Source organism: Carica papaya, chromosome 1 (genome assembly GCF_054855325.1).
Source record: "Carica papaya isolate Zhongbai chromosome 1, ASM5485532v1, whole genome shotgun sequence".
Lineage (NCBI taxonomy): Eukaryota > Viridiplantae > Streptophyta > Magnoliopsida > Brassicales > Caricaceae > Carica > Carica papaya.
This window is the reverse complement of record NC_142309.1, coordinates 26,042,005-26,104,917: the sequence shown is the minus strand read 5'-3', so window position 1 is coordinate 26,104,917 and position 62,913 is coordinate 26,042,005. Positions and strand designations below refer to the sequence as shown.

Here is a 62,913-nt window from a genome sequence, read left to right as displayed (position 1 = left end):
CACAACGGTGGAAAAATCACATCGAACGAAAATCGGGAAGGGCCTCATCGGAGGCTTTTTTCGAAACACCCCGCAGCGGCGCTGCCGAGCTTCGACGACATTTTTCGGTTAATTAGCTGGTTCTTTCACTTCGATTTGGCCATGGGTGGGTTTAAAATTGAATTTCGTGCAAGAGGAGAAATTTTTACCTCGTTTGGTGGTCGAAAATTGCTCCGGTGCGGCGACAAGTGGCGGCAGTCGGCTCCCCGGCGGCTGGGTTGTCTTCTCCAGTGAAGGGCTCTGCCGGCTAAGGTTAGGATTTGAGTGCGTATGGGGTTATTTATACCCATCCACTTTTGATCTGGACCATCCATCGCTTTTAATCTGGACCGTTCGATCGCGATTAAATAAGGAGAGAATATAGACCGTTCATCGTGATTCAATCTGAGCCGTCCGTTTGCGATTCAATTTAGGTCGTCTGTGCGCGATGTAATCTGGGCTGTCCGTGTGCGCGAGAACGGATCTCAACCGTTCGATCGGGCGCACGCGGATCGCCCATATGACTCCCCCTGCATGGCCTCCCGCATAAACGTCTCTGCCACCTAGCACGTCCTGGTTGGTCGGGGCTGCTGACCGAGCATCTAACGTGACATAACTTTTCTAAATTGTATTTTGATCCCCGGTATCTGATTTTTCTTTCAAAAATACTTTTAGAACCAAAATTTTCACCCATTTTGTTCAAAATTATTTTCAATTAAATTTTTAACTAATTTTTTAACCTTATTATTATTATTAATTAAAATAAAATAAAATAAAATAAATGTTGGGTGTTACATATTCTCACTATATTGCTTAGTATATATATATATATTTAAAATATTTACGCATATTTTATTTTATCATTTTCAATATAAAAAGCTATTATATATATATTTAATATTTTACAATCTTGTACTAGAATTCTTTAAAATTATTTCATGATAACATATAATTTTTGTTTTAATTAATTACGAATTATTATTATTATTGTTGTTAAGTATGAAATTATTGTACTTAAAAGATGTCAACAGAATTAAAAGTTTTTAATATGTGAATATTTTCGTTAAAATAAAAGTAACATATATTAAGGTTATAAAAAAAGGTCAAAAAATAAAAAAGATTAAAACTGAAAGCTTGCAATATTTTTCTCAACTAATTAAGTTTTATTATTTCACTAATTAAATTGATTAGTAATTTTGACGTCAACAGAATTTTTTAAGGGCTCCACACACAGGTATCGACATGGATAGAGATTTTGCCTTGGAATATCTGAAAGAAATCTTGGCGCCCTAAACATAAAGACAAAACAAAAAAAAAAAAAGGACAATTGATTAATTACGAAGAAAATCTGGTTTAAGGAGCTGATAATTAAGTTTAAATTACCCAGATCCCTAAATTTAGAGATTTTAATTTTAAGATTGTTATTTACCACTTATAAAATTTTTTAAATAAATTACTCTAATTTACCTATTTTAGTTTAAATTCAGTTAATTTATTTATCTTACTAAAGTTCTCTTAAAATCAACACAGCTATTATAATGTACGCAATTAATATTTATAGTAATACATACTTACTAGTTACTAATTGCTTATTCTTACAATCAAATATCATACATTAAACCATAATTTTTCTTTGAACACCATACTTCTCTAAGCTATTTGCTTATTTCTTGTGGATAGAAATAAGAAAAACTTACCCAGATCCAATATTTCCTAGAGCTAAACTTACTACTAAAAGAATATAAAAGTCAAAGTTGGGTTCTGTAATTGTTTTAAAACTAGATCTACTTAAATTGGAACACTAACTTGACGTATTGACTACTAAATGTGTAACATATAAAAAATCTGGTTTTAAATATTTTTGGAAATATACAATTCTTTTGGTACGTAGGAAATATATAAGTGACTAGTTTATATTTGATCGGATGTATTTAATAATTTACATTGAAATTCAAATTTTTGTTAGATTTTTCAATTCAAACTTTATAACTAGAGCCAATGAAAAGATTATTCTCCAATATGAATCAATAAAAATATATTAAAAATAGAATAAAAAAGCAAACTTAATGAGTAATAGCATGAAACTTTCTGCTTAGGATTAGATCCTGATGTTATGGGAAAAGAAAAAAACAAATTTCTGCTGAGTCATTATTGATCAATTATCATGAATTGGGTTAATCATAAGTTCTTACCACATGTTAGTTGTTTAAAAGAGTGAAATAAAATTCAACCGTTACATATGTAACACACATTCCTTTCTACATCACACCAAATCATCAAACGCACTGAATCAGTGATCACCATGGTTGACGATTCAGTGACCTTAAAATCACTACCCGCAGATTACAAAAGCTTCAAAAATTATGGACCCCATACGACCAAAAAACTAATTATGAAGACAAAGTTCATGTTCAAGTTCAATGTACTCAAACCCACCACTATTTTCAAATCAACAAACGATATGTGCATGTGCAGTATATTGCAAACTTCTAAAACACTCCATACATGGATAGCTATATCAACGTGCTTCATATGGGCTTAAAAAGGGTTCTCTACTGTAGATACTGAGGCTGTGGCTTAACTTGTTGAATACTTCAAATTGCAATAAGATCACTACAACCATGCTTATCAAAGTGAAATAAAATAAACCAGGTGATTTACATCAAATATTCTTTTCAATCATCAGCAGTTGATGATGAAAGATCTGCAAGAGATTTCTATTCTTACTGTCATGATCTATATGGCAATGTGACATAGATTATATCTTGAAAGTCGGTGGTGCATAAAGATCAATCCCTATAGTTGCCAAACAATAAATGCATGAGGTCATTAGACTCGTTACCTCTTCTTCCCCTCCTTATCTTGTGTCCCACAAGAATCTCAAGATAGTTCTCTGAAACAGTTTTGAAATATTAACATAAAAGTGCTGCCAAAAATAATCTAGAAATTCAGTTCAAGACAAAAAAAAGCGTGCAACAACATGGATAATGCAATATATATGAAGGCCAAATTTTTGAATGCGTAATCGTGGTACGGGAACAATTTTCTTTTCTTTTCTCACCTGATTTTGGATGCTTAGATAAGTTTTCACATTTTACTTGGATAAAAGATTATATGGAGTACCTAACCTCCTTTCAAAATGAGGGGGGTGGGTTTGAATTCAACAAATATCACATTAAATGGGAAGGAGAAGGAACAAATCAGATGGATAATTGAGAAAAAGGTAAGAATTTATCACTTAAAAGCTACATAAGCATGGACAAAAAATGTTACTGTCATCATGTCAAGAGAAATCTTTCGTTCTCTGAAACAAGTGAAAAAAAAAAAAAACACTGCTTACTGAAAATATACAACACAATTATATAATAACAAAATTAATCGCATAATCAATTAGATGAAAACTTAGGTTAAAATTAATCTCATAAGGAAAGCAAAGGTTAAAATGAATAAGATGAAAACTCCAACAAAGTTGTTAGGAAATTAAAATGAACAAGAAGTTGCAGGGTGATTCCTTGTGCCATTCAAGGATGTGGTAAGAATTTTTTAACAGAATGTAAAATGTTAAGTTTCCCCTGCACCTCTGCCATCTTTTTTCACTCTAGTCTTAAAGCTGCTTTTCCTCTGCAAGCTTTGCTTTGAAGCTAATCCTCGTTGGAATCTACTTATTGCAAGAAACAGGAAAACCGTTTTGCCTGTTTTCATCTTTTTCGTTGTAAGTATTAAAATATTTTTTTATATACAGCATTCAGAATTTAAGATAATTTTCAACCACCAAAACTATAAATCCTGCTACTTATAATAAAAAATTACAATAACCAGCGATAACTTCATGATTACTACTACTCGTCAGTAATAATTGATCAGATCATATTACAAGTTCGGACTCCAAGTGATTTACTTCCTGACAGAACCGGATGCATAAGTAGCAGAAAAGCCTATCTTGGTAAAACACAAATCTATTACATCCGGTAATTTCCAATAAGTCATCTGCTCATCCACAGCTAATCAATGTAGAATATACTTCCTATAACTAACAAGGCAAGATAGCGCCTCTAAGTCATCAGTATAACTTTTGACTTTGATATAGTGGCTCCACAAAGAAAGCTGAGCTAAAAAGAATTCTACAAAAGCCTAAAATATTCAGTTGTTATTACACTATTAGTGGCTTAAAATCCTATTCAGTGACTATTCATGCCATTGCTTTCAAATCATTCCTTTACAACAAATAACCAATTATCATCAATATTCTACCATAAGAGATAGAGAGAGGAGAGAGAGCGAGTGAGAGAGAGATCTTAAATTAGATTCAATTAATGCATGTAATTTCTTAAAATCCAAAGGTTAGGAATCCAAGTGAGTACATGAACTTTGAAAACTGGATAAGGAAAAAAGAGAAGAAAAAAAAAACACTTTGAAATCCCAAGTTCCATTACGACTCAAATCATTCTGTGAGTTTTGACTAAGAACCATTCTTTGAAAACAACTGCATAACACTTCCTCCTAAACAGAAAAAAACAAAATAGGAAGTCTTCAGATTTTGTCCTAATTTAGAACTCAATCCATGTCATCTTCATCAATGACATAACTGAGTTGACTTCAAACGTCCTAACCTAGTTCTTGTCGAAATGAATTTTCAAATTTGATGGCTCTCGTAATGTCTCTTTACCATTTACCAGATGCAAAGTCACAGATGGACCATTCATAAATCTTAATTTCATTCACGACCATGCACAAAACTGCATAGAACAGTAACAAAACAGCTACCCGAATATCCTAAACATGTTGAAAAAATTACATACATACAATGACTAACCAATGCTGTACTGATTAGTATATGCGCAATGTAAAATTCTTAATTTTTTGCCTTTATGCAATCAATAATTCAAAAGTTAATTTTTGGTAGCTCTGAGACCCAATGATATTTCTCCTATCTTCTTCCGAAAATTCTGGAATTTCGTTAAGAACAATGTTGTGACTTTTGTTCTTGATTTCCTGAATGATAGAAAATCATGCATCACGCAAAATACACCTTCATAACTTTTGTAAATGAAAAAAGAAAACCAAACAAACCATATGATTATAGGTTGTATTAGCTTATGAAATGTGAGAATGAAATTTGTTTGTGAATCCGAATCTGCATTCCCTGCTGCCTGCTGATCTGATAGCTCTTAAAGTATTCAATTACTTGAGAAAAAACAGAAATACTAAGAATAAGATCCTTCGCTTTAAAGCTAAATATTAGTAAAGATTATGATCGAATAATCCGGCCTTGCTTGGAAAATATGTTATTGAAACTGGGATTTGATGGTGGCTTTGTGTCTCTCATTGTGGACTGTGTTCACATGGTCAAAAGTTTCATACCCTGGACGGGCCATCCATCAAGGAGATCCCCTATCCCCTTATCTCTTTATTTTGTATACAGAAGCTCTCTCAATAATACTATGAAGAGTGGAGATGCAGGAGAAGACTCATGGCATCAAATTGTCCAGGACAATGCCAAAACTTACACATTTGCTCTTTCAAGATGATAGCATAATCTTTCGATCAGCAGATCCTGAAGAAGTGGCATCTATCAACACCATCAAAAAAACATATTAACAAGCATTGTTGGAGATATGCTGAAAAATTGCTGGGAGTAAATTTGGAGGAATATAACAAGTATCTGAGATTCCCAACAGTGATGTGTCAGTCAATCACAAATAGTTTAATTTTTTTAGTGGACAGAGCGGTCAAAGGAGTTCAAAGTTGGAAGATGAACAAACTATCCAAGGTAGGAAAAGAAGTAACGTTAAAAGTTGTGGCTGAAGTGATCTCAACTAATGTTATGAGTATCTTATTACCATTGAAAAACGTGTGTTATCAACTGGAGAAAATAATATAGAGGTTTTGGTCGGAAGAAAAAGAAGGTGAAAGGAAAATTCACTTGTTATCTACCAAGCTCTTGACTCATTAGGGTTTAGCCATGGGGCAGAAGTAAAGTCGGCAGAGGAAAGGAGAGAAGGATGAAAGGGGAGTAGGGAAATGGAAGGAATTTGAGAAAGCTAACTAGATTTTTCACTTATTATTTCTGATATTCCTTCACACGTATTTATAATACCAAGCATTGGTACCTCGACAGACAACCGTACGGTGATAACAATACACTGCCAGTTGTTCCTATGAGCAGATTTGAATATTCCCAGCATAATCTCTGCAATAATAACCCTAAATTGTCTCAACTCTTTTCTTTTATTCATGACATTTCTTGCACCTCAAAGACGAACCTTGTCCTCAAGGTTGATGCGAGGGAATTGCCCTTTAAGGAAGTTCCAGTCTTCCCAATTAGTTTTGTCAGGGCTCCATATTGAGCCTAACACTAGCTCAATTTTCGTTCTTTTGCGAGTATGGTCCTTTGCAGAATCTCTTTGCGCTCCACCTTAACTTGTCTGTCTGAATCCATAATTGGCAGGGAGTTCTCTTCTGGGTTGCCATCTCCTTAATACTTCTTTAGTGGGGACACATGAAATACGTCATGGATCTTGGTTTCTTGAGGCAACTTCAGTCTCTATGCAACTGACCTAATCTTCTGAATAACATGAAATAACCTATAGAATCTGAGGGGCTTATTTTAAACATCTTCAGACTGTTATGCTGTACTGGAGATTAGGCTGTAGTTTCAATAGCAGTTGATCTCCTTCCTTGAATTGCCTCTCGGTTCTTTTGTTGTCCGCAAAATGCTTCATGCGATTCTACGAATCCATAAGCTGTTCCATGAGCATTCAATCCATCACCTGCCTCTCTTCCAGCCATTCTTCAATCTTAGCCACATCGGTGTCTCTGCCTTTACTCTCTATGACTAGTGAAGGTGAGTACCCATACAAGGTCATAAAAGATGACATTTTTAAGCTAGACTGGTATGAACAATCATACTACTACCCTGCAAGCCCTAACCATTTTGACCACACCTTAGGTGTTAGATGCCTTTGCCATGGGATCTAATATAAAGAAGAAAAGAAGAAGAAAAAGGAGACCGAAGTCGAAGGGAATAGGAGATAAATTTTATTTCTTTTTTTGATGATCTTACAAGCATAGAGGGATAGCCTTGTATAGGCTTAAACCCCCCACTGTTTCAAATAAGGATCACGCGGCCGTTTTGGCCCTAGTAGCAGGTGATCGTTGATTTTTTGGTAATCAAAATAAAAGAAACCCTAACCTTAAATGTTTACAAAAGGATCATTTCGTCCATTTTTTAGAATTTTTCCTTTTTACCCTTAATATCCCGACAATATCCTCCGCTTGAACATCAACCTTGTCATCAAAGTTGATTGAGAAAACTTTGTCTTCGGGGATCCCTTCCGTGGCAATCTCCTGCAAGACTATTACCGTTTTACTCGCGCAATGGTGTTTTGGGAAGTACTGGTCTCTACACATGTAACAAACAGTCTTTACTTTTCTAGTTTTTATGTCTCTTCCTGCGACTCGGAGCGGTTGATCATAATTTTAAGATATTTTCGACAATTTAGCATTCTTCTCCATGAAATATAAACTTCGAAATATTTACATAACAGATTGTTCATATAGTAAGGCCTATTCGAATGCTTGATTAAGCGTTTACGGCTTGAGGAGTTTTAGCATGGGCTGTAGTTATGACTTGAGACTACTAATAAAGGTGAATATGAAATTTTTTTCTAAAAGTGTTAGGTTATCTGCATTTATGAGAGAGCGTAAATGTTCATATTATTCTAGATAGCCGAGAACAATATCAGTTTGGGATAGTTTGGTGAATTTCTCTATGAAATCATTTCAAGATGATCCCTCAAATCTAGGGCAGAGCTCTTCTACAAAATATTCCTAATATATGACATCAATTTTGGCTTGCCATCCACAATACCATATGTCAACAACTTCTTTTAAATATAATGATATAATCGTCACCTTTTACTCATTAGGAATGTTGTGAATCATAAAATATTTTTTACATTTTCAAATTCACTCGGGGAAGTTTGTCCCTTCAAAAAAAGGAATTTTCACTTTAGAAAGTACAAAATTGTGGATCCAACTGGGTTGGTTCCTTGTTGTGGGCGGTCTAGTGTGGTCCAGAGGCTTTACTAGGTTGACCCGATTTGAACCGGGTCGGGTTGGTTCAGTACCGATTCAGATTAGACCGGGTTAGTTTAGGCTAGTTTGATCAATTTGGCCCGATTTGTTTCTTCTGTCGGGTCGGTATGGTTTTTCTTAGTCGAACCAGGTATAAGAGGAAAACCTAACCCGAATTTCCTCACGTTTGTAGGTGCACCGCGTGGAAGAGGTAGGAGGCGTGCCGAGCTTTCTTCAGTTGGGTCGGCGAAGCTGCCGCAGAGCAGATTCAGGATCGATGTGAGCTGTCGACGCATTTCATGGCGAAATTCATTCATTTCATCCATGAACATAGAGAGTTTTAGATCAACTTCATTCTCGATGATTGTGTCAGGATTCTCCGGTTAGGCGATCGTGGCCTTCACTTTGAACTGAATTTGTGTGGCAAAACAGGCGAAGAATTCAACCGATTTGGGCTCTTATACCACATTGCCAGATACCTTTGCCATGAGACTTGATCTAAAGAAGAAAAAAAAAAGGAAAGGAGACTGAAGTCGAAAAGAATATGAGATAAATTTTAATTCTTTTTTCGATGATCTTACAATATAGATAGCCTTTTATAGGCTTAAACTCCCTGCTTCTGGCGAAGTTCACGCCACCATTTTGTCCCTAATAACAGTTGCAGCTGGTGATGGCAGATTTGTTGGTAATCAAAATAAAATAAACCTTAACCTTAGCACTCAATATGGATCATAATAAATGATAAAATTTTAATATATGGTATTCCACGGATGTGAGAAAATCATATTTGTTTCAATTTCCAATGATAACAAACGGTATCTGACTGTCAAATTTGGGATAAACTTTAAAACCACCGAATCGGTGGTATGTGAATGACAGATTACTTTTTTTCCCTTTATACCCCCATATAATATAATTAATTTTATTTTTATCCTCAAAATTTATTATTTATTTTATTAAATATAAAAATTTAATTTGTAATAATTATTTATTTAAATACAAATATAATTATATCGGTAAACAATTTAATTTTTTTTAATTATCTACTTATATATCACTTACTATTACATAAATAAATAGGGATAAATTAATAATTTGACTGAAAATACAACCATATCATCCTACCATCTAAAAAAAATGTCATTAACATACATTAATATATAATCATTTAAACGTAAAAAAATTTTGTCATCTACATCTTATGTCATTGTCATTCAATTACTGTCATAATCATATATTAATTAACCATCATTAAAATTTATCCAAACAGGATGTAAGTGTTTACAAAAATATTATTTTGTCCATTTTTTACAACTTTTTCTTTTTTACGCTTAATATCCTAACATTAGGCTTCTAAGAAGTCACACATCTCACCTAATCTTCAATATATTGGTTGACTCTTTCTGTCTATCCATCAGTTTGGTAGGCTGAGCTCTACTGAAGTTTGGTTCCGATAATCTTCATTGATTCTTGTAAAAAATGACTCATAAATATCTTATCTTTGTTGGTGATAATATATCTCGGCATTTCAAGGAGTAAACTTGGTCTAAGAAGACTTCGACGAAGGTTTGAGTAGTAAAAGGATGTGACAAGGCCAAAAATTGACCATACTTGGCGAACCGGTCTACTACAACTTTGGTGTCCTTCCTGTTTGACTTGGACAAGTGCTATACTAAATCCATTGTTACATCACTTCGGGTCTAATTTGGAAGATTAAAGGTTGCAGTAGCCCTGAGTAAGCTGCATTTTCTCCCTTACATCTTCGGTATACCTCACATTTTCTTATTTACTCTTTCACCTATTGCTTCATCTTGGGTCAATAGAACCCTTACTTTAACTTGCTATAGGTGCCCCTTACTCTCGAATACCCTCCTAAGAATGAATCATGGTGGTGTTGTTGTATCAACTATTCCCCCAATTCCGTCTTCTCCCCTACAAACAAGCACCCTTTATAACTCAATTTTCTTTGTTGGCATGTGTATGGGCATTGGGAATAAGGGATCGGCATTAGGTTACAAAAAAAGTACTGAGTTCGTCCCCTTGGTGTAATCGTTGAATCTCTTGCATCCAAGTGGGAACAACTGTTGAGGTTGTTATACACAATTCCCTTTCTCTATGTGCTTATCTTTTGGATAAGGCATCTAGTGCTATGTTTTTAGTCCTTTTTTTGTACACAATTTGTAGTTGAGTTCCATCAACTTCACAATCCCCTAGACCTGCATAAAAGTCTGGACTTGCTGCTGTAAGAGGTGTTTAATGACTATTAGTTGGTTAAATGATGATCGCTTTCTTCAAGATAGTGCCTCCACTTGGTCATTGTCATGAGGATTGCAAGTAACTTATTTCTCATATATGGATAACACCTAATTCTTGGGACTCAAGGATGTACTAAAAAATGCCATCAGTCTCCCTGTTTGTGACAAGATTGCCCCTATCTTGTGCTACAAGCATCAGCCTCTAATATAAAGGTTTCTACAAAATCGGATAGGGCGAAGACAGGGGCACTGGTCATTGCTATTTTGAGTTCTTGGAAGGGCTCCTCGGCTCTGCTCATTCCACTTGAAGGTTTCTCTTTTGAGTAATTCTATCAAGGGTCGGCTTATGGTTCCATAGTTTTTCAAAAATTTCTTATAGTAACTAGTCAAACTCAAGAATCGTCTCAATCCTTTAACGATGATGGGTTTCGACCAAGTGATCATAGCTTCAATCTTCGACGAGTTTTTCAAACACATTCTCTTATGATGATGGCCCCAAGTATTCTATTTGTCCTCTTCCAAAGCAACACTTGGATTTGCACGCAAACAACTTATGTTGCTTCAGTGTTTGAAACATTTTTTTCTAAGTGCTCCTAGTGTTACTCCATTGTCCTATTATAAATAAAAAAATCATCAAAAAAAATTAACACAAACCTTCTCATATAGGGCTAGAAAATTTGAATCATCATGTGGCCAGTGTATAAAAGACATGACTTTGAATTTGAAATTGTCGTAGTGTGTAAGAAAGTCTGCCTCGTACATGTCTTTAGGATTCATCCTAATATGGTGATAACTTGATCTCAAGTCTATTTTGGAAAAGATCATGGCTTCATGTAATTTGTCCATAAAGTCATCAATCACAGGTATGTGAAACTTGTTTTTCACTATAATTGAATTTAGTTACCTATAATCGATGTATAACCTCCAAGAGCCGTCTTTCTTTTTAACTAGGAGCACTAGAGAACCAAATGGGTTGTGGCGAGCAATGACTTTTCGTTGTGTTTGTTCCCAATATTATCTCTTAACACCCCACCTCCATCACCTTAATGGTTCATTATACCATATTTTCTGCATTTTCTAGTGGAAGACAATGGTTTGGTGTTGGCTGATCAAGGCTTCCTCATTGGCCACTAATACCTTGTGTGTTGGGCCTTGATCAGTCGCATTCCATATTTTTCTGCCACCCGATAGTTGAGAAATATATGTGCGCTCCTGCTGTCCATGAAGAAGAAGGGCAAATTTGGTGTCTATATTTTCTCATACCTTGGAGGCTTCCTCTGGAAGGTTCTTGGTTTCTTCCTCTCCCCTTGGCTCTTCTTCCTTTATGCAGCAGCTTCCAATATCAGAAGTTGCTTATTCTTACACTGATGTCCTGGAAACTATCTTTCGCCAAATCTACAACAGACATTGTTGTGCATCTTGTTTCCAAATGACCTTGGTTTGGAAATATTTGGATTAATAAGTCTGTGGTGAGAATTACTTCATATATTTTTAAGCATGTATAAGTAGTATTAGGAACTGAGTATTTCTGTGAATAACAGGGTGCTCGAAAGGTACCTTTATGATGCCGCATGATTGTCTTGATGTGTTGGGCTTGTAAGAGGGCTTGTTCATATGCAATATTAAGGCTATGCGATTTATATATACTGATGATGGGCTGAAGTTCCTCATCCAGACTGCTAAGAAAGCTGGAGATGAAATAAGCTTTATTCAATGTTGGGTTGATCTTCAACATCATGGACCTCAAATCTTCAAATCTCTCTTGGTATTCCTATAGAGATCCTTCTTAAGTGAGTTTGTTGAACTCACTAATGATGTTTGCCACTGAAGGTTCTCCAAATCTCCTGCATGGTTTCTTTTGAACATCTTCCAATCCCTTCCACCAGCTTGCGCTTGTAACCCTTGGTACCATGTGTCTTTGAAGTATAAGGTTACTATCTCCACCTTCTACTTCTCAGGCACCCTGTAAATCTTGAATTACTTGTGATAGCACTTTGGCCATGCCCTCGGGTTGGTTGCTTCAAAGATGGGGATATCCACAGACAGTATGTTCCTGCCTAGATACCCGTGGGTGTTGGGTTTATCCCTTATGTGATCATGGACTTCTGGAGTAGACAGGATGCCTCTCACCGGGGGAGATTACCTGGGAATATTATTCAGGGCCACAGAACTGTTGCGAGTATTAGGTTGGTTGGGAGGCCGATGCCTGTGCAGTGTTCGGAGGAGGAGAGGGCGAGACTGGTGATGGTTGCAAGGTGTTGGGGTTGTTTGGGTTATTTGAATTCTAAGTTGTTTGAGTGGAGTTCTAAGTTGTCCAAGTGGAGTTCTGACTGGGTAATGCAACAGTATGATTTTGACAGAGGTTCTGATAGTGTTTGCCATCACCATCTGCAGTTTGGAGCTAGTTTCCGTTATTCTCGCATCCATAACCTCATATATTTCTGCCATGAAGTCCTGGGAGGCGTTCGTTGATAGTTGAGACACCCTCTGTTTGTCCGTCATGGTTGCCTTGCTTTTTCCTTTCACTAATATAACAGTGAGATTAACAGGAGGCTGAGGGTCATTCTACTCTGACATGTTGTCAGACTCTTGGCTCATTAGGGTTTAATCGTGGCCCAAAAGTGAAGTTGGTGGAGAAGAGGAGAGGGAAGGAAAGGGGGAGGGGAAAAGTGGAAGTAATTTGGGAAAGCTGACTAAATTTTTCATTGATAATTTCTAATGTCCTTTATACATATTTATAGTATCAATCATTGGTACCAGGATAGACAACTGTACGATGAAAGCAATACACTGCCAACTGTAACTATGAGCTGGTTTGAATATTCTCAACATAATCCCTACAGTAATAACCCTAAATTGCCCCAATTCTTTTCCTTTATTCCTGACATTATCATGGTTAAAATATGTCCGAGCAAATTTGAAGAAGGGATGGAGTTCTAAGACTTCCAAAGTTTTAACCTGGCAATGCTTGGAAAACAGACCTAACATCTACTGAATAAAATCATTCTCTTCTGTTTAAGGTCATGCAAGCCTGATATTTTAGGAACATTGATTTCAAATTTGCTCAATTAGGTAACAGAATGAACAACACAGTGCAGTATCATAGCAGAGGATTATTGGAAGGCCTGAGACATTTTTTTTTTGCTAAAGCACAAACAAAAACCTTCTGTAAAAAAATAAAGAAAATAAAAGAATCTTAACTGAAATTGAGGAGGATGTTTTATCAAACACACTTATCCAATTGCAGTTCTCCAAGTCCTCTCTCCAATTTTGGTCAAAATTCTTCAATTTTCTTCAAGATTTAATGTGTTTTCTGTTTTAGATGTTTTCTTGAGAAAAAAAAAGAGAGATTGATTTGTATTTTAAATGAGATTTCAATAGGTTATTTGATTGAGTTTTGCATTTGTTCAAAACAAGACTAGGTTGTAATTTTCCAAACTAATAAACCTAGTTATAATTAGGCCTAACACCCAAATTTCTCCATAATTTATACTAGATCATCCTTATCACCAAGCTAAAGTAACTGAGGCAAAATCGTCAAGGTTACCCTCTTTTTTGCACTGGAATGCAGAGTCTCACTTCCTTTATCTCAACAATCAGCAAAACAAGGAGCTTCATTAGGACTAACTTGTAGATTAAGCTGAATAAACTTTCAATCAGAGTAAGACATTTTTACCTCAACTTTGTATCAGTTAAATTCAGAATTAACGCAACAAGTATCTTTTCATGATTCTTTCTGAAGCTATCAGCATCAGATGGCTCCGATGGGAAAAACACCTAAAAGTAAAATATCAAAAGATGGAAGTACCAGTAAATTATACATCACAAGCAAAATGTGAGAATCTACACCATGTACAAATGCAAGAGGGAGAAAAGGATGATTATAAATGTTTTGGATATGCAGCTAGATAAATTGTATACAATTCTCATGTATTTTAGCCTACATAGAAAACTCTCACACTCATTGACCCAAGGTGTGACACTAAATCATTGAAAACATGAGAAAGAATTACTGGCTTATAGACATATCTTTCCTCTTGCCTCCCCTTTGGTCAACTTAGCAAGCTGTATCTCTAAGGAATTGGAGCATAGGAAGAATGCCATTGCAAGTACCATTTGTCCCAGAAATATTGAAATTCATATTTATGGCTGTAGTGTTTTTCCTGCATTTATAAGGGCAGAAGACTTCATGAGTGAACCAATATTAGACATTAAATTAATGGGGTATGTTTTGAGAACAGAGTCAATTTCGTCTTTATGAATGCTCCACAACTTAATTTTGATCAACTTATAAGGTAGGACCTATCAAGGGTTTTGAAGCCAAAATAAAGTATAGCCAGAATCTCTATCATAGATGACCTCAATATATCTGGCTGCAAATTATTCTGAAGCCAAAGTAAAGCTAGTCAAATTCTGTGTGGAGAGTTTTATCAAACAATTGTCAGGTGGTGGCTTTAACCTCAACTTAATTCTATTTTAAGTTACCATTTGCAAAGTTCTAGCCAGCTCAGTCCCTCACGAGAAATCTAATTCAAGCCCCACAACCAGATCGCTAAGAATGAAAAGTTAAAGAAAATGGCCGATGCAATTGTAAAGAATAGATAACAAGTATAAAGTGCTGTTTCACAAGGCTTTCCAGTTTGAAATTTACAGCACAGATTCACATGAGCAACTAAAGAGCTTAACACAAGAAAGAAACACAGAGAAAATTCACATAGGACAATTCTGACTTTCAGTTAAACTACATTTCCCTCAAAGACCTGTAAAGCTTCATCATTTGCATTTTATGGGACTTTGATACTTGAATATCTGATTTTCCGCGCTCTCATTGATTAAACAAAGTTTACCTTCAAATATTTGACAGAAAAGGATTAGCTTTCATAAGCCATGCATTCTTCTCGGTTCTGCAGTTCAGATGCGACCTCTGTCATAAGACCATAACAGCATCGACATTATGGTTCATCTCGTTGTCCTGGTTTTTCCACAAGATAAGCAGAATTCATGTTTTTACCATATTTTCAGGACTACAGAAAATGACATCATTGTCAGTCCTACTGCAAAAGGTACTCTAATTTCTCTTCAGTTATGGGTAATATTTTATCCTAATCACTTACTGATGAAACCTGTCAACAAAATGCATTCATTAGGAGTAATTTTTCGAACAATAAAATCATTTCAAGAATTAATAGTGTCAGCATTTCAAGTTTCCAAAATCATCTTTCTAAAAACCTTGGAGATAGTCTCTTGAAGTTGAATTGAATTAAAGAGGAAAAAAAAGGAAAACGATAAACATGACTAATTGTAATAACTTTTTTGATAGCAAAAATAAAATATATCTTTATGAGACAAGGAAAATAAAGCATATGATTCCCTAGGTACAAAAGGGCACCACCAAGCAACAAAACTAATGACAAGAGCATCAACACATGATTCATAACAGAGGGGTCAACTCTGAATTTGATTGCATCAGCTGTAGGACGTGTTTTCAGATAATACATCCTGGTTTTTAGACCTTGTAAAATTAGATGAAAGAAAAAGTAGAAGCAACAATTTAAATACCTATGCATATATATATATACATATATAAATGAGCTACTTTGAGAATCACAATATCAACTAAAAGATAAAAATATCTTGCTATTCCATGTGTAGGGCTCAACATGAATGATCAACGGTGAAGTTCTAAAAGGAGGAGAGCGAAACAGGCACAAATGGTCCAGATAGCTGATTTTAAGAACAAAATAAGTATCTTTTATTAATTGTAAGCTATACCTAGCTGGTGCAATATGGCCAAGGATGGGCAAGTAAAACAGAGAATATTTAGATCACCGGAAGCCAAAATTTAAAATGGCTTGGAAAGCAAGCTACCTTAAGCACTCTCTTGAACAGGTGCTCTATTACAGAAAGATTTCTAGACTGTTTTAAATTTAAAACAACATACAAAAAGTACCTTCAAGCAAGCGTAGAAGTGCAAGGAAGTACGCTTCTCAGGATCAGGTTGTGCAATGTGAATATTAAGACTGACTGCGATCTATGAAGCATCAACAATCGATAACCATGTCAAGTAATATTTTTTGCTCTATTTCTCCCAGAATCCTTTATTTATGTAACAATACCAGTTTAGTATAGCAACACACGACAGAGTACCAGTTTAGTATAACTGGAAAATATGTACTTGTAGATTGCTTTCATCTCCTCAGGAATCTCAGGGATTTCTGAGACTGAGTCATGTTTGTAAATTAACTTGGTTTCAATAGCATTTGACCAAAAGCCAATTTCACCACAGCAAAGATCAAACAGCTTGGATAAATCAGTGGTCAAACCACAGACCAGGAACCAGATTAAAGTCCAACAGTTACTCTTCAACTGTAGATTTTAGATGTACAAGCCTCAAAATACTCATTGTTACCAGGGATCAGACTGGTTGAAGCAGTGGAAATACGAGCTATAAAAAGAGAGTTCCCCACTCTGTTCTTTGAGATTATTTCCCTAAGAACATCCCCAATTCCATTGATCTGATGGTGTTACACCATACAGGTCCATTAAATTCTCTGAGGGGAAAAAATAAAGGCACTTAAAAGTTAGCTTAGTTATGTCACTTCCGCAGGTATATTACGAGTGATAAATTCGATCATCCAAACATGTAACAAGAGTACTGGTGCAGTAAAGATCTCCTCTTGCCTCCCCATTGACCAACATAGTGTAAGGAAGCTTCTCAAAGTGTAATATAGGAAAATGGGTAAAATGGAAAATGATTGAAAAGGAAAAGGGTAGAAGGATCATTTAATCAAACTCCCACTTGATCACTTGCCAATTGATCGAGGAGTTCTGGCTGTTGTAACCACATCCACTTCCATCGGAGAGCTCAGGCTGGGGAAAAAATAAGGGCACTTAAAAGTTAGCTTAGTTATGTCATTTCTGCAGGTATATTACATGAGTGATAAATTCGATCATCCAAACATGTAACAAGAGTACTAGTGCAGTAAAGATTTCCTCTTGCCTCCCCATTGACCGACATAGCATAAGGAAGCTTCTCAAAGTGTGTTATCGGAAAATGGGTAAAATGGAAAATGATTGAAAAGGAAAAGGGTAGAAGGGTCATTTAATCAAACTCCCATTTGATCACTTGCCACTTGATCGAGGAGTTCTGGCTGTTGTAACCACATCCACTTCCATCGGGGAGCTCAGGCTGTTGTAAGTAACAGGTGCGCCTAACATACAGGCGCACCTTTCCCAAGCCTGGCCTATAAATATGGCTCTCTCTTCGGAAATTTTACTGAACGAAAAATATTCAAATTCAAAGCAATTGAAACTCTCTCTCTCGAATTAACTCTCTTCTCTTTTCTTTTCCTTTCTTCCTTCCAATCAAACTCAAAGTCAGAACCATGAGCAAGGTTCCTGACACATAGCAAGCTGTTATTAAAGACTCAAAAGTAGGAACAATGCCTTTAGAGATCCCCTTAGTGCCAGATAATATGATTCCTTGAAGCCTGAATCTTATGAATTTAGATACCAATTCCTCTAACTGTGTTACTAATAACATCAAATTCCTTCAGAAAATAATAAGTATCCTCAATGTTGTCATTTGTCATGCACATAAAAGAGCAGCTAGTCACCTACCATTCACCATAGACAAAGATAGGAAGAAGAAATCAAAGTTCATGTATTATCAGGTAAAAGTCAAAGAAAATTGAAATGAGAAGCACATTAGTAAAAATTCAAAAGACAATTGAAATGCAGTAAAGCCTAAAGAAAATTGGAATTATTTGTGGTTGTTGGGTTGCTGCACTGAAAGGGTAGGACTAACACAATGCTCGGACATTAAATGGTATGTTCTGAGAACAGAGTCGATGTCATCTTTGTGAATACCAACAGCAACCCTCATCCAAAATTATCTTATACAAATTTATCCAGCTTCACTCACTGTTCAGCAGGGAAAACATAACTGAAGACTACTTGAACTAAACACAATCACCTCACTTTATTTAACCAAACCACAGTATGAGAAACTAGGTGAGAGGAAAAGTTCAAGACAACAAAGTTTAGAGAGTTAACTGCTTAAACCTGTTTTGTTCAATTCAATTCTCTTTCCTTTACCACTCAATTACTCCTGAATGAAGTTCATTCAGAATCTAGTAATTGAGGGATAAAGGAATGGAAATTTAATTGAACTAGACGGGGAATAAGTAGTGGTTTTAAAGTGTTTGTCATTTTCCGAAGACCGAAATAAAACGATGACATCAACAGCAAGAAAAACATCATTGCTAATTAGAGAAACCTTTCTCCCAAACCTCTTGATAAAATAGTTAGACAGAGTCCTGCCTGCATAAACAACGATTGACATTGTAGTTTAAGAAAAACTGGGTGAGTCCTCATCAAGTCGGAGGGCATCAACACAACTATAAAAGGAAGTCATAACCCTGTTAAAGGCAAATTTAATTTACAATTTAAATCTTCAAAATTCTATCCTTTATTATATGCTTCTGGTGGTCTAATTCCATTTCATAGTCAATCAATTTTTTGCCATTGTATGAGACTCTCTCTAACAACACAGGGTCGTTCCCCTCCCACATGCACATCAGAACTTGTATTATCTGGCATTTTTTTGTGTTTATCAATTTATACGCCACTAATATATTACCTGTAGTATAATATACTAAGTCAAAAACAAGTATGGTCCCATGTAATTTTATTCAATGAAACCCACATCGCCATTTATAGCTTTCAGGTTTTAGATTATTTTATATATTTCTGAAATATAGATGAAGAAGGAACATCAAGAAAGATCAAAGAAATGGGAAAGGAAGGGAGACAGGCATACTACACCTAGGAATTTGCATCAGGAATAACCAGAATAGATCAATAAAATATGCCAAAATTACTATAACAAATGAAAATATCAAGTAAATAACCTTCTCAAAAAATAAAAAACAAGATAGAATATACCACGAGTCATGTGACAAACGAAAATAAGGAGTAAAATATAAACTGCAAGAAGAATAGCCATAATAAGGATAAAATTCAAAGTAAGACTACCTTCGTGAAGATTTCATAAACATCATCGGGCAAAAAGAGGAGCCCTCTTCCCAGACCTGTTATAAAATACCTATACATAATTTTATCCTACATCAACCATCACTATATCATTTCGATAATATAACAATTCATAAAAGACTACATGAACGAAACACCAAGTGCTAACGTCTCTGGAAATGACACTTTCGTGTTTTATGCAAATTTGAAATTGCAATCCTAGCAGCTGATACAATGAGAATCAATCAAATCAACCAATCAATAAAGAGAAAATTGAAAAAAAATAAAAAAGGAGCAAAAATCATAACAGGTTCAAACCAAGAATCGAAATGAGAAAATCAAAGAACCGTCACAAATCAACCAATGAAACTCTTGACTCTCCCACATATAATAGATTGCAAAACTACCACGAGCTAGAGTGTAATCGGGATGATTTGCAGCCTTGACGGTCTAGGTCTCCGCGGCTAACTCATCAAGCTGCGTGGTGGTAACATCCTTGCAGACACCCGCACAAAGCTTCCGGGCCACTAGCACTGGGTCAAAATGCTGGTTAGTCAGCCCAGTCCTAGTGGTCTTCTTGAGATGGACCGGCTCTCGACGCCCATCCCTCTTAATCACGTACATTTATCAAGCGATTGTCGTCGAAACTTGGCAAAAAATTTGCTCGACTAACCTCTCGCAAATAGAGTATCGTTGAACAGGTATTGGATTGTGATGATCAACGACAAGCTGATGATTCACACAGGAGAAAGGAAAGTGCTGGAGAAGAAAAAGGTCCTGAGTCAGGGTTTGAATTTAAACGGAGTAATTCGTTTTCCTAATTGTGTCCTTTTCTTTCCGTTCTTAATGTTTAGGGTTGATATTTCCATATTCCCGCCAGAATAAAAATAAATAAATAAATAAGATTTTGTTTTTCTTTACATGAAAATATTTTTTTTTATTTCTATATTAAAATATTTAACAGAAAATTTTATAAATTAATTAAATACGATGTGGAGATCAACAGATTTAATCCGGTCTCCATTCTCCCAGTCAAAGTTTCAATTTTTTTTTTATAATATTCATATATTACATTTGTAATTAAAAAAAAAAGGGTAAAGATCTGCAAATGATACGGAATATAAAATTATATATTTAATTAATTACTAAGATTAAATATTTTAATTTTTATTACAATGTTATTTGAATATATTTTGAAATCTTTATTTAGCACTTAGCTCATGACTTGTTTTCTAATAGTCTCAAGCCCGTCTTATGGAATGTGAACTCGTTGGCTTATTTTAAGAGAGGAACGGAACGAAGAAAGGAGTCAAAGCGGGGGACCCAGGCCCGCAACGGGAGCCCAATCGGGTCGAGAGGGACACATAACGATCCGGTAACTCGAGCGGAACACCAATTGAGTTCACAGAAGGTCGCTTGGTGGAGGCAAAGCTGTATCAGGCTGAATAGGTGGTGACGAACTATAATACTACGGCGTTGTCTTGTGGAATCAGGATGGAGGTAGTCCCGATACAGGTGGAGACGTACAAGCTGGGGTTCATAGGAGCAGGGAAAATGGCAGAGAGCATAGCGAGAGGTGTGGTAAAATCAGGTTTGCTGCCTCCGCAACGTATCTGCACTTCTCACTCGAATCCCAATCGCCGCATTGTCTTCGAATCCTTCGGCGTCAAACTCCTTCCCAACAACGACGCCGTATTTCTCATACTCTCTCTCTCTATATATATATGTATGTATGTATGTATACTGTTGGGCAGACACATATACGATCATTTATACATATCTGTTTATATGTAACTGTCTATGCGTCAAGCACAGATGGTCTATTGAAGAATCGTTTACAGAAGGAATTCCATTTTGCTTTTTACAATTTCTCCATGTACATTAGTTGGATTTTTTCTTCTTTTTTGCTCTTACAAGGTTTAGAGAGATGATTTGAAAGATAGGATTTCTGTTGTTACTTATCAGTAATGGAAGTTTGGTTCAATGTAGACACGGAGTTAGATTAGGCCTCAAATTGTGACCGCTAAGTTCTTTTAGTAGTGAGGCAGTTAGTTTCTTTTCTTATCCTATCTTCTCAATGCATCTAAATTGATTGGGCTGTAAATCAGCTTGTTATGCTATCCGTCAGCTCAATCTAGTTTATCTGTTACTTGAAACTAATGGAAATTTGACAATGTGATGACAGGTTGTTGAAGACAGTGATGTGGTTATTTTTTCAGTAAAACCCCAAGTTGGTATTTCCCTTGCTCGCCTAAATTGCTATTGTAAATTACTATGTTGTTCTTTTCCTTTTGGCAGTTTTAATGTCTCTAACAATGATGGTGTATATGATAATATGGTTTATATCTGTAGTTTTTAGCCATATGCTTCAGATACTGAAATGTAAAAAACAATTGTTGACATGTTCTCCGTTTACATGGAAATTTTGATATCTTATGTTTCTCTTCTCAAAAATTTTCCTAAGAAGTGGAGGAAATAAACATCGTCCGGTATAAAGTGCAATATGGATACACAGTGAGAAATTGACACATGGCAGCCTGATTTCGCAACTCTTGGACTTACATAACTTATTTAGGTCAATTATTATTCTAGTCCTTGAACTATTCCCTACATTGAAATTAGATCACAAAAAATTTTTTCCCTACAATCTGGTCCTTCAATTTATAAAATTTTTTATAATTCATTTTTTGTTATGTTATTCAAGTAATTCAGCCAGAATTTTCGCTATTCTGTAAAAGTTTTCAATAAAAATCACATTTGAGACAATATTGTAAACTAAGGACTTTGCTAGAAATGAATAAATGCCATGGATGTTTGTGTAGATAAGGACATGAAACGAAGAGCAAGAATAAACCTACGAGGCGAATAGTCTACCCTAAGTTGTTTACTTTTTTTATGTATATCCGAGATATAAAATTATTGGTAAAGAATTTCTCTTTAACGTGATTAACAAAAATTATTTGATTGTGTTATGTGTCTTATTTCTGTAATAGTAAACCTAGTCATTTCAACCTTCTTATGGTTATTTGTAGTGAAAGATGTGGTCTTGAAGTTGAGGCCACTGCTTTCCAAGAAGAAGCTTTTGGTTTCAATTGCTGCCGGAATAAAATTGAAGGATCTAGAGGTATGTAATCATGTCCTCTTCTATTATGCATTTTGCTTCAGCATAACAACTACAAGAAATGCTAGAATATCATATGTAGAATCAAGTGTTTCTGTAGTATTTAACTTTTAATTCTAAAGTTTGTAACTTGTTTTCTCTTTGCATTAACCCCAGTATTTCTCAGTGGCTTTTATTGCAAGAACCAGGAAGAGGAGGAAGATAGAGGTTACTGGAGTTAGGTTTGTAGAGCTTTTGTGAACAGAACCCCATGGCATTATTTTTCTTCTTGAGGTCCCTAATAGATGTCTAGAGGAATTTCTTTTTTTTGTTTTTTCCTTTTTTCCCTTAATTTATTTGTTAGGGAAAAAATGATGTTATTCATTAGGAAGCTAGGAGTATTGAGCTGTACAAAGAAGTGTCTGATATCACATGGTTCAAGACAAAATATCAAGTGGATCTACTATCTTTCCCTCATCTATAAGAGCACAACAAGTTAGCAATAGACTAAGAGTTTGAAGCCAGTAGTCCTTAACCCTATAAAAAGGAGTCAGTTCTCCTTCAAAAACCTTCTTGTTAACCGGAAAATGTATAGTGAAGTAAAGATACCACTCTCATTTCTACTTATTCACCTCTATCCCATCCGACTTCCAAGCTCACCAACTGACCCAGCTACTACTACATGTCATCTGACCCAGCTGATGGATTTCTATCTATCATTACTGAACAGGAATGCTGTTTTCTTTTATTCGTTAGGGTGTGCTGTTTTTCCTTTGTTAGATGTGCCATTGTGGATTGTAACCTGGTGCCTTAAATAGACAATGTCAGTAGGAATGCATGACATATTTAACAACTAGTTGCATGGACCAGTGTTTTTTTTTTGGGCCAAAAACTCTTTATTCTGGTGTTGGAGACTTAAGAGTGAAATGACTGCAAGTAACTGGTTTGCAGAAAGCGAAACAATTCCAAAATCTTAGTTGATTGTATTTTCCCTGTTAATCCATGCCCACTTCTTGTGGATAAGTATCCTTAGTTTCTTCTTGCATGTAAGAATTAGAAACCGTATCTCGCATTTAATTCCTGATATTGTAAAAAATCTTGAAGTAGTGATTCTATTTTGATTAGGAATGGGCTGGTCATAGCCGATTTATAAGAGCGATACCAAATACTCCTTCTGCTGTTGGAGAGGCAGCAACAGGTATTGCTTATTTATTTTTTAATTTATCATCATTAGTGACAATTTTTATGATTTATGAACCTCTGTTTCATGGAAATGCTGGCATTACTGAGTTTCATCAGTTTGTAGAATATAGCAGATGTAGATGAAACTATCTATCTCTGCCTGTTTTCTAGTAACTATTGTGTTTGGAAGTAAGCTACAATTTTCACCAGAATTCCTTGTGCACATAATGTAAAACATAATGCAACTTGCAAAGGACTTACAACGAGATGTGCTGAGCTTATTCTATTGCTCTAATTCCTGCCCTGATTTTTTTATAGCTATTCATATTTCTACAATTTTCTGATGTAGGATAATCAGAAGTTGCCTAATTCAGGGATTAAAGCTTAGATATGACACTAGAGTTTCTTAGACATTACAATTAAGAAGTCTAAAGTATGATACTTAAGGATAATGGGTTGATATGTACTTCATACATACCAACAACCTCACGACTTGCTGATGTTTTGACTAAGGATTAAATAATCCTGTATTTCAGACGATTATTGCTAAATTGAGAATGAATAATATCTATTCACCATCTTGAAATGAAGTGTTAAGAAGTGTACATTAGGGTAAAGGGTATAGGACCCTAATATTCAACAAAATACACAGCTATTCATTCTTCTGCAATAGGATTTAGGAAATAATGTTATTAATGCAAATAGGAAACCTAGATATTAATAAAAATAAAATTTTAAAAGTTACTAAAACTATAATAATATAATCATAAATAGTATAAAAGTTATATGTTTACAAGAATTATAAGGTCTTACTGTTTAGTCAATCTAGACTTAAGGCATTTTACAACATTTTTCCCTTGTTGGGAGAAAACTCAGCCAACTTGTTTAGAAATGGCAAGTGATATTAAGCCTTAATATTCAAGCTTTCACATGAAAATTTAGCAAACTTTGTGCTTGTTCATTCCCTTCAATAGCAAAGTAATAGCAACTCTGCTGGAAAATGTGCCACTCACCACCACAAACTCCCCAGCCCCAGCTTCCTGTGATACCTTCATTTGGTGCAGTTGCATCTCACGCTGACTTCTGATTTGCAACCCCCACCTTCAGTCAAGTCAGCTGATAGAAGCGTGCTGCATCCGGTGACTGGAAGTCAGCACTTGAGTCACAAGTGAGACTTCCTGAATCTGACCTGTTTTGACTTCTCTGACATCCGAGTTTGAGCAGACCAGTTCTCTTGGCTGGTTCTTGCCTCAAACAGTCTAGTCCAATACTAGTTCAAGAAAAATTTCAGCTTTCAACAATAATGACTAAAATGTAATTGCCTATTAGGCAAGATGCAAATGAGGCAGGTACTAGTACTACATTCAACTTAACAAAAAAAAAGTAATGCAATTTTAGAAGAATTAAACACTTGCCACTACACAAGTAGCTTCACTGGTTCGAAATTTACAATTGCCACCAGCCGCTGATAGGAAATAAATAGAAAATAATGCTGGAGATATTACCAACAGTGTAAAGGTTGAAGCTTCTTATTTGGATAAAAGAGATATCTCATTTTCTTCCTTGATTGACAGGTCAATGGAAGAATATTTTAGTTAGTATAACATGTAAGTTGTATGAAGAATTAGATTCGTCAAAATTAAGTTGGCTGGACTAGCAAATATATGGTGGTATAATATTGATGAGAATATAACAAAAAAGGGACAACTGGCAATTGAACCAATGGATGAGATGAAAGTCACCGTTCGTAAAAATTATTCACCTCCCAACTACTTAGACAAGTTTTATGATAAAGTTTACTCTTCAGTTCAAGGCAATCTAAACCTAACTCTTTCTAAATTTTGCACTTAAATGATGTGACATAGGTTAAGTTTAGATTATCTAAATAGATTAGAAATTATAATTCTTGTAAGTAAAAAATTGTGTCTAGATTGGCTTAAGAGAATTATCTTAGTCTTATATATCTAAAAATTTTAAGTTTTAATCTATTTGGACAATTTAGACTTTAAGTCATTCATATCATTTTCTTTTTTCCGATTTTTGCCTCCCATATTAGATCAACATAAATTGTAAAGATTTTCACTGAAATTACCAGTACAGGTTATGTAAACTATAAATGCATCTTGCGAAGATCTTGCACGGCAACCTGTCGAACCTTTTTTATATGTCATCATTGCTCCAATTATTGCTGGTATCTATTTCTTTTGTTTTTGTCATCTTTTGTGAAAAAAAAAAAAGTATAGAATTTTTTTTCCTGAAACTCCAAAAGTACTTTGAAGGGTCTGAGGTTGCAATTTGCAGTATTTTATGCATATAAAGTTCATGATAATGGACCCTGCAAAAGGTATCTAATCTGGTTGTATCTAATAGTTATGAGCTTGGGAGGGGCTGCTACAGAAGATGATGGGGAACTAGTTGCTAATTTATTTGGATCAGTTGGCAAGATATGGAGAGCTAATGAGAAACTGTTTGATGCAATTACTGGTCTCAGGTATAATGGTTGTTTAATATATGTAAGTGGTATTGATAATTACTGCAGGATCTGAAGTCCTTTCGCATTATGAAATTCTAATGCTACAGATTTTGATGGACTCTTACTGTTTTTTTCCTTGTGGTTCTTAGGTAAAATAAATAAACCTAAGGGAGGCCCAGACATCTCTCTTATTAATATCTAATAATTTATGTGCTTTCCTAAAACAGTGGCAGCGGTCCGGCATATATATATTTGGCAATTGAAGCTTTGGCTGATGGAGGTGTTGCTGCAGGTCTCCCACGAGAACTCGCATTGGCTTTAGCTTCTCAGACTGTAAGTAATGGAACTGATTTAATCATCTTAATGTTTTCATGCCTCTCCCCCTTTCTTTTTCACCCTAAAACGCAGAAGAATTTTGTATCACATAACTCATTATGTGTTCTGCACATGAAGTATTTTCTTCTACTTGGCTAGAAAGGGTAATGATATCTAGTCATGCACTTAGGTGATGTTTAATCATGCAACTTGCTTACTTGAAAACAAAAAAACAACAGAAGGAAGTGCTAATTACAGTACTAATCTAACCTATTATTAAGATAGAAAATGTAATGTCTTGTTGCCACAAATGGTGGGCACCTAAAGAGAGTGAATTGGTGATCTTTGAACAATATATGCAATTAAAAATTCTCACTTGAAAATTTTACAACAAAATAAAAAATAAAGTGATGTGAATAACACAAGTATTTAGTGGTTCAGTTCTCAATGACCTACATCTGCTACTTTAGTTACTACTAGTCAAGGATTTCAACACGTTAATAAATGTGATTTTTTTAGTAAGAAAAGCTATATATTCAATGGTACCAAGGGATGCAGCCCATACACAAAAATATATGTAACTCCAAAGAAATATCTGTAAAATCCCAAACATTAGAATAAAGAGCATGTCTTTTCAATGACTAAAGCACAACAAAAATAAACTCCCTCCAAAACCTAGTATCAGCTACTAGATCAATGCGTTTTTAATTGGTTTAGAGACAGAATCCACTAAGAAAGTATATGATTAATCAAGAAAAATAAGAAGATAAAATCTCTTATGTTGTATTACACAACTTAAAAGTTCATTGGACTAGTTTCTTTTGGCTCTTCTTTTCTTCTACTCTATGACCAAGTTCTATCCCGCACCTATCTTTAGCCAAAATACCCTTTATATAAGGTAGACTAACTTTCAAACTGTTTGGAGATGTTGATGTTGAAAGGAAAATATCAGTACTTTTCATTTGTACTCTTGTAACAACTTTATGAGTATTTTTAATCTGCTCAAAAAATCTCTAGCAGCTAGTACAAATAAGACAGAATATTTGTTAAGAGTTAGTTTTAGCTCTTACCAAAATTTTTTAAGATAAAACATCATAAATCCGGATATTCATGCAGAAAATTGTTCTCTGATGGCTATATTTCAGTAAGTTAACAATTTAATTTAATAATTCAAATGGTTACTTTCCAAAAAGACATAGCTTTCATATCTTCAAAATTTTCAAATTCAAATTAGATTTCATGAAATAACTTATTCAATAAAGATTGTGAATTAGATAATAGAAAACTCATCAATTAATTTACCACCTTTTAATAATTAAGTAAGATATTGCATTATTATTGTTATGTAAATCCCATTAGTCAAACTGCATTTATTTGATCTTTTGTTTTTTTATCGCAAAAATACCTCATGGAATGATTTTCTCAACAATTTTTTGAGGAAGTTGGTTTCATCCTTGGCACATGGTTGTTTGTGCTGATTCTGCTGAGTTATGGCTTGTACATGCATTGATCAGACTAGTTGAACTAGTTTTTATGCATTATATAACTTAAATGCACAGCATCTGACGAGGTCATGAAAATTCAGAAAATAGGAACAACTATCTCACATTACTAGAACTATGTTAACTACAAGATTGTTTTAGGGCCCTTTGCCCCCAATAACTTTCATGAGATTGCTTCTGCTATGGTTAGCAGCATATGCCTGTCATGCCTCTTGGGAAACAATTGCTGTTCATCTGCCCATTTTCGTCAGTTAATTTTTCAGAAACAGCTAACTTCATTTTATGGACAGGTTCTGGGAGCAGCATCTGTGGCCACTCAGACAGGAAAGCATCCAGGTCAGCTCAAAGATGATGTTACATCGCCTGGTGGGACCACAATCGCTGGTATTCACGAGTTGGAGAAGGGTGGATTTCGTGGAACATTGATGAATGCAGTGGTTGCAGCAGCAAAGCGGAGCCGGGAGCTCTCCCAGAGTTGAATCATTATGATGATATTGCTCATCGTTCATCACTTGCAGCAGCATTTGAAACCAGCGTTTTTTTGGGGAAAAAATAATAATCTTTAGTTGCTACCTCTCATCACCTTATTGACATCCAAAGAAAAGGTTCCAGGTTAGGGATTTCCATTTTGGTTGTTATTTTTGGCTGGATCCTAATAACTTGTTGAGTTTATTAAATTAAATATTATAGGTTGGTAATAATTAATTTAAAATATATTTATAAAACAATAATTTTTATATTTTCATTAAGATTTGATCTCTTAATTGTTGATATTATATTGCAAAATAGATGAAAAGATTCAAATATATATTTTCTCTACAAATCAACTTTTATTTCTATGACAGTTTATTTTTTTATTTATTTTAAATTAGATATAGTATAAACAATGGAAAAAATTCACTAACTATTTATTGGTAGATTCCAAATATTATTAGGCTTTGGAAAAGACAAATTAACCTAAAAATGATGTTAATAAACTTGTGGAAGGTTGAACCCTGATTTGTTTTAATTAATGGGGTTGTAGCAAATATTTGAATCTGTAGTTTTTCATTAAATACGAATCTTTAGATATACTTACAATTGGATGTATAACTTTTTAAAAAGTAACAAATCATTTACTTTATAAATCAGTGAAATTTCTAATTGCTTGTTTTATACTCACGTAAATAGTTTTATATACAATTAAAAAAAAACTAAAATTAACAATTACTTAAAAAATAAATTATTGTCTTTGAAAATCATAATTATCAATAAATTTGACTGTAAATCTAAATATTTTTTCTAAGAAAAACATTTTATTATAAAACTGTTTAAAAAACTCATACGAATGAAATTAAATTTCAATTATTTAAATAAAATATTAAACTCTAAAATTAAATTAGAATTAATGAATTAAAATATAGGGGAATTATAAAAATTAATGAATTTTATAGCTAATCACAACTAGGTTCATTAGTTTGAAAATTTGCAATATATACAATATTTTTTAATTAAATATGATAACTAGGTTAAATAAAATATTTAAATTATTGTTACAATATAATCAGTATTTTTTTTTCCCGAAAAATATAGAAAAATTCGCCTAGAAAATAAAACATAATAAATCTTGAATTTTTTTTGCATTAAATAGCTAAAGAATTGTGATGGAAGTAAGTTTGATTGATCAAATTCTCTTTTTATTTCAATTAATTTTTTTCTAAAATTTTTATATATATAGTTTAAAATTTTATATTTTTGTTTTCCATATAATTTTTTCACATGTGTTATTTAAAAAATAAATTTATAATTTAATGATAATTTTAAAATATATAATTAAATTATAGTATTTATTTAAAATATAACCATTAAATTTTAAAGTTTTAAATTAATAAATCTGAATGTAATTAGAATAAAACTCAAAGAACCTCTTGTAGTATATATTGCAATAAGAGAGTGTTTGATATTATTTAAAAAAATATGTTTTGTAGTATATCTTAAGATAAGAGAATGCTTGATATTATTTAAAGAAATATATTTAAAATAGTAGAATAATTTTAAATTACTTAAAACATATATGTTTTTATTTCAAAGATAAATAATTATATGACTCAATAAAATACGGATGCCAACAAAAAATTTTAATTTTTAATAAAAATTAAAAAATATATAATTTATTGTAAATATTTAATAATTAAACTATTATCTATTTTTAATTTTAAATAATTTTATCAGATAACAAATAAAAATTATGAATAACATACTTATTTTTCATCTTTTAAAAATATAATAAACTTTTAAATTTAATAACAATTTTTTATGTTATAAGACAGAAATTAAAACACGATGTAAAAAGCTCCTTGCCCTTTTAACGAACTGAAAAGTCGACGCCGGTAACAGTAGTACATTGACTAGCCGCTGAAGGAAACCAAGCACTGCGCGGGGCAGAGACTAAAACACTTCCGAGATCTGCTCTCTCTCGCATGCCTCCGATTATTGTGAAGTAAAAAAAAAATGGCAGAAGATAAGGAATCCGCGTCGGGCTCGCTGAGTCAAGGCCTAACTCATGACCCGGACGATGCTCCAAAATCTCCTCCTAACTCACCCAATTCCTCTACTCGCAAGGTGATTTATATATTTTCCTCCATGTTTGGTTCCTTATCAAAGCTCTTTTTCCTTAGTCTTACCTTTTAAAGCTCCCGTATTTTGGGTTATTGACTTGGTGTTTCTCTTCCGTTTGGTGATCCTTTTCCTATCTTCAACGCAACTATTACTTTGTCACCTAGAGTTGACTTTGAGCTTCCAGAGCGGCAAATGGGTAGAAGGATATGTTACCTGTTTAATGTTTTAAGAAGCCACTGGTTCCCGTTCCTTATTTGGCGGAATGATACATAATTGGGTTTTTCTTAGCGCTGTATTAAAATTGATATTTTTAAACACGCTTGAAGAGAAATCAATTACTAATTTGGGATGGATATCTACGATTTGGTCTGCATAAAAATTTATTCTTTCAAGGGCAATGATTCCAGAGGGTAGAAAATCAGTTTGCTGATTTTAGAAACTGGAAAATTGTTTATATACTGATATAAGAGTTTATGCTCTTGTGCCGGTCTGACATATATGATTGCCAATGAGGCTTTTTTCTAGTGCTGCAGTTTAAGCTTCATTTTAACATATGTAAGGAAATTAGATGAGGTTACCACTGTGGCTAATGAAATAGGTTTTAGTTATCAAAAGAGATGTTTGGGATTGTGGCTCTTATGAACTTGTGAGATCCTATATGAGAGATAGCAAGCTGGATTGATGAAGGTTGACACATGGTTTAAACTGTTCAGGGTGTATAAGATATTATATTAAGAGGAACTTTTATGTGAATCATTGATGGTGGCAGTTCTTTAGCTAAGTTGTGGGAGTGGTAGTTAGAATAAACACTGAGGAAGCAGATGTTGGTTTGTCAATTATGGTCATGTATGATGGAAATGGAGAGTGGTTTCATTCACAATGGCATTTGGAATGTAAATTAACTCTTTGAATTAAGTACTAACACATTCGAGAAAGAGCCTAAAAGGTGCAATGGGTAGTAAGGTCTCCATTTCTACTCTAATTGAAGCAATCGGAAGGAAACAAACTAAGCTTTTATAATTTTGATGAAATTTTCTAGAACAAGCTTCCAAAAAGGGAGGTTTGTGCAGTAATCTCTCGTTGAAATCAATGAGGAAATAAAGGAAGGAGGGTCCAAATTTTTTATTGAGCATGGATTGGTTGGTGTCTAGAAAATCTATGTCTATATTTTTTGAAATATAAATAATATCTATTCACAGGCATCAAGGAGTACAAACTCACATATAAAAGTATATACATATCTAGTAAAATATCAATCAAGTCCCCAAGATCCTCAAAAGAATAAAGAAGACGACCCATAATAAAAACCCTAGGATCTGAAACCATATGTCCTTAAGACTATTAAAATTAGCTTCTATATCCTTGAAAGTTCTCCTATTCTTTCCATTCTCTCCATACCACCCAAAACAGAGCCAAAGGAATAAGACCTACATAGTTTTTCACTTTACTGATTCCTTTCTACATCCAAATCTCATCCCTCACTATTAAAGTCTCCACCAATGATCTATGGAAGAGCCTTATCTTCCTACAATCCTCCAAGTCTCCCACAACATTTCCCTTTCCCTTCCATCTCATTTTTATAGTTTTAAATGCTAAAGTGGATGGGGCGAAGAGTATAAAAAAGTTTCATTCGATTAGACTTGTGGAGTGCATGTTAAAATTATTATCCAAGGTGTTGGCTAGACGTTTGACAAAGGTACTGAGGGAGGTGACTGGAGAGAGACAGAATGTTTTTGTAGAAGGTAGGCAGATTCTTGATGCTATGATAGTGGCAAACGAAGTGGTAGATGAATTAATGAGTAGCAAAAAGGAAGGTCTTTCATGCAAATTAGATATGGAAAAGGCATACGAAAATGTAAATTGGGATTTTGTAGATTACATGTTGGGAAGATCGGGATTTGGTGATAGATGGAGGAAATGGATAAAACAATGCATTACTACTATATTTTTCGCTGTGATGGTTAATGGTGGGGCATCGTCTTTCGTCACGGCATCCTGAGGATTGAGGCAGGGAGACCTTTCACCTTTATTATTCATGATCATTATGTAGGCTTTTAGTAGATTGTTGGAGAGAGCTAGAGAACTAAATATGATTAAAGGTGTTATGGTTGGTAAAGGAAATTCTAAAGTGGAGGTTTCCCATATGTTTTTTGTAGATGATGCTATCATATTTTGTCAACCTAGTGAGTCAACCATGTTGCATCTCCGATGTATATTGCTGTGTTTCCAGTTGGTCTTGGGATTGAAAAATTAACATGGTAAAATCGGAACTAGTTAAAATTGGTGATAGGAGGGATCAAAGGCAAATGGCTGAAGTGTTGGGGTGTAAAGTGGGGGATTTACCTATGAAATACCTTGAACTCCCCTTGGGAGCAAAATACAAAGAGACAAGAACATGGAATCCGGTAATTGAGATGTTCGCAAGAAGATTGGCGGGATGGAAAAGGCATTTTCTTTCCAAAGGTGGGAGACTAACACTAATAAAAAGTACATCAGCCAACTTACCCATTTTCTGTTTATCGGTGTTGTCTACTCCAACCAAGATTGCAAAGAAACTCGAGTCGATCCAATGCAGATTTTTATGGGGCTGTGAGGGGGATAGTTGGAAATATCATTTAGTGAAATGAGAAGAGGTAAAAAAACCTATTGATTGTGGCAGCCTTGGGTTGAGATCAGTGGTGCAATTGAATAATGCATTACTAGGAAAATGGCTGTGGAGAAATAATAAGGAAGGTGAAAGATTATGGAAAAAGGTAGTGGAGGCGAGATGGGATGCAGGAAATGGGGGAATGGACTGGAGATTACTTGGAACACCTCATGGCAGAAGTCTATGAAAGAACATATTAATGGGCTGCCAAGCATTCATGAATTGTACTAGGTGGTGTGTTGGTATGGGAGATAAGATTAGATTTTGGGATGATGAATGGATTGGTAATTTCAGGTTAAAAGACAGATTTCCAAGAATTTATGCTGTTGCACAAAATAGATAAATGTATGTAATGAAGGCTTACGTGGGGAATGAAGAGAATAGGGTTTAGAAGGTGCAGACTAGAAGAAATTTGAATGACTGGGAGATATATGATTATCAGCAGTTAATCCATATTGTATCTCAAACGAATCTGGGAAACCAGGCAGACTTTAAGCAGTGGATACCAGAAAAAAAAAGGGTATATTCACTGTTAAATCTTTCTATAGTCATCTATCTACTGGCATGGGGGATTCTTGTAATGTTTTTCTTGATAAGCAAGTATGGAAGACTGAAGTTCCTCCAAGGATGGCGTTCTTTGCATGAGAAGCTTGTAAAGGAAGTATACTGACTATAGACGTGCTGATGAGAAGGGGCAGATTCATGGTCAACCGATGCTTCATGTGTAAAATGAATGCAGAATCTTGCAATCATTTGCTATTGTGGTGTCCGGTGGTCTATAGTTTATGGTCATTGATTTGTGGTCTTTTGGGAATAAAATGGGTCATGGCAGGATCGGTTAAAGATGAACTCTGGGCATGGGCAAGGCTGTGTAAGAAGAAAAAACAATTAATGCTTATTCCTTTGACGGTACTGTGGGTTGTATGGAAGGAAAGAAATAATAGGGCCTTTTAAGGGGTGAAGGAATTTAATAGTATTAGGGATAGATAGATTTACACTTTTGGTTCTACATTTTTGGGACATAATATTAATGATTTAGAAGATTTTAGGATGGTAATGGATATTGAGATGTAAATGCATTATAAATGGGCGGTACCCCATTGGTACTATTTAATATAATACTATACTTTTATTTCAAAAAAAAACACCCAACGCCACTTGTTCCTTCAGCTTTCGAACAAATAGGAAATAGAGCACTCCCCCACTGATCATCGAGGCATCTAAGACTGCTTTTGTTTCATAATACAACGACCCACCCTCCCAGCAGCCCCAAGTAGACAATTCATTCCACCTCCCTTAATCTTTGAAATGCTATAAGCCATACTGTTCGAGGAGTCACTTTTGTTTTTTGAATGCAGATCACCACAAGTTTCTATCTCGACATGCAACCTCTAATAGTCACTTTTTCTTGTGATAATTCAATTCCGCACATTCCATGAGATTATGAAGCCTAACATAAGGCCAAAATTAAAACCTCACCCTCCCCACTATTACCCCCCTTCTTAGATGCAGCCCCTTCAGTTCTGTATTCTTATCTACTCATTGTCTTTTCTTTATACTTAACTTAGGATTTCTTTTGTTTGCCTCCTCTTTCCTCCTCTTCTCAATCTCCCTAAAAAGGTCAATGTTCTGCTCTTCAAGTTCCTCAAAACTCACGCCAAACGTTTTGCTTATCTTTTAAGCATTATTGAGGACACATTTGGAAATTTCATCTTCATTCAGCCTTCCCTTATTTTCACTATTATAAATAGCCACTTGCAAATTCTTCTCTTCCTTTACAATAGACTTCCTATATTGCACTTCCACAGCCACCTTGTCAGTGCTCCTTTACGAAACAATAGCCAGAGGCAAGACAGCCTCCCCCTCGTCCTTTTCTGGATTTTCAGCTTCACCATCTACAGTTGCCTCCATTGACGATTCAAACTCCTCCTTTCCTCCATCCCCTCCCAGTGGACTGTATTCCCCCATCTCTCTGTGATCATTTTCATCGTCAGAAGTTGTCTCCAAGTCATCCTCCATCACCTTTGTGTTGCATCTGTCCTCCCCTTCTGCTTCCCTAATTCTTAGACTCAAGCCTCACTATTTTCCTTGAGCCGAGGGCTCTCCGATTTTCTTAAACCCAGGTCTATTTCCCATAATCCATTTTCCCTTCTCAGCCCACTGAATTCTTCTGTTCAAGTCTCTCATTAAACCAGGTAGCCCTTTAGGGATGGGCTTACCCAATTGAATTCCCACATTTTGAACAGGTTGTTCGAAATGATGCAACTTAATATGTTTTGGTTTTCTTCTTCCCTACCGGACTCCCTTCTCCTCATCCTTCCTTCAGCACGTCCACAAACTGCCTAGCATCCCCTTTTTCCAGCACAACATTCAGCTCCTCATGGCAGTTCAAGCATCTTAGAAGGCATTTCGGCACCCTCTATGCCACCCTAGTGGCACTCTCCTTTCCTACCGGATTCAGACCCTTTAGGGATTGGTTCCAAAGAGCTCCTTCCTGTTGCCTCAAACAAAGTTGCCATCATTCTCCACCAACCACCTGCTTGTGATCCTTCGGGTTGTAAATTCTCCTTCTCGCTTCCCCCTTCCTTTCTATGAAAACCAAAAATCTCTCTTCTTTGGTGTCCCTAATGGCCAGCCATGGGACATGATGTTTCCAAACCGTGCTATGCACCCTAATGTCTTCTCCTTTTGTCCAGTAGAGCTCCTGCAATGCTTTCAGCAGCCATTCTACCTCTGTTGCCCAGAAACTTATTGTCGACCTGAACCCTCTCCCATTCTTGCTTATCCTTATGCCTCATTTCTTCTACCTACAAACCCCACATTTAAAGATTTTCTTTCAATAACAAGAAATTTCCTAGTCGGAGAAGGCACCATGGCCTCCTCACACCCCACAATTTTTGCAAGCATTAGTAGTACATGGCAACTTTCTCTCTCTAACTTTTACTTTATCCTCTATCTCTATATGTATCTCTCTCTAATAGAACTATGTCTCCTTGTCCTTGTCTCTCTCCCTTATATATACACATGCAACGTTAGACATGTCTCAGTTAGTACTTACAGTTAAGATATCATCCTTACTTACACAAAAGAAGAACAGAAAGAAAAACCATTATGACTTGTAGGAGTCCTTTGGAAAGCCATCTCTTAGCATTGTGATATTTTTCTTCCCCTTACCCATTTAAGGGCAGGTGATGGTTCCCATACTTTATTTAAAGCCATTTGGCTTTATCAATGTCTCTTAGCTAATCGTTTTCCGCATCTCTATAACCTTTTCCATCGACACAATGCCCCTAGCTTTAATTTCTTGGTTCATTTTGAAGGTTACATTTGTTAGAATCTATTATCTTTTGGAAAGTTTAATAAGATTGACAACATGCTCTCCTTAACCTCCTTGAGGCTTCTATTGTTTCTTCTAATCCTATACCAGAGCTTGGGCTTTGGATTCTTCATGCAATCTTTCTTTACCTATTGAAATCACAGTCCCACTAGTCAGAATGTGGTATTTATTAACGCCTTTCAGAAGGTAAATGCTCTTTGGGAAGTAAATATTTTGATTGGACATTTATTCTTAACATGCTCAGCACAAATAATTAGCTTCAAGTCCATAGGCTCAATAATACCCTTTCCTTAGAAAGGGGAGTTCCATTGTCACTACTTTTTTTTTGGCATTATGATGTGGCTTGAAGGCCTTAGGCCAGGCTGTTTGACGCATAGGGCGACTTGAAATGAAAGAGGGAATGTTACTTTGGAGAGGAGCTCTATTTGCAGGATTGCAGGTGCTGTGGCTGGAGAGAAATGCTAGGCTCTTGAAAGAACAATTTATACCTCCTCTGGTCCTCTATGATAGAATGATCTTCCTGGCTTCTCTCTAGGCCAAAGCTCATGGCATTTTAGGGATGTACCTTTGGCTATCTTCATAGAGTCTGGGAGCTATATGTTAAATCATTTTTTGTTTCTTTTTTCCTTTTCTTTGATTAGGAGGATTTGTTTTTCTCCTACCACTGCTATACTTTTTTCTTTTCCCTTTCTAATAATATTTTCTTGTTTCATAGAAAAAAAAAAAACTCTTTTCTGGTGTGCCTGCTAAAATTTTTGGTGGTTGCAGTTTCATGGTGATAATTATATTAGTTCTAACTTCTAATATTGACCATAGCCCTTCCAGATATGTTATGAAAACTAATTTCCTTGTCAAAGATCACTAAATTTTGAATTTGGGCAGGCCTGTTATGCTGTCCTTCAGAGTTGGGTCTCAAAGAAGTTCATGACTGGATGGTAACTAGCCCAATGTGCCTTTTCATTATTTTTCCTTCTGAGGTTTGATTTATTACGTCTTCTTTTCTAGGCGAAGTCTCAATTTGCACCATGTATGTTTGTTACACTAGATATGCACCTTGAACATTGTCAGGATCACGAGGTGATCCCTTTAGTTTAAAAAATTGTCAACGATTAAAATTTTGACCCATTACTGCCACCAGTTATTGCTCCTAATCATGTAAAAGAACCCACAATCTTTATCACTGATCACACTACCGCAATCACTGCTAAAGGCTTTCATGAGAGAGTAAAAAACTAACATGAAGAGAGCTGGCAAAAGGTTATCTATGGTGTCAAGTTCTTTTGGCATGCAGTTAAAATTTCTATTAAAAAATTAATTGTTTGGTGGTAAAATAATAATCTAGCCTTGAATAGTAACAGAAACAGATAATTGCTTTTATATATATATATATATGAGCATATGTGCATTTCTTTATGCTCTTTGTACATGCTACATATGTCTAATGATTTTTTCGAGGGAAGTTCCAGCCAATGATGCAATTTTTTGTCAAATGTGGTAGAAAGGGTCACTCAGAAAACATGGATGGTTTTTTCCCTGAGGGATGCATGTTGTTACTGTTCAAAATGAAAGGTGCATGTTGTTGCTGTTCAAAACTAGAGGTGCAAATTGAAACTTAGTTTAAAAGTGGGTAGGATGTAACCAAAAAAAGGTTATTTCTTGATAGCTTCATACTTTCCTTTTATATTATTTACTCATAGAATAACAAATTCGAAATGGTGAAATTGCAGCATGGTTCTGTTTCCTGTAGCTGTTACATTCCTAGTGACATGGTGGTTTATTCAGTTTTTTGATGGTTTCTTCAGTCCAATTTATGTCAGGCTTGGTATTGACGTATTTGGTAAGATTTGAAGCACTAATTGGATATTCTTGTTCTGATATTTAATCTTGTTCCTTATGCTGCCAAATTATGAAATTATTTCTTAGGGGAACATTTATTGCACTGGCAACGGATTTTGCAATTCCTTTCGCTCTTACATCTGGATAAGTGTTCCTGTTGTCTTAGCATGTCTATCCCTGCAATATTTTCTCTATCAATTTTTTCTGGTGCCTGGTCGTTTGCAACATTTGGCAGTAGCTTCTCAGTGCCCTTTTTGGGATTTCTCATCCATCATGACAGACATGGACCAATATTGGAACATTTTCAGATTTTATGTTTCTTTTTTTGCAGTGGACTCATAGAGCATCCATGTTACGATTTGTTCTCTGTTTGGTTCTTATTGATTATTTTTAATTCTGGTTCTGCTATTGTCCTGCTGAGAGTAATCCTCCATCTGATGAATGTTATTTTCTTCCGAGGGGGATTTCAATTCTTCAGTCAACAAAGAGTATGGTTATTTATCCTAAGTTTTCTTCATTTCTACGTTGATCACATGTAGAACTGTGCTGATTTTTCTTCTTCATAATTTACTTGGGCTCTGACAATTTTACTTAAGCTTTAAGTTGACCTCATTTATGATGCAGGCCTCGGTTTTATTACATCCCTACTGTTTATTTTCTTTGTTGGTATATTTGCTTCATCATGGTTGGGTTCCACTGTTTTCTGGCTTGGAGAATGGTTTATAAAGCGAATGCCCTTTATGAAGCATATATACTCAGCTTCCAAACAAATTAGTGCTGCTGTTTCTCCAGGTAACACCTTCCATTTGGTTTTTAAAGGAATTGGTTAATATTTCCTTTCCAAGGAAGAGCTAAGTCTTGATTTCTTTTGTTTGATTTCTTTTTTCTCTTTCAAAAAGAATATCTTGAAGAGAAAAATCCATGATGTGCTAAAGAGTTTTCCTCATAACCTGTCCTCACTAGTTGGTTGATTTTTAAGTAGATTTGTAGGCGGGATTTTGATTATCAGTTGTTTGTTTTTGTTTCTAAGAGAGAAATCAATTCACTGTGTCTTTGTATTGGCACCCACATAGATGTGCACAAACAGAGTCATAGTACAGCTTGCAGACCCAAGTTGCATTTGAAGACACTGTTTCCCTTGAGCAGTTGCATTTGCCACACAATACTTTTTTTTTTACCTGACCATCCTGTGAAATCCTGTATGCTAATTGCTCCAAATAGAATATTTTTCCTTTTCTAATATTTTCCTGATTTGTGAGAGCAATGCTTTTATAAGTGATATTTAGTTAAAACCATGACATTCTTCCCTTTTCTCTACAGATCAAAACACTAACGCTTTTAAAGAGCTTGCGATTATTCGTCATCCCCGTCTTGGTGAATATGCATTTGGCTTTATCACGTCTTCAGTTGTACTTCAGGTAATTTTGCATGTTTATATTGGAATAAGTCAATCTCTTGATTTGGTCAAGAAATTCTATGAGAACATTATTTCAATTGCGTGTTGTTTGATAACTGTTCCTATATGTCTTTTTATGTTCTTATTTCTGAATCCTGTCTTGCTCGAATTTTGCTTCCAAAGGCATTTCTTTCTTGAAGAGAGAAAAAACTTACATCCTTAACATATGCTTATCAACGAAAATTTGTTAACTGATAGACTGACGCATATAAAAATATGCAAAGAAAATGAAGTAGTCTTACTATGCTATTAAGTAATAAGCAGAACAAATTCTATGCATTTCCAAGAAGTGTCTTGAAATATCAAGTGAAGGCAGAGTGCGTAGACAATTTTCTTTCAAACAAGCTATTGTTAACATATTCTTAAAGAAAAAAAAAATTAAACTTCTTGGATTATGTTAAGTTAGAAGCTGGTGTCTAGTCACAACATCTGAACATATCAAATTATGGAAATCTGTTGCATTTCTTTTTGGTGCTTTTATTGTTGAGAATGATGTTCTGCTTCCTGGAATGACCATGCTATAAATTTCTTTTGAGTTTTCTCTGGAAATTATCGTTGTTTGGTTCATTCCAGGGCAACAATGGAAATGAAGAGCTATGCAGCGTTTATGTCCCAACAAACCATCTATACATCGGGGACATATTTCTTGTCAATTCCAAGGAGATAATAAGACCGAATTTATCCATTCGAGAAGGCATAGGTCAGTTGTTTATTGTCTTCTACCAAATACTTATGCTATAAAAATCTTTGATATGCTATTTGATGCAAAAGCTTTTACTTTCTTTGTTGGTATGCATTAAATTGAATTGATAACTTTTAGATTTGATGGATTGACTACCGCTACTGCATAAACACTATCTCTATCAAGAAATGTTGAACTCAATGGTGATGGTAGAAATGCTACCAACTTCCATAATAACGCATGCCTTATCATGCAAATAAGGCCTTGACCAACACCAGATACTGGATAATATCGATTGGGAAGAGAACAACTACTTCAAACTTCAGTCTATGCAAGGGTGGCAGTGGTGGTGCTTTTTAGTTAGGCTGTTAAGGGTGTGAGGCCACTTCACTTTATGCAGCAAGTGAATTATATAGATCTTAATTGCAATTGGTATTGTATCAGTGGTAATACCTGGGCAATAAACATCTGCATTAGAGATCATAAAGAGATAAATCTCATAGGCAGCCAATCATACATCATCATAGAGGTTCTACTAGCAGATCATTTTCTGGTTTCAAATTTTGGTGCTTGTTGCTCATGTCTTTTTGAGTATATGTAGTTTTTGCTTGAAATTCTTGGTCTCTTTTCTTTATTCCCGTATTTAGAATACAGATATTTACTGTAGATAAATAATAGTTATTAGAATGTTAGACATGATTTAATTTTTTCTTTGGGAGAAAAAAGATCCTAGCACCAAGGGGGTACTGCCCATGATCAACCAAGAATAGACAAAAATTGCATTCTCCTAGAGAAGAAAAGATAAAAAGGCGAAAAATATCTACATCATCAGGGATGGTTCCCCTTAAGCGAAACGAAAATGATTCTTAATCACATGGAAAGGGGAGGAGTTGTCGAAAGCTTTACTGTTCCAAGTAACCCCAAAAAGAAAAATAAAAGAAGAAAGCTGGAGATAAACTTCTTCTTTGACTTATGAGAAGAGACAGTGCTGAATCCCATAATTTTCTAGTCTAAGAACAATAAAGAAGAAAATGATTAGGGAATTCCTCCCTGTTCAAGCATAGGAAATATCTAGCCAAGGGCCTATCTCGTTTCATCAAGTTATCCCAAAGTTAAAATTCTACTGCACCAAGCAAAGAAGGCTATGCGCTAGGATTATTTAATTAAAAACTTTCCATTTTTGGAGACCTTCCAGTAAGGGAAATCTTCCTTGGTAGGATCAGTAGCAAGTTTATCCAGAAGCATAAAGGTAATCCAATAGTCAATCCCACAGTCACTAATGTTTTCAAAGGGGAGAGATGTTCCACCAGATTCCACTAGAAACCTCATAAAAATCCTAATGTTTCCCTGAAACTGATAATGTTGAAGATATTCGAGAAGATATTCTACTCCGAGAACTAACTTTTCTGCCCTCCCCAAATTTGGTGTTGTTCAGAAAAACTGTGCATTCTTTGTTAAACACACTGCAGGCTATACCCATACATGCCTCTATGCTTCTTGGTCTTCCAACACTAGGACATCCAAACTCCTTTTTAGACATGACAGAATATAGTTTTGAAAGAAAGAGGGAGCTGTAATCATACAAGAGATCATATAGGGTCATATATGCGGATCAATTTCAAGGGAGGTACAGTGAAGGCCTGTTAATGTTACCTAAGCGCTTCTGGCAGAGTAATGGGTTTGTTGGTTAATGAATTTGAATGAGAGTAGAGGTGACAGAGGGATAGTTTTGGTACAACTGAGATAGACGGCATAAAAATGGTTCAAAGTGTTGTGGGTAAGACATGCATGCATGGTCTAAATTTTAGAAGAAATTTAACATTCAACTGGGGGAATTAATGGTACATCTTCCTTCTTCCTTTCCAAAGAATTAATAATATATTTCATGCATGCATCCATATTATGCAATTACTTGCCTATTTCAAATTGGAGATTTGTTGCAGATTCTCTTTCATATAATTGCTGTTCATGTATATCTATTGATTTATTTCTTTTCCTTGACATGTCAGAGATCCTTGTTTCAGTTGGTATGACAATGCCACAAGTAATTTCTCTTGTGGATAGGGTTCCTCCACAGGGCAGTAGGATTCCTCTGAACAGAATATAATATGAAAATACATGGTACAGGTAATTGTTTTCGATCCTTCCCTTACGTGTCCATTGCTTCTTGAAGTGGGGTTAGACTGTGAGAGAGGCAGTGTGAAAGATGCTGTTTGATAATGACATCTCTAGTTTCGTTTGGTTTCCTGCAATTACTGATATTCTGTTTCTTTTCTCTATTTTCTGGAAGAAATCCGTTTTGCCATTTGCCATTGTAGGAAAGAAGCTCGTTGCTAACTGAACAAGATTGTTTAGTTATGCTTGATGGTTTTTAAATGGGCAAAATAAATGATGGTTATATTGCTTATTTTTCTGCATACAGGTCTTTAACTGGTTAGACAATTTCTTGAGCCGAGGCAACCCTCCATTGTTTATAAAGCAAAAGAGATGCTTATGGGAATAGAATTGGCAATGGTTTGACCAACCATCTGTAAATACCTACGTTTTTTTTTTCTGAAAGAGTATGGTATGTACTTTTGTAAGTTAGCAATCAGATCCGACATGCTACCTTAAGGTTTTAGTTTACAGTTACACTATACAAATGGCTTCTCTGCATAGCGGATCCATTCATAAACATGATGTTCATTGTCATGGAAATTAATCAGACCACCGTCTGTGCAATTAGCTATTATTGTATGCCAGCACCGCCTCTTTTTTAGTAGAAGAAATTTGAGATCCAATTCTTGGTTTTTTATACATTTGTACTATATCTCTTAGATATAAGCAGAAATGATGATCAGAGGACTGACAGTTTCTATTAGTAAGTTGATAAAACTAGTGCACCATAAGTTCTTTTGTTCTAAGATTTTATTAAGTTATTAATATTTGTGTAGTACCACATAAATTTTTATTCATTATACAAAATAATCTTTCATGAAAATTATTAGCGGCATTCAGTTTAGTTGTATCATTAATATGATATCACAAAATCTTCTAACTTTTAATAAAATAATTTATTGTTGGTTTCAACAATATAAGAGTTTGAAGTTCTACTTCCAACGAATATTATAATTTTTTAAAATTGTATAAATTCATTTACTTTTTAAAATAAGCAGTTTAAGTATTTAAAAAAAAAATACTCATAAATTAATTCCTCACCCATCAGAGCATTTCATTATTTTTTTTCATCTCAAGGGTATATAATAATAAGCGCATCAGAATGAAATAATAAGAAACTTATATTTTGGATAAATTCAAATTTTGTGTAAAATTTATTTATAGATCTGCTTATTTCAACTAATGAAATTAAAATCATAACTGAAGTGATAGTTTTGCATAGAATTTAATTTAGAATCAAAACAATATATATAACATAAACTTCATATTTTCCTTAGTGTAACTGCGCTCCAATCAGAGCCTTTACTGTTAGAACAAGAAACATGCTATTTTCATTTGTAGTATTTTCCTTTGTCCTTGCCAATTTTTCCACGAAACTTTCGCTGAGCTGTGGGTGGTAACTTCTCAGATGGGCCACTAGGAAGCTTCTGTCCAGTCTCCCCTTCAATTCTCCTTTTGAGCTCTCTTAGAATGCGAATTTGTCCTAGCTTTTCTGGAGACAATTTCTCCCAGTAGATTCCTACATGTAAAACCAATTCAACTTCAACACCATGTCACGATTTATTCTATTATTTTTAATTAATTCGGGTAATTATAATACGATTGAGATGATAGAACCAAACCTCTCAGAAAGAAACTATAAACAAAATCAAAAGACCGCTCCCCAAAATAATTTACAAAAAGTAATATGCTAGACAAACCTTGAGGCTTAGGAATCATTGCATTTGTGAAAATCACTTGGGAAGGAGTGCAGATAATATCGACAGGGACATCATGGATCAACAACTTCTCGACTGGAATATCATCTACCAGTTGACAGTCATGCACTGCAAGAAAGAGTCTACAAATGGGATCAAATGTATGCAATTAATGTAGAAGGAAGAAAAATAGAAATGCAAACAAGAATTAACAGATTTCATGTCAGGACTCCATTATCCATAGATCAGTTTGGCAATGACATTTAGAAGAATGAGATTTGAGGGGTGGGATGAGGGAGAATCAGCAGGAGAAGAGCAATTAGCATTCCACTAGTAGCCATGATATTTCTTGTTGAATACTAACTGGATCATTAGTTCCAGGTTACTTGGAAAATAGAAATAGAAATGGAGATGATATAACGAATATATACTAGCATTCAGGCATAATGTTTTCTTCTGTTACTAGAGATGCCAACTCGCGTACAAGCCTTGTTAATGAGAGTTGTTGACTCTAGATAATTCAAGAAGCAAGCATCTAAAAAGGATGAGGGCTTACCAGTGGTGACAACTGGTGTAGTGTCATCAATAGCCTCCATATAACGCAGCATCCCATATTCAAGCTCTGCAAATCCCTGCAAGCCATTTTTTTAACTATTGAAAAAGAAAAGAAAATCCTAATGGACTCCTAAAAGCAAACATTTTAAGCATAACATCATTTTGCGGAAAAGAATTTACACAAATCAAATTCTGTTTCAGGTTACACGTTTAGTCTATAATTCAAAAATGCTTTCAAGAACATTTCAGCAATTGGTACATAAAGCCTTGAATCCAAAGTCTCACTCATCGGAACATAATCATGGCACAAAAGGGCATCAAGCTTAAAAAAGTTTAGGTCAAGAAAGGATCCTTTTAAAGCTTATAATGTAAAGTCCTCGAGTAACACTTATTCTGTAAAATTAAACTCAGAAAAACTAGCTTGCATCCGATTGGTTGGAATTATTGATCGCTCAATAACAGTGTTTATTTGATCAAGCACCTAGCTTCATCATCATGATTCCTTTTCAGTCTTTTGCCAGTCCTACAACAGATATTAAAGAAAGAAAAGACAGCAAAAACCGAGATATTCAACTTAATACCACATTCTCCTTTGTGCATTATTGATATAATCTACAATGTGTATGTTCCACATTTAAGATGCTAGTGATAATTACCTCTCCCTTCCCAAGTCGAGCACCAGTCTTAGGGTCGACTGCAACTGAGCCAATGACAATCAGATCGACCTTAATCTTTTCATCCAGTCCAATTGTTCTTCCATATTTGGCTACTCCTACAGAAGTGCATGCCTCACCGATGGTATCAGGATTCAAGATACCAGATTCTAGTACAGAGAAAAACCCTGTCCTCAACCGGGGCTGAGGAGTCAACAACTTTTTCGCACCTGGGTGACAATCAAACAAAAGGAAATGAAGGGTTGCAACTGGTTTCACTAAGCTCTAAAATCATTCAAAATTCAGAACATAAGAAGAAGAGAAATCTTTTGAGATGCATGCGATCAAAGAATAAGTGAAGAGAAACTACAATTGCTATCATTAAAATCACACAAGAAGGCAAGCGACTGACCAGACAGAGTGATCAACCTGACTTGCTTTTGAGGTGAATCCGGGTTAACCTTCACGCAATTGGCAGCCTGAAACACTTCTAGCTCACCCAACTGCCATTCATTTTCCCGGAAAACGTCACCAAATTTTTTCGACAGCCGAACAGAACTCAGAAAAAACAAGCATATTTTTCTTAATAAAATGGGAAAAGCAAAAAAGGAATACTCTGTTTGCAGCGACTGACGCGCCAATGAAGTTAGGAATCCGGTGATGAACGGGGCGCGGGTTCTGGGCAATATTCCGGGCCTCCATCAAATCCCAAATTCTCTTTCTAATTATCCACTTCCAAGCCTTCGGGTCATCGTCCGAACCCGACTCTATCTCTCTTTTTGAGGCTTCGGCCATGGATTCCCGTGCCCGGGCGTCGAGGCTCAGCCTCTCGGCTTCAAAAGCCAACTCGTCGAAAACGACGCCGTCGTCTGGAGCTTTACCACTCTGCAGCCTGCAATTTGAGGGTCTCCTATCAGGTAAAGGAGACTCTGTTGAGGGAGAAAATTTACAGAGAGAATGGAAGTTGAGAATTCCGTTTTTGGAATTCAATAAGAAACTGCGATCGAGGGTGAATGGGGATGATAACCGGATAATACCCGAATCCATGAACTAGAGAATTTGGGTCTGCTATTGTCATGCGAGTCAATCCAGTTGCCTGATCTCATTGAAATTATCAGACTTCAGAACGGATGATAAGAAGTTGACGGATAGGATTTCTCCGTTTTCCGTTTTCCGTTTTCCGTTTTCCCTTTCCGCCAGAGAAATACCTGTGAGGAGTAAAAAAATTGATAAAAGACTGGGGAGCGGTAAGAAAAAATGATTTTTAAAATAAATGAAACGATAATAATTAAAAAAATCATTGTTATAATTTTTTTTAAATCATGTGTGATACTTTGATGAAAACATTTTATTTTAATATATTTACATTTATTTTCACGTAAAATTTTTATTTTGTACCACTAATCTGGCATATTTATTTAAAAATTATGGTCTACATATGTTTTATATTAATTATTAAGTTAAATAATTTATTTTTTAATAAATTTACAGTTAATTTTATTTTGTGTATTTATGTATACGTAACATTATACAAATAAATTATAAAATGACGACAAATTTAAAATAGTACATCAAAACTTGTAAACAAATATTGGTATGTTACAAGTTGAAACTAAAACAAAATTTTACTTTAGATACTTTTTTTATAACAAAGTTTATACCTTTCTTTCTCCTTTTTCTTGCTGTCTGAAAATATGTTCTTAGTGATTCTGCACATTTTTCTAAATACATCGAGACTCTCGAGTATCCTCCTATTTTCATATCGTCATTTTAACAGATTTGATGAGACCTGACTACCAAACAGCACTCCGATCAAATTGCAATATGAGATTCTCTATCAACCATAAATATTTTCAACTTCAACCTACATATATTTGAGGGGTGAAAGAAAGAGAGAACTAGTTAAGAGGGAGAGGGAGGGATAGAGAGAGAGAGAGAGAGAGATGGGTGTACCGTGTTTCATCGAACATATCCGAAAGCCAAGGGAGTAAGAGAGAGATACGAGAAGAGTTTATTAGAATGGAGACAAACTGAGAAAGAAGAGAAAGAAGAGGCAAGGGATAGAAAGGAATGGGATTAAAAACATAAATTTGGGAATACAACAGAAATGGCCTGAGTAGCCTGGATTATAAGAAATATTCAGACAAATAATACAACAAAACACAATGTCTCGCACTAACTGGTAAATACATTTCCTTCTTAATTTCCTACTCTTCAAAACTGGACCTCAACTATCTCAAAAATAAAAATCTAACCCAAATTAAGTAATGGAAGAATTTCAAAAGAAGAAAGTGGTAGAAGAAGCACTAGAGAAAGTGGAGATTATAATGGAAAATCAAAACAGTATCTGCAAAGCAGTTAAACCACCATTACAACAAAGGAGAGACATCCAAGAGAAGTGTCAGCAACATATTAATTATCCTTCCCCAAGTTCCAATCCATTTTATCTTATTACCACCATTGGATTCCTACCGGTGTTAACACGTTACTGTGAGTTATCTCTTATCGCCTGCAACTGGGAGAACGAAATCCTAATTATAGATCCTCCAAGTGTTGTTGCATGTTTGCACACTAGAGCTTCAGTGGCTTGCTCCTCAGTTTCAAACAAAATCAGCGCCTGCTTCTTCCCATTCATCTCAAAGAGCTTGGTATTCACAATTGCACCATGTTCTTCCAGATGACTCACAATCTCCTCCTCAGTGATATCCTGAGGCAGAGTAGAAAGGTGAATCATCTTTGTTGGAGAGCAGCAGTAACGGTAGTTCTTTGCAGCATTACGGTTGAAACGGTTGAGATTTGAGTTGATGTATTCGTGTGTGTCAGCACCTGGAGTTATGTTTGGATGTTTTGAGAAGTTGACCTCCAATCGCTTCCCAAACAGCATTGCTCCCTGTAACCAAGAATATAAACAAATTTTAGCAAAAGTATTTTTCTCATCTCACCAAGCAAAACCAACACTGCTTGAGAAAGGGAGCAGCAATCCATTTTATAGTAACTATTCACGGCTTTTAGTTGGTCAATAGCTATTGCATATAGTCAACTCTTTTTCAGTCGTAAGAGAAAGGGAATTAGGTTGTCGACTCTAGTTGAGGGAATATATATAATACTGGGAGAAAAATTGTAATTAGAGGATTTAAATGAATAACCAAGGAGGATATCTACATGTAATGACTTTAGTCTCTACAGCACATCTAAGAACAACCAAAATCCTCCCATGTTTCAAACCTTTGAGAAGTTACATAGACGAACACTTACGTCAAGTTTGGTTCAAATTCCAATTCTATTTTAGAGAAATAAAAATATAACAGAAAACAGAATACAAAATTGAATGAAAAAATATTCAAATTCCAAGCTAATTCCATGTCTCATTCAAGTTTGATGCTTTTGTATTATTTCTTTAACAGGCAGAAATACAAATTCATATTGGTATAATTGAAAATATGACTGAATTTGATTCAATTATGTATCAAATGAGTAAATTATGACTAACTTTTACATATTAAACAACTAAGATCTTGGAATTGAATAAAAATAAAAGATGTCCAAATCTTTTGGAAGGATGTACAGTATGGAGATCTTCCTTTGAAATTCAGGCTTCCAACTCTTTTTTGTTTAGCATGTAATAAAGAACGGAAACATTGGGGGCTTTCTTGATCAGCTCAGGGGGCTTGTTTCCTGGCATATTCCCCTTCTCTCGTAATCTCAACGTCCCAATCAATTATGTGGACGTCCTCGCTTACCCTCCTCCTGTTTGGTGATCACAATTTGGAGGATTTTCCAGAATTCCAGAGTGGAAACCTGCCGACAATTGCAGTTTTCTCTGTGCAGCTTTCTTGGTTTGGGAAACCTCTTGGTGCCATATTCTCACCAAGGACAATTTAAAAGAGGCTGCATCATGACCAATTGATACTTGTTGTGCATGTGGACAACAATCCTCTAATCATCTTCTTTTATGGTGTGTCCAGAAGGGAAAAGACTATGGATTTCAGTTATTACCCTTGCGGGTATCAGGTGGGCAATGAACGGATCTGTTCAGGATGAACATTTAGCTTGGGACAGTGTCTGTGGCAACAAAAGCAAGAGGAAGCTAACTGTCTTGCTCTTCATGCCATATTGTGGAATATTTGGAGAGATGAATAAGATAGTGTTTTAAAAAACTGCTTATAATTGCACAAGGCTTAGAGACCACTACTATTGCGTCAGACTCTCCTACGTAATTTTTGCTTTTCTGCCCATGAAAAGTTGCTCCTGGAATAGCCAAATAAGGCTTAGCTGATCTTATTACTATAGAATCAACTTGAACAATTAAAAGTTGATCCGATTTTAGGTGCAGTCCATTTTTGGCTATACATACATTTTTTACAAATAAATTGCCCAAGACTAATTATTGTAGATGTTTCTTCACAATAATTATGATTATAATTTTGATAGCGAAAATACCAATTTAAGTTGAATAGATTCAAAATGATGTTACTGCAGAGCTGCAAATCTCTGTACATGAATGGCACCCCTTGGTGCCCTTTAAATATGTCCATTTCTTTTGAGAAAAAAATTAATACTCTGGTCAGCCATTGTTTAGTAATCTTGTATATTTAATCTAACCAAGTTATTTTTTGCCCACAATAATAATAATAATCTGCTCTTCCAGTGACAGGATGACCACTAAAATCCAGATAATCATTTTTTTTTAAATAAAAATCCAGATAATCATACTGATGAGTAAGAAGAATATGAAATAATACTTCTCTATAGCAAGATAGTCTCCGAAAAAACACACTTATTTCAGGAAAAAGATGCACTTTAAGAAATTTACAAATCCATAACTGAAAATGCTAACCTTAAGAAAGTGTACTGCCAACTCAGCCTGGAAACCATCACCCATCTGAACAAGCGCATGGTCTGGTTTATGACGGAGAAGTTTGATTCTCACAATGTTTCCATATAGAGAGAAGAGGTTAAAAAGCTTATCCTCATCAATCCTCTGAAACATAAAATTTTATCAAGCATGAAGGAATAAATGAGATAGCTAAATCTCCTAGAACTCAAAAAGAAAATGAAAGAGACAACTTACATCAGGATTTAAATTGGAGACAAGGACTGTACACCTATCATTTGTCCCACTTATCCCAGGAGGCAAACCTCCACCAAAGGCAGCCGCAATTGCAGCTGAATTCGCCATCTGGTTTTCAAGAAATATCAAAAGAATACACTAATTACTTTTTTTTTTTTGCGAGGAAAATTCTAGTATTATTAACAAGGCACCAAGGAGGTGCTACCTAAATACAAAAGAAGCTTTACAAGTTTAGAGTATAAACCAAAATATCAATAAGGTCTCCTAAATCCTCTTTATAGCTAAGAAGTTGACGATTAAACAAAAAATTCATGGTCAGCAACCAATTTTCTCTAATGCTAGCAGAACCAAACAAAATGCCATCAAATCCTCTTGTCCCTTTCTGTCTAAATAGCTCAAAAGATAGCTAAAGGGATGAGAGAGATAAACTTCTTTCCAAGACTTAACACATCCTAACACCATCCCAAGCCCATAATTCATTCTCAATCAAGCCACTGGCTGCCAAGGACACAATATGAATGCCATAGCCTTCTAGTTTCAACACACCAAAGAAGGAGATGATTAAGGGGTTCACTTTCCGCAAACACGTAGGACACCCCTTGATGATGAACCTTCCCCACTTTGCAAGTTGTCGAACGTAAGAATCCATGTGGCGGAGAAAGGATTCAAGAGGAGGCCATGGAATACGATTATAGATCATACAACATTTACACAATTGAAATCAATCAATCAAGCAAGTAAACAGGTAATAGATTCCATCAACAATGTTTAAACATCATAAATAGGGCCAACCAGCTGTATCTATGTAAATGAAATTCCTTGCAATATCATATGCTTCATAGTAATTCCGCAAATGAAAAAATAATGCTTTGGATGAGCACATCTTTAACCATTTGCAAACTTCCTTCCGGAAACCAGAAGGTTGAAATTTGCATTGCCATTTTTTCAAGATTAAATTTTCGGCCAAAAGAAACAGAATAAGCAAAAAAATAACAAGTTAATCTATTAATTTATGATGCAGGAGCATAAAATCATTATTTAACATTAAGGATAGGGTTGATTTAGTAACTTACTCTATTATTTGCTGAAGTTCCTAGAGTTAATTTAGGACATTATATTGTTTGTAGTATTGTCATATCTATTCTTTTTCTCCTAGTTGAGTTAGAATTTATTTTACTTTTCTAATTAGGACTAGTATCTATTGGTTTCCAAGTCATGTTAGGAATATTATTAGAGGGCTCTACAAATATGTTTATCTATTTCAGAAAAACTCATCCCCGATCAAAAAACACAGTAAGTTCAAGAAAATTTTTCTCTAATTTTTGGGTGACCAGAATCTTTTACAACCAAATAGATTTGAATTTCGATCACACAATCTAAGTCCTCACATTAACTCTCTCTCCTGCATCAGCTCAAAGAGAGAAAAACTATTAACAGGCAATAAACAGCCTCAAATGCATATGATGTACAAACACACCCATCAATAAGAATAAGTTTTTATGCCAGTTACGTGTCCCATAAACCTACATTAACACCTGGAGATCATGATTATTTTAAGGTTTTAAATGCCCACAAATAACACACAAAAAGAGAGAAAATTCTCAAGCTTTCAAAGATTGAAGAAAATGAAGTTGACAATGAAAATGGCAGATATCCTTCGCATTCCCACAAATACACGCAGACATGGTAACATCCCAAAGCTCCAAAGAGTTATTCCCTAAAGAAGTTATAGGATGAATTGACCACACCCACCTGAGGAAATGCAACTGGAAGACATGGCAAAAACAAATAAAAAAATGTGTCAGCCAACGAATAATAAACACATATGAACAATAAGAAAAGAGAAACACATAACTCTTCAAACACCTGGCCTAGTTCCAGGAGCCTAGAGAGCATACGTACCTCCTACGTCACCGTACCCAGATTGCTGCAAAAAGGCATAGATAAACTCTATTTCAAAAATTGCACAAGACAGCAAGAAACATCTAATAATAATTAAGGATCCAACCTTAAGAAAATAATAAAAGAACTTTGACATACATGTGAAGAGCGACCTTTCTGCTCTGAAGGCAAATTTGGGTTTGTGAAATCCCTAAGCAAAAGATGAAAACATCTTAAATACTTCACAGCAATTAACTCAGAATATGAAGTATTAAATTCCCAATCCAAGAAGATAGCACCCACCTTGAGCGATCATTGTTATAATTTACTTGTAATTCGTCAAGGCTTAATTGCACAAGAAAATAATAGGTTAGGATCCAGTCGAGAAAGAAAATATCAGTTTGGTACTTGAAATAACACGAAGAAATGAGCATGCACTAAGATAATGACTGAAACTTACTTTGAGAACTGGATATCCAGCTGGCAGCAACCATCATAAATGTTACGACCCTATAAAATAGCCAAGCACTTCAGGAATTAAAACAAGACTTTCAACAAGTTCCCATTTCAGTTTGACTGGCTGAAGCATAATGAATAATACCTGAAGAGCAGTTCTAGCTGAAACAGCACTCTGACGTAACTGATATTGCACAAGAGCTTGGAAACCTGCACAATTTTCACAAACAAGGTTAAAAAACAAAGAGCCAACATAAAAAAAATACACAGACAAGATAATATCTGGGAATATCGCCTTAAGGCACTTGAGATATCTAGAGAAGCACTCAAATTACAGGTCATAAAATAAAATATGCAGGAAGTCTGACAACCTGTCAGCCAAAATTTAGACATATTACTAAATTATGAAACAATGAAATCTGAAGTACCACAAAAGCAAGCGTCAAGTTCATCTGACCACCCATTTTAAAGTTTAGTGGGGTTAAAATTGAAAAATAGAAAATGAGACAGAAAGGAAACTTGAAGAAGCTGACCGGCTGACTTCTGAAACGTGACAATCTTCTCCACAAATCCATGAGGAGAAAAAACTTGATGAAGCACGTCCACTGTAATAGGATATAGCATGTGATGGATTGTAACTAAGAGAATTCGATTTGGCTGTGCATCCAATGAGTGCCCAAGAGCAAACCACCATAGAGACAGAAGAGAGAAGAGAATAAATAGGAAGTATAGAATGAACAATGAATAATTATTAACCAGACAGTCTACTTATGTTGATGAGAATAAAAGCGCAAGCATGACAAAGTTGAAGGTAAGATGGTTTATACTTTCTCTTGTGCCACACTAGCACCACCTTAGTCCAACTATAGGATGCATCTAACAACTAAAATAGTTCTAAATGCAGGAGCAAAGAACAACGGTGAAAACTTGAAATAACTATTTCATATTCTAGAAACAAAAAAAAAAGGAGAAAAGAAAAACAGAGAACCTATGTAATTTGGAAAAGTATGTCTGTCATCCCTATGAAATTTGCCAAATTATGTTAAGACTGTCTCCACTATTACAAATTCAATTCCAAAACTATATAGACAAATACAAGTTACAACTTTGTTAACCTAATCTAATGCTACTAAAGTAGAGGAGCTTAACAAGAAAGATGACGTAATACAAAAAGAAATTTCATTAGGACTGCATTTGGGAAAGAAATTACTAGAAAAACATAATACACATGGAGAATGCTCTCAAAAATTTAAGGGAGAATAATTTTGGAAAGATGGTAAACAGGTTGATGGTAGAATTTGCTAAAACGGTGAAAATGATTACCAAAAGTAAGGCTTATGAGAAACTTGCATGCCAATACAATTCATACAGAACAAACAGAATTAGCCACATGTAAAGTTACTAAAACCAAATCAAACCAACAAGTTAGATACATGCTCTGCAAATGCAGATAATATCCATTTAATTTTCAGCGATAAAAAGTTGCAAGACTACACAACTTCAAGAATTATGAGAGTTAGAATAGAAAATAAGCATAACTTTTTCTCATCTGCTCACTATGTTGTTAGGATGTTTGGCTTAGGTCAAAAGCACTCATAGGCACCCAAGTCAGTATACTTGCACCATTGAAGCGGGTAAAAGCACCAGCCTGACTTTTTTCCGTGTGCTTAAAGTGTTTGTTTATGGAGAAATTATCTTGTATGTTAGGTACCTCATTTCTATTAGTAATTTGATAAAATAGTTCAACTCTATAAATTTTATTGGTCAACTTATATTATTCTCGAACTACTAATAAAATTAGATAAATTTTTATCCATTTTAATATGTTCAATAGTACCTATTTATCCCATAACTATGTTGCTTATGAGCGCCTAAATTTTAAGCACATTTTTTAAAGGAATTCCACATTGTCTAATTAATAAGAGCTTCTACTTCACAAGAAAGAAATAAAGGTGAACCCACCATATCTTTAGATAGTGTGAGGCCAAGATATATCCTGCATTAAAGGAAGACTAGAAGATTCTCTCAGTAATTTTTGACAAGCTAAGCATCTAAATGCTATACATGTATATATGCTCCTCAACAACTAAAGCAATGTCAATAGACAACATATAGAAACTACTTATCCACTAAGTCTCTATCAACCCATGTCAGAAGTATTTATGACAAGAAGACAGATCCACCAAGAGCTGTTTCTGGAAAACACCAAGAACCAACCAAACTTTTCTTTCAATATCAGATTTCAAAGCACTAACCTCATCACCTCGTCCTTGAGAATTTTGATCCATTGTTGTTAATTCTTGATGTGATGAGAACTGAACGTAAACATTCCTTCCCCTGGTAAAGAATGGAAAGTTTTCAAATCATGAATACAAATTTAAGCTAAAGCATAGAAAAGGCAAATGTTGACTTTTAGCTCTATTGTCGCGAATATTCTTTTCTTCATGTCCATAACAAGGGACGCATAGCCCAGGGCTTGAACTCACATCCTCGTAAAGAGGGGTGAAAATATGAACCCCCAACCAAGGGGAAGTTGTGCCAGCAAAATACTTAATAAAGATAAAATGGAATATCAACATTGCCAAGTTACAAAAATTTATATGCCTTATGCTTGGCTGAACATTTGTATAGAACTGCAGAGCACTGATGGCTGAAGGAATATCCTGCATTTGCAGAAGAGCCTGCATGCATAACCTATTTGTTAGAAAAGGCTTGCCACCAAGCTTCAACCTAGACATTTAACTCAACCATATAGATGGGATAAAAACCTGATTTTTTGCTCTAAGCATCACAAGCTTAGTTATGACTCCAAAAGGCTGGAATAGCTGAAGCAAATCATTCTGGTAAAAAGGATGAATGACAGTGAATCAAATGGCATTTAAAAAATATATCATAAGCATTTAATTTAGGTAAAGGTTTATTTTGCTGTTTGAAGTTTGACAGTCAATTGCAAATAATGCTGATCCTGTTAAGAATACAGGGTAGTGCTACATTGCAGGTTGCAATGGCAAAATCTCATATTAACAACACATTCTAATTAGATTTTTCCAATCTAAGTGAACTGCAACAGCAACAGGGAATAAGATTTGAAGAGAATATTATCAGTACCTCAAATCAAACGATAGCCATCATACCCGAAGCCAGATCACAATATGACAGCCACACAGCATGGCAACACCAACTCTAACTCCAAGCTAAACGGAAATTTTCTTTCAAACCTTTATCCGTTTTTCCTGACTAACAATAAACTACAATAACTCTTTGATTTGACCTAGCTTCTGATAGTATGTACCGTTTCTCTTGGTTTTTGGCAATAATCAATCAATGTCGCTAATGGTTTGTAATTTGTTAAGTTCTTACGAGCAATGTCTATCCAATTCCCAAGAAACAAAATTTGTATGCCTTCCAATCAAATTTTCAACTTTTACTGAAACATTAGGAGCACTGCCCTTTCATTCTTCTTAGAGTCAGCCAAAATATCCTTAAGGCCATTCACTAATAGCTTGTCATGGTTAAAAGTTTAAGTTATTCAGCAACACAAGTGTGTCAATTCAATAAAAAGCACACACACGCACAGACACAAAAACACACCCATAGGCACACACACACACACAGACACAGAGAAAGAGAGGGAGGGAGGGAGGGAGAGAGAGAGAGAGAGAGAGAGAGAGTACTTCTGAAATTTCATGCCCAACATTGCGGACGTGAATGACTTTGGAAGGTTCTGTCATTTTGAACTGGCCTGTAAAAAACCACAACATATCTAATCCGTTATTCTGGTATTTGAAATCTCACATTCTGCAGTTTTCTACTACTCTACTCTGAAAGCCAGCAATTTTAACATTTGTTTCTTCGCTTCAAGCCATAACAGTGTTACTTAACTAATATCGGTATATATACTCAAAAAGTAAAAATTACTTTCTGGCTCAACCCAGCCTTACAAAGTATTAAGTTTCCTAAAAATAACTGAACTTGTCTGTGTGGATAGATAAGATTCTTTTATTTCTCTTTATGCTAATAACATTTTTTGCGAATTGAGCGTATGTAACAAAGAACTCACGCAAATCCAAGGAATCATTCAAAACCCTAAATCAGAAAAAAGAGCACGCTTCGAACTAAAACTTACGCATGTACATTAATTGAACTGTTTGTCAAATAATTCAGGGAAAAAGCGAGAGAAAATTATTTTCTTCAAAAACAAAAGAAAAATGACAGAATACTGCTTGGTAGCTGAAAAAAAGTCGTGAAAAATGCAGACGGTGACCTCCAATCGGATAAATAAAGATAGCGAATCTTTTCCCAGCCAATTTCCGCAGCAACCAAACAGGGAGAGTATTATTAAAAGTGCCGAGTGAAATCAAAACCCTAAGATGGAGAAAGAAAACTTGCCTCAGAACAAGTCGTTAAGAGAGATGCAGAGAGTTGAAGAGAGAGAGAGAGAGAGAGAGAAAGAGGAAGAGAAAAAAAGAAAAAGAGAGACTCAGAGGTGTATAGATCGAATGCTTCGCATGTTGTCCCTGCCGCTTTGCCCTATCTATTTCTCTCGCCCTAAGTAGTCCCTTTCAGCACTGGAGTTGTGGGACCCATTGTAAAAGGGTCCCACTTTATCAGTTTTAATTTTATTTAACTCTCTCTTCATCCTCAATAATTCTCGTCTTCGATAATCTTAAAAAAAAAAAAAAACATTTTTACTAAAATTTACTTTAAGGAAGAATATTAATGCTTTTGTTAACTAGGTTTTGAACGGTTCAAGTTACAAATTTAGAACTTTGATTTTAAAAAATCATATTTAAATTAATTAAAAATGATAAAATTTATTTTCAAAAGCATAGAAGTTAACTTCATTTATTTACGATGTATATTTCCTATCCTACACATATTTTAATAAGGAACGAGATTAATTTTTTTTTTTTCTATTGGAATGTACAACCCCTTTTAATTAATTACCCTATTGAACAAAATTTATAAATAAATTTTATCAAATTTTTTAATTTATTTCAAATATAGTCTTAATTTTATTTTTAAATAATAATCAATAAGTTGTTAATTTTTTATCTTAAACTAAAAGTATTATTACTAAGTGCATGCTTGCCTTGATAATTATTCGTGCAAATTTTCTTATATACGAAATGATTCAATATGGAGAACATGTTATCAAAAGATAACTTCTAAAATCTAGTAAAAGTGCAAATATATATTAACTTATCTAGCCTTTATGATTTTAAAAAATTATAAAACATGAATTTTTAACTATATACTTCTCAAAAAAAATTTATGATCGAACTTTTATATTTAAACATAAACTTTATAATCCAACTATATTGTTGGCTCTTTAACTTCATGATGAACTACAATAAGGTTTGACATCCTCTTGATAAACTCATTGTCTTTGGCATTAATCTCTTCCTCTGCACCTCTGTCAACATAGATGCCAAACTCTTCCTTCCCATCCCTTAACTCTTACCCTTTATCCTATGACAATACTCATATACTCGGTAGAGGAGTTTGTCCTCCACTCGTTAAATAAAAATAATAATCATCCTACATAAATTTAATCAGTAGTAGATACATTTGTAGACATCAAAAAATCACATATAAGAACATATATAAATAGAAACATATAGTAAATGAAGAAAGAATAGGAAATAAAAATATTAAAAAAATAAAATTTATAATAATCTAACATATTAAGACTAGTCTTTTTAATTATATAAAAAACAATTATATCGACCATTAAACTTGAAAATCCTTTAACTCATCCCATATTTTTTTATCAACATGACTCATTATAAGTATTTTGAAACATGACCTGCTATCACATTTGAAGATAGTAACATCAAATTTTCATTTTAAAATTATATATGAAAAAGTAATATTTTGTTGTAATTTTTTAAAAATCAAGCAACTTGATCTTTATAGTTGTATTTTTTTAAAAGATTACGTGCTAAATTTTGAACTAATTAGTCTTATGATAATTAAATAAGAATTTAAAATAAGCAAAAGATAACAAAAAAATTCAAACATAATCGATAACAATGAAACTTGCAAACCGTCTGAAGTATTTAGACAATTTGAACAAAATATATAACAGAAATAACAAAATAAAATGTATAAGAGAAAGTACAATACAAAAATAGCCAATTCAAACCATGATTTCTCCCTCACAATAAGAATTGTTGCTCTCTCATGGTGAAATCTCAAATTATATTTACAAAAAACTTGAACACAATCTAATTACAAAATACAGAGGTAGAACGTAAAATAAGAGAATAGATTATAACAAAAAATTATGATTAGATCCACTCACTTTCTTTCACAACTAATAAAATAATTATTTTTTAAAAAAATAAATTCACTATTAGATATCAAAAAAATATAATTATAATTTAAGATTATAATTTGAGAACACGATAAAAAAGTTAGAGTAAATCTAAGATTGTTAAAAAAATATACTAGATAATAAAAAGTGAGATATAACTCATATATATATATATAAAGTAAGCATCTGTTTAAATTTATATAAAATATAAAATAATTTTATAAAACAAGACATGTTGTAACGTGAAACAAAGAGATGAATCAACATGCTGTAAGACAAAATTGAGCAACAAGTTATAGTTGATAAAGTGATAATGAATACATACAATTAGTTTAAATAATAAAAATACTTTAAAATAACCGTCCTAAATGGGAAAATTGGAAAGGAAATGCATGATATAGAAAGAGAGAAATATGGCTAACTAGTTTGAGAAATAATAATAATAATAATAATAACAAACAAAAAAAAAGTTTGGGAGAGGAACTGATTTTTTTTATAAAAAAAAAAATCAAATGCACGGAATTTTATGTAGATTTTTTTATCCATATTTAGATTTAATTATTTTAAGACATTCACTCTAAATTGTTAAATATATGTATATATGTATATATATTGAATTATACTCATTGGTAGATACTAAATTTTAGAATATTTAAAAATTATCATATAATTATTCAAATTAAAAAAGTAAAAGTATTTAACTAATTGAAAAAAAATAATTACAACAACACAAATTTATTAATTAATTTGGCTTAACCCAACTTTCTCTTTTCTTTTTCTTTTTTTTAAATAAATAAATTTTATTCATCTAGCTTATTCTATAAATAAAGTTCTTTATTTTCATTCAAGAGTTCTAAAAAATTGATTATAGAATATGTAGCGCCCGGACCGAGAAAAAAAAAAAAGCCACGTCGGCAGCCACGTCAGTAGGCCCGGTCAGCAGTCCCGGCCAACCGGGGCCTGCCACGTGGCAAGACCACGTCGCTCCGGAACGGGCCACGTTGGCGATCCGCGTGGGCACGATCGGACGGTCCAGATCAATCGCGCGATCGGACGGCCCAGATACAATCGCACGGACGGCCCAGATTCAATAAAAAACGAACGGCCCAAATTAAAACAAAATGAACGGCTGAGATCAAAAGGCAAGAGGTTATAAATAGAACCCCCCACACCAGACCACAAACCCTAGCCGCCTGCCGCTCGCCAGAGAAGACGAACCAGAGGCCGACTGCCGCCACCCGCCGCCGCACCGAAGAAATTTCCGACCGCCGATCGAGGTAAATTTCATACCCCCGACTCGTTTTTCCACGCTGATTCCTCCTGTGGCCAAATCGAAGCCAAAATTCCGGCCAAACGGCCGGAATACGCGGCCGAAGACCAGCGGCGCCGCCGCGCCCCCTCTCGATTTTTGCCTCCGACGAGGCCCTTCCCGGCCTCCGTTTGATGCAATTTTTTTATCACCGTGATCACCATTCTTTTCTCTATAGGTTGACCGGAGCCGAATCACCAAACCACGAACCTCGCCGGAGAGCCGCCGCACCCGAGAGCGCCGCCGCCGGTAAGCTCCGTTTCTCCGTGATTTTTTGGCCCCCCGAGGGCCCTAGGGTTGTTTTCTCGCAGGGACCGATGCGAGTGTGGCCGAATTCGGCCGGAAACGGCCGAAAACAGCCAACCCGAGGCGAATCGCCGCTGCAAGCGGCGGCGCCGTCGCCGGAGCACGGCGGAGCCGCCGTGCCGGAGTTGCGATATTGGCCAAAAAGGGGGCCTGAGCCTAATTTGAGATTTTTTGGAACACGTGCAGGTACCGTTAGTGTGTTTCAGTTCCCCGAAAAAAATTCAGGAAAAATTAGGGACGGCCTGTAGGCGCACTGTGAATCGTATTCGGATCCCGAAAACAAGTAAGGACCCCTCACCCTATCTCCTATCACGGTATTAAAGTTCAAAATGATAAAACGGTATCTCTTGAATTAACGCATGTGTGAAATTGCTTAAGGTTGCTAATGGAGCCCGAGTCTAGTGTGATTGATGATTTACTGTTATTTGGCCTGTTTCACAGCTTTAAATGCATTATGAGGTTTGATGTGTTCATTTTATAGTTTCGAGTGCATATATTACTGTTTTATTAATTATGGGTTGAAAGACTAAAGAACTGATACTGTATGTTGTCTGTTTGGCATGAATTACGATTTGCTTGTTTAAATATGAATTGATGATGCTTATTGAGGAAAAGAAAAATGAAAGATTGTGTAGACTGATAATTGTATGATGGGGTCAGCCTGACTAGATATCCTGGGAGATGGTGGACGGACTGGGTCCGTAGGGAACCCTACTGGGATTGTGGTCTCACATGCTGGACGGGGTATGGAGATCTTATGGTTTTGGTGCCCATACCGGACGGGGTATGGGGACGACCCTGGAAACTGATTATGAATGTTAAAGGTTAACGGGTAGCGGGACCCCTATGGACCCCCATGGATACTAGTAGGCTGGTAAATGAGAAAAGGATATGTGGTATAATGATTGAATTACAAAAGGCGTGATAAGTGCTATGTTTTACAGCTTATATTATTCCATGATTGTGATAATATTATTGTTTTCTTATATTGTTTCATGAATTCCACCGAGGTAAGTGGATGGTAAAGGTTTTATCATGAATAAAAGGATTTGTTGTAAATCATGCTTCGTTGGTCTTTTGTGTTTTTCTACCCACCTTTACCTCCGTGACGGTGAGATATCGTGATGTTCTTACTGGGCTAGTGTAGCTCACTCCTTATTTAACCATTTCAGATCAGGAAGATATGGTTCCCGAGCCCGTTCCGCAGGAGGACGACGAAGGGAATGCCTAGAGATTCTGTAGTCATACTCATAGTTTTATTTTCAAGTTTATCTTTTAGTTAGTTTAATCTTTTATATTTTAAGTACGTTTTTTGTTTTCGTATAAGCGATGTTAACTGAAATTTTGATCTCGCTTCCACATTTTATGTGTTTAAATACTCATTTCATTTTCACATTTCCGGGGTCGTTACAGTTGGTATCAGAGCCGCATTTCCTCGGACCCATCCCTTACACAATAGTGCCTTAGAGTAATACTCACCGATATGTCGTTACTCAATCATTCCTTGTGAAAACGAGTACACGGGAATGAGGAGAGGAAGACCCCCACTAAACCAAGCGGCCCAAGATAATTCGCTTCGGGAGGATTTAGACAGACTATTTGAGATGGTGGAGGCTCTCGTAGCTGCCCAGCAAAGGCAAGAGGAGAGAAGGGAGTTACCCGGACCTCCTCCGCTAGCGCAGGTTGAGCCCCCGCTACAACAGGCTGATCCCGAGCCACCCCGGCAGGAGCCTGTTCCTCCACAGTACCACCCGGCGCCACAGCCGCGGTACGACCCTGTACCACAGCCACGGTACCAGCAGGCGCCGCCACAGCACATTCCAGTACCCCCACCACATCAGCAGGTGCCACCACAGGGTCCCCCAGTTAACCCTCAGCCGGCCCAAGTCCCTCTACCTCGGGACCCCGCTCCTTCCTTGATCGACCCCAGCTTCATAGAGAGGTACAGAAGACTGAATCCTCCTACTTTTGCAGGGGGATCCTCTTTTGAAGAGGCCCA

General features: G+C 35.2%; 4 protein-coding genes and 1 long non-coding RNA gene across 14 annotated transcripts; 2 read left to right on the top strand and 3 right to left on the bottom strand.

Moving 5' to 3' along the window:
• Window positions 1–2,589: 2,589 nt before the first annotated feature.
• LOC110815187 (uncharacterized) lies at window positions 2,590–20,256 on the bottom strand. Of its 9 annotated transcripts, none has more exons than XR_015821791.1 (4): window positions 15,197–20,256; window positions 14,363–14,512; window positions 14,026–14,126; window positions 2,590–2,911 (listed from the first exon to the last, which is right to left on the bottom strand). It is a non-coding gene; the product is annotated as an uncharacterized LOC110815187 (long non-coding RNA). The 9 variants fall into 9 exon arrangements; XR_015821789.1 differs by having other exon boundaries at window positions 14,026–14,512; window positions 15,197–15,273; window positions 15,361–20,256; XR_015821770.1 differs by having other exon boundaries at window positions 14,026–14,512; window positions 15,197–15,472; window positions 16,300–20,256.
• Window positions 20,257–20,729: 473 nt separating this feature from the next.
• On the top strand, window positions 20,730–28,703 carry P5CR (pyrroline-5- carboxylate (P5C) reductase). The gene is made up of 7 exons (XM_022042942.2): window positions 20,730–21,074; window positions 21,568–21,616; window positions 22,415–22,506; window positions 23,608–23,680; window positions 26,035–26,155; window positions 26,365–26,470; window positions 28,245–28,703. Exons 1-7 carry the CDS (start codon window positions 20,877–20,879, stop codon window positions 28,431–28,433), a joined length of 828 nt encoding a protein of 275 aa, XP_021898634.1. The 5' UTR covers window positions 20,730–20,876; the 3' UTR covers window positions 28,434–28,703.
• Window positions 28,704–30,268: 1,565 nt separating this feature from the next.
• LOC110815147 (protein LIKE COV 2) lies at window positions 30,269–43,304 on the top strand. 2 transcript variants are annotated; one of them, XM_022042807.2, is made up of 8 exons: window positions 30,270–30,555; window positions 37,419–37,471; window positions 38,264–38,373; window positions 38,997–39,164; window positions 39,693–39,790; window positions 40,402–40,528; window positions 42,520–42,637; window positions 42,933–43,304. In XM_022042807.2, exons 1-7 carry the CDS (start codon window positions 30,445–30,447, stop codon window positions 42,615–42,617), a joined length of 765 nt encoding a protein of 254 aa, XP_021898499.2. In that variant the 5' UTR covers window positions 30,270–30,444; the 3' UTR covers window positions 42,618–42,637; window positions 42,933–43,304. The 2 variants fall into 2 exon arrangements, with proteins under 2 accessions (XP_021898500.2, XP_021898499.2); XM_022042808.2 differs by lacking the exon at window positions 37,419–37,471 and having other exon boundaries at window positions 30,269–30,555.
• Window positions 43,305–43,864: 560 nt separating this feature from the next.
• On the bottom strand, window positions 43,865–46,742 carry COG0212 (NagB/RpiA/CoA transferase-like superfamily protein). The gene is made up of 6 exons (XM_022042999.2): window positions 46,188–46,742; window positions 45,985–46,075; window positions 45,576–45,802; window positions 44,921–44,996; window positions 44,368–44,493; window positions 43,865–44,186 (listed from the first exon to the last, which is right to left on the bottom strand). Exons 1-6 carry the CDS (start codon window positions 46,617–46,619, stop codon window positions 43,999–44,001), a joined length of 1,140 nt encoding a protein of 379 aa, XP_021898691.1. The 5' UTR covers window positions 46,620–46,742; the 3' UTR covers window positions 43,865–43,998.
• A 1,137-nt stretch (window positions 46,743–47,879) lies between these two features.
• Window positions 47,880–57,522, bottom strand: PTB3 (polypyrimidine tract-binding protein 3). Its single transcript, XM_088223268.1, has 15 exons — window positions 57,370–57,522; window positions 56,655–56,722; window positions 55,749–55,820; window positions 55,585–55,661; window positions 55,236–55,317; window positions 53,514–53,637; window positions 53,126–53,190; window positions 52,985–53,034; window positions 52,828–52,869; window positions 52,684–52,735; window positions 52,546–52,570; window positions 52,396–52,409; window positions 50,644–50,751; window positions 50,410–50,553; window positions 47,880–48,462 (listed from the first exon to the last, which is right to left on the bottom strand). The coding sequence occupies exons 2-15, from the start codon at window positions 56,709–56,711 to the stop codon at window positions 48,058–48,060; spliced, it is 1,317 nt and encodes a 438-aa protein (XP_088079394.1). The 5' UTR covers window positions 56,712–56,722; window positions 57,370–57,522; the 3' UTR covers window positions 47,880–48,057.
• Window positions 57,523–62,913: the final 5,391 nt, after the last annotated feature.

Coding starts and splice junctions, on each gene's coding strand:
- P5CR (XM_022042942.2), top strand. CDS start 20,877: ATGGAGGTAGTCCCGATACAGGTGGAGACGTACAAGCTGGGGTTCATA. Junction 21,075..21,567: donor TCCTTCCCAACAACGACGCC/GTATTTCTCATA, acceptor ATGTGATGACAG/GTTGTTGAAGACAGTGATGT. Junction 21,617..22,414: donor TTCAGTAAAACCCCAAGTTG/GTATTTCCCTTG, acceptor GGTTATTTGTAG/TGAAAGATGTGGTCTTGAAG.
- PTB3 (XM_088223268.1), bottom strand. CDS start 56,711: ATGACAGAACCTTCCAAAGTCATTCACGTCCGCAATGTTGGGCATGAA. Junction 53,191..53,513: donor CACGTTTCAGAAGTCAGCCG/GTCAGCTTCTTC, acceptor AAAATTGTGCAG/GTTTCCAAGCTCTTGTGCAA. Junction 50,554..50,643: donor TCTCCAATTTAAATCCTGAT/GTAAGTTGTCTC, acceptor TTTATGTTTCAG/AGGATTGATGAGGATAAGCT.
- COG0212 (XM_022042999.2), bottom strand. CDS start 46,619: ATGGATTCGGGTATTATCCGGTTATCATCCCCATTCACCCTCGATCGC. Junction 45,803..45,984: donor CAGGTTGATCACTCTGTCTG/GTCAGTCGCTTG, acceptor ATTGTCACCCAG/GTGCGAAAAAGTTGTTGACT. Junction 44,187..44,367: donor AATGATTCCTAAGCCTCAAG/GTTTGTCTAGCA, acceptor TTTTACATGTAG/GAATCTACTGGGAGAAATTG.
- LOC110815147 (XM_022042807.2), top strand. CDS start 30,445: ATGGCAGAAGATAAGGAATCCGCGTCGGGCTCGCTGAGTCAAGGCCTA. Junction 30,556..37,418: donor CCAATTCCTCTACTCGCAAG/GTGATTTATATA, acceptor GAATTTGGGCAG/GCCTGTTATGCTGTCCTTCA. Junction 38,374..38,996: donor GCTTGGTATTGACGTATTTG/GTAAGATTTGAA, acceptor TTTATGATGCAG/GCCTCGGTTTTATTACATCC.